A 57,667-nucleotide genomic window follows, 5' to 3' on the forward strand; every position below is an offset into this window, starting at 1 on the left:
TTATGCAATAAATCTTATTTTTTTTTTTACATATTATTATTATTTAAATCTGAGAAAAATGTGAATATGTGTGTGTATGTATGTATGGTGGTGGGAACCTTAAAAATGTTTTTAATAAAATGTTTACAATATATTCTTTTGTACCATCCTTCAGACTTCCATAATGTATTGACGTTTATATCTCCATGGGGAAGTGGGACGGAATTCTTCCTCAGTAAGTCATGCGTGTTGTAAGAGGCGACTAAAATGCCGGGAGCAAGGGGCTAGTAACCCCTTCTCCTGTACATATTGCTGGGAATAAATGGTATAAAATACCGACACAATGGAAATATAAACACAAATGCAGTATAATGTGATCCTTTATTGACAACGTTTCACCCACACAGTGGGCTTTTTCAAGTCACACACAGATCTACCTGGGGTTGGAAGGTACGAGAAGTACCTTCCAACCCCAGGTAGATCCGTGTGTGACTTGAAAAAGCCCACTGTGTGGGTGAAACGTTGTCAATAAAGGATCACATTATACTGCATTTGTGTTTATATTTCCATTGTACATATTGCTAAATTTAAAAAGAGAAACCTTCGTTTTTCTCTTTAGGCCACTCTGCCTTGGTGGGATATGGCTCGTTTATTGATAAAAAAAAATGTATATTATAGGTTTTGATGAAAAGACAGATGGGCAGTATAAGCTTTTATTATGATTCCATTTTTACCTGCAATGTTGCACATCCCATAGGCTTTTCATACTAATTTTAAGACTTGCATGTGCTAGCTGGAGGAGTCTATCTGGAGGGCGTTCTGGGGATCAATGGCCCCATGGCCTGGTCCATGACCAGGCCTCCCAGTGGATCAAGACCTGATCAACCAGGTTGCTACTGCTGGTCGCACATAGGCCAACATACATGTGGAAAATTGTATTTATCTGAATGTAACTAATTATGTACATAACAGTAAATGATAAAGATTATTATTTATCAATGTTACATAGACAACTAGGAATTTGGGACACCTAGGTCGCAAAAATGTCCCCCTTCGATACCTACCACTGTCATAACCACAAGTTGCTCTGGACCTATTAATTAAATGAAATATACATACACCAGGAATACTGGTAAATATATAAATTTGTGGACTGTATATTAAAAATAATAAATGGTTATATATATACACAATTACATAACAGAAGGAAAATATATCTTAATATCACTCACCAATTTGACTGGAGATTAATGTGTATCATACTCAGAAAACCTCACTCTAACTAAATCTATGAAAATAATGCTGGCCAGAATTACACACAAATCTAGAGAGCTTATCTGAGGTTCCTGGAGCTCTCTTGTCCAGTCGTCTGATATCTCAAGTTATGCAGGAATGCACATCACCAATTTCGCCTCTTATTTGAGAGGTGTCAACACAATTTTAACCTCTAGAGCACGAAAAATTCTTCCCATTACACCAACGTTTGTACAAAATTCAAAACCAAGATGGCGAGTGTGTCTACTTTTTTTCAATAACATACTTCTTTTAAAAATACAATATAGGGCATCTATTTACCTATAAATTACCGTATTTCCGGAAAATATATACAGTATTTTCCACACTGCGGCAGGCCGGAGTTTGTTGTTAAACGACTCAAATTACTCCTTCCTTTAGAAGACGATTCCAGCCGGTTCTGGCTTGAGTGGCTGTTCTCCTAGTAGGTCTTACCACGATTTCATTTTCCGGCATCACTTGGTCAGCGTTATCTTCCATATCACTCGTGTCACTTTCCTTCAGGTTTTCATTTACATTTGATTGAACACCTAATTCTAAAGGAATCAATTTATTAATTGTGCGTAAACTTTCCTGGCCACGACACAACACTTTGACATTCCTGACAACTTGTGCATCTGGGTACAATGTCAATACTTTGCCCAGAGGCCACAATGTTCGATGTTGTTCAGTATCAATCAACACAATGTCACCTGGTTGAATGTTCTGTCGATTTACTGCCTCTGTCGCACCATAAAAGTGTTCACGTAGTGCGAGAAGACATTCCTTACGCCACACATTAGACCAATGATCAATTACTTTATTTAACATTTTAAATTTATCACACAACACTGCCGCATCATTGTAATCTTTATCACTTTCTTCCAGATTATCTCTATAGACAGGGGCAGCTTCCAATTTCCTTCCACATATTAGGTGAGAAGGTGTTAATACATCTGCATCAGGTGTATCACTCATGTACGAGAGAGGCCTATTATTTATACGATTTTCCGCCTCCACTAACACTGCACGGAATTCTTCCAAATTAATTCTCTTCTGGTGTAGTACTTCTGGTGTAGTACAAAATTTGTGGCATTATCCAAAATCATCAACCTCGGACAGGATCTCCTAGCTGCAAATTTTCGAAACAGCTTTATAAACTGTTCTGCAGACAAGTCCTGTGCCACTTCTAAATGAACTGCCCTAGTAGCAGTACAGGTGAACAAACAAACATACACTTTCAGTGGAACACCATCTGAAGTACCTGTTAAAATTATTGGACCACTATAGTCTACACCTGTTACATCAAATGGTTTCACTAATTGTACATGCTCCTTTGGCAATGGTGGAGGACCTGGGTACATATAGGATCTGGCATCCACATGGCGACATATTACACAAGATTTAATCACCCTTTTTACACTTTGCCGTCCTTGTGGAATCCAGAAAGTTTCCCTAATACAATTTAAGGTATCTTGTACCCCACCATGCATTACATTTTTATGGGCATTTAGAACAATCAAATTTGTTAGATGATGAGTTTTGGGCAGTAAGATAGGGTGTTTAGCATAATCACCCAATTCAGCATTTTGTAACCTACCTCTGCACCTAATTACACTGTTCTCTAAATACAGCCCCAATTTCTCTATTATGGAACCTTTCACAATTTTTCTTTCCATCATCAATTTAATCTCATTTCCATAGATTTCCTCCTGTACCCTCTTTATCCAAAATTCAAGAGGATGTGAAAACTTATATGAGATATTCATCTTGTTTAGAAATTTAAACACCAACTTAGTTACATTGATTAGTTTGGGTAAAGAAGAATACCTATTTATATCAATGGCTAAGGAAGGACAAACTATTGGAGTGGTGGTCACAATAATTTCAACAGGAGCAATATACGCCTTTTGTACAGGCCAATTAGCTTTATTTACCAACCAGCTCGGTCCTTTAAACCATGATACAGCATTTACAAATTTAGCATAAGGTAAACCTCGAGACAAGAAATCAGCTGGATTCTCCTCACCTGGTATATGATTAAATGTTAACATTTGCTGACCCAAACTATTATACTTCTCTTGCATCTGATTAATTTCAGCGACTCTGTTTTGTACGTACACAATTTTACTGTTTCCATTACGAATCCATTGTAAGGATACCTCATTATCAGACCAAATTACAGTGTCGCTAATATTTATCTCCTGCAACTTATTTCTTATATAATTAGCTAATTTGACACCTATATAAATGGCTGTTAATTCCAACTGAGGTAAGGTACGTGATTTAATTGGAGACTAGTCTTAGACATAACAAGAGAAATAACACTATTACATTGAAGATAAGCAACTGCTCCATATGCCAATTTTGAAGCATCACAAAAAATGTGGAGTGCATTTTTCCCATTTGGATTGGCCACCTGGCATGGGAACTCCAACATTGGAATTTTCTCATAATCACCAATTAATTCATCCCACCTGTTAATGAATTCCTCAGGTAGAATTTCATCCCAAGCACATTTAAGTTTCCATGCTTCCTGAATTAATAATTTCCCTCTTATAGTAAGGGGTGACACTAAACCTAGTGGATCAAAACATTTGGAAACTTCAGCAAGCAAAACTCTCTTAGTTAATTTATTGGGCATACTGTAATTATTAGGTTTTAACATTAACAAATCTCTATCAGTATCCCAAGTTAAACCCAATACATTATTACATTTTGGCACTTCATCTCCAGGGTAATCTTTACTTATTTTGTCCTTTAATTTGGACGAATTACAATTCCATTCCCTCAGAGGCATATTTGCACTTTGCATTATTTTATTAGCCTCTCCGTATTTCCGGAAAATACATACAGTATTTTCCACAATACAGACTACAGCCCGGCTTGTCAGGTACTGACTTAAGGTGCCTGACCAGCTCCCTCTTGAAGGTAACAAGAGGTCTGTTTTTCTTTGCAAACAATAGCAGTAGTAGTAGGTAGTAGCAGTACAATATGATAACTGTCGTTTTGAAACTTTTTGTTTTTCTTTTTGGGTCACCCTGCCTTGGTGGGATACAGCCAGTTTGCTGAGGAAAAGAAGAACTGTTATTTTATTTAAATAATATTGTGGCATCTTGCCTCAGGTCCTCAGCCAGAATAAGTGAAGAATCAACAGCACCAATGGTACCCTGGTAGTCCAGGGTACCATTGGAAAGCTGGGACATAACTCATCTAATGACCATATGTACTGTTACTGCCTTGTTAATCTTAAATTAATTTTAAGTTTGCCCAAAATGCTCTGCATATAAAGGGGCTTTTGGCATGTACACCCAACTATTATATTCCTTTGTATAAACATGTATCATGCCAAAATAAAATTATTATTATTATTATTAGGAGCTAGCTGACTTACCATATTTTTTGGCACATAAGGCATGCCTTTTTTTTTCCACAAAAAGTCCTTGAGAGTCAGCTTGCACCTTATATGCTCAAGGTCAGGGTCAAGGGTAGACTCTGGGTTACATTTGAGCTTAAATTATCAGGGTAATTAGCTGCTGATTACTGATCTGCCATTATGATAATTCTGTTGTGCACCATATATACTGGAAAATACAGAACCATCATGCATCTCATAGTCCTTCCTCTTATTAAGCTGACAAACGGAACCAACACAGCATCCATAAGCATCCAGCGGAACAAGTGAATATACCCTCCCTTGGTATATAATACAGTGGACCCCCAACATTCGATGGCATCGACATTCGATAAATCCGACATTCGATGCATTTTAATGCAAAAATTTCGCCTCGACATTCGATGGAAAACCCGACATTCGATATGATTCGTACAAGACGTGTCCACGTGTGGCCTGAACTGCCCCGTGTGTGCCAGTGTTTACAAGCCAACCAGTGTGCGCGCATCTAAGGATACATTTGGTACATTCCATATTATCCATATTATCACTGTTTTTGGTGCTTGTTTCTGCAAAATAAGTAACCATGGGCCCCAAGAAAGCTTCTAGTGCCAACCCTTCAAGAAAAAAGGTGCTAATGACTATTGAAATGAAGAAAGAAATAATTGCAAAGTACGAAAGTGGAGTGCGTGTGTCGGAGTGCATGATGATTTGGTAAAGAAATTGCCTGCAACTAGTGATGTGAGTGAATTTAAGCCCAGCAAAGGTTGGTTTGAAAGATTTAAGAATTGTAGTGGCATACACAGTGTGGTAAGGCATGGTGAGGCTGCCAGTTCAAGTCCTAATGGAAGGGGATTCCCCTTCTAAACACTAACACCATCCACACACTCCCCTCCTCCCATCCCATCAATCATCACCAGATCTTCATTAAAGATAAGTGTCAATTATTCTATTGTTATTAATCTATTGTTATTGTTATTGTAATTATTCTGTTGCATTAAGCTTAATATTTCATGTGGTAAAATTTTTTTTTTTCATACTTTTGGGTGTCTTGCACGGATTAATTTGATTTCCATTATTTCTTATGGGGAAAATTAATTCGACTTTCGATACTTTTGACATTCGATGAGCTCTCAGGAATGGATTAATATCGAATGTCGGGGATCCACTGTACTGCATGACAGTGGTACACCCCTGGGCCAGGTTAGATCCACCATCTCTTGTTTCTGATTGTCAACCATCCTCTGACTGGCAACCATCTGCTCACTGTCGACTGTCTGCTGGCTGGCAACCATCTGCTGACTGGTAACCATTTGCTGACTGTCAGCCATCTGGTTCCAATCCTGCAAGTAGTGACACCAATCCTGTGAGTACTGCTACCAATCCTATAACTATTGGTACCAATCCAGTAACTAGTACCAATCCTGTAACAAGTACTAATCCTTTAACTACTAGTACCAATCCTGTAACTAGTACCAATCCTGTAACTATTACCAGTCCTGTAACTAGTAACTTCTAGTACCAACCCTGTCACTACTAGTACCAATCTTGTGACTGGTACCAATACTGTAACTATTACCAATCCTGTAACTAGTACAAATTGTGTAACTACTGGTACCAATCCTATAACTACTGGTACTAATTCTGTAACTAGTGGTACTAATCCTGTAACTAGTACCAATCCTTTAACTACTGGTACCAATCCTGTAACTACTGAGTCCCTCAAGTGAGGTTCCTTGATGCTGGTGAGGGGCTCTTGATCTAGGGAATTGGGTCTGTGATCCAGTTTCCTGAATTAAGCCTGAATACCTCCCATTCCCCCACATGCGCTGTATAATTCTACGGGTTTAGTGCTGTAGGTGAGAGTAAAAGGTAGATGGGATACAAGGAGAATAGAAGCAGCAAGTGAGAGAAAGTGAAGGTTTATAAACAAATGTTTTGGAGGATAGATGCTAAAATAGAGAAAAAGTTTTTCAGCAGAAGTGAGAGTGGGTGCGGGAGTGAAGAAGAGTGAATGGTAATAAGTTGAGGAAGTTTCTGCTGATGAAGTAATGAAGCAAATGAGAATGGATTTATTAGTTAAAAATAGGAGAGGAGAGTTTTAAAATGGAGAGTTAGAGGTATCGGGAAGATGGAGGGAATATTTTGAGGAATTGTTAAATGTTGATGAAGATAGGGAAGCTGTGATTTCGTGTATAGGACAAGGAGGAATAACATCTTGTAGGAGTGAGGAAGAGCCAGTTGTGAGTGTGGGGGAAGTTCATGAGGCAGTGGGTAGAATGAAAGGGGGTAAGGCAGCTGGGATTGATGGGATAAAGATAGAAATGTTAAAAGCAGGTGGGGATATAGTTTTGGAGTGGTTGGTGCTATTATTTAATAAATGTATGGAAGAGGGTAAGGTACCTAGGGATTGGCAGAGAGCATGCATAGTTCCTTTGTATAAAGGCAAAGGGGACAAAAGAGAGTGCAAAAATTATAGGGGAATAAGTCTGTTGAGTATACCTGGTAAAGTGTATGGTAGAGTTATTATTGAAAGAATTAAGAGTAAGATGGAGAGTAGGATAGCAGATGAACAAGGAGGCTTTAGGAAAGGTAGGGGGTGTGTAGACCAAGTGTTTACAGTGAAACATGTAGGTGAACGGTATTTAGACAAGGGTAAAGAGGTTTTTGTGGCATTTATGGATTTGAAAAAGACATATGATAGGGTGGATAGGAGGGCAATGTGGCAGATGTTGCAAATCTATAGAATAGGTGGTAGGTTACTGAAAGCAGTGAAGAATTTTTTTGAGGATAGTGAGGCTCATGTTAGAATATTTAGGAGAAAGGGAGAGTATTTCCCAGTAAAAGTAGGCCTTAAACAGGGATGTGTGATGTCACCATGGTCAGTGTATTTATAGATGGGATTGTAAGAGAAGTGAATGCTCAGGTGTTGGCAAGAGGTGTGCAGTTAAGAGATAAAGAATCTAACACAAAGTGGGAGTTGTCACACATGCTTTTTGTTGATGACACTGTGCTTTTGGGAGATTCTGAATGGAAGCTGCAGAGGTTGGTGGATGAGTTTGGTAGGGTATGTAAAAGAAGAAAATTAAAAGTGAATATAGAAAAGAGTAAGGTGACGAGGATAACAAAAAAAATTAGGTGGCGAAAGATTGGATATCAGACTGGAGGGAGAGAGTATGGAGGACGTGAATGTATTCACATATTTAGGAGTGGACGTGTCAGCGGATGGGTCTATGAAAGATGAGGTGAATCTTAGAATTGATGAGGGGAAAATGGTGAGAGGTGCACTTAGGAGTCTGTGGAGACAAAGAACTTTGTCCATGGAAGCAAAGAGGGGAATGTATGAGAGTATAGTTATACCAACACTCTTATATGGGTGTGAAGCATGGGTGGTGAATGTTGCAACAAAAAGAAGGCTGGAGGCAGTGGAGATATCATGTCTCAGGGCAATGTGTGGTGTGAATATAATGCAGAGAATTTATAGTTTGGAAATTAGGAGGAGGTGTGGGATTACCAGAACCTTTATCCAGAGAGCTGAGGAGGGGTTGTTGAGGTGGTTCAGACATGTAGAGAGAATGGAACAAAATAGAATGACTTCGAGAGTGTATAAATCTGTAGTGGAGTGAAAGCTGGGTAGAGGTCGGCCTAGAAAAGGTTGGAGCGAGGGGGTAATGGAGGTTTTGGGTGCGAGGGGCTTGGACTTCCAGCAAGCATGTGTGAGTGTGTTAAATAGGAGCAAATGGAGACAAATGGTTTTTAGGACCTGGCGTGCTGTTGGAGTGTGAGCAAGGTAACATTTATGAAGGGATTCAGGGAAACTGGCAGGCCGGACTTGAGTCCTGGAGATGGGAAGTACAGTGTCTGCACTCTGAAGGAGGGGTGTTAATGTTGCAGTTTTATAACTGTAGTGTAACAAGCAGTTTGAAACAAGAGTAACCTCTGGCAAGACAGTGATGGAGTGAATGATGCCTTTCCAGGTGTACACAGGTGTGCCTTTCCAGGTGTACACAGGTGTGCCTTTCCAGGTGTACACAGGTGTGCCTTTCCAGGTGTACACAGGTGTGCCTTTCCAGGTGTACACAGGTGTGCCTTTCCAGGTGTACACAGGTGTGCCTTTCCAGGTGTACACAGGTGTGCCTTTCCAGGTGTACACAGGTGTGCCTTTCCAGGTGTACACAGGTGCGCCTTTCCAAGTGTACACAGGTGCGCCTTTCCAAGTGTACACAGGTGCGCCTTTCCAAGTGTACACAGGTGCGCCTTTCCAAGTGTACACAGGTGCGCCTTTCCAAGTGTACACAGGTGCGCCTTTCCAAGTGTACACATGTGTGCCTTTCCAAGTGTACACATGTGTGCCTTTCTAAGTGTGCACATGTGTGCCTTTGCAAGTGTACACATGTGCGCCTTTCCAAGTGTACACAGGTGCGCCTTTCCAAGTGTACACAGGTGCGCCTTTGCAAGTGTACACAGGTGCGCCTTTCCAAGTGTACACAGGTGCGCCTTTCCAAGTGTACACAGGTGCGCCTTTCCAAGTGTACACAGGCGCGCCTTTCCAAGTGTACACAGGCGCGCCTTTGCAAGAGCACACAGGCGCGCCTTTCCAAGTGCACACAGGCGCGCCTTTCCAAGGGCACACAGGCGCGCATTTGCAATGGCACACATGTGCGCTTTGCAAGGGCACACAGGTGTGCATTTGCAAGTGTACACAGGCATGCCTTTGCAAGTGTACACAGGTGCACATTTCCACAGGTTCTTGCTAGATCCTACCATTTAAAACCTTTATTAATGATGCTTTTCCCACAGTGGAATTCCATTAGCTATCTTATGGGTATTTTAAACCATTTATTTCCCCCATCCTCCTCGTCTCGGGAGGTACTTTGATGCTTGGTAAATGGCTCTAATGCAAGGCACTGGATCAAGAGCCTTAGTCCCCCAATCCTGACATTCTTCCAGGGACTAAATCCTTGTGGGTTTAGCACCACCTCCGTGACTGCTGGTGTCAAGGTTAGTGGAGCCTTAATGACCCACTTTTAAGGTCATTTAGGTACAGGTACACTAATTAAGATGACCACAGTTATCATACATAGTAAAAAATGTGTAAATTACCCATCAGATAACCCAGAAAAGGTCAAAGTGACTTATTTCCATTGAGATCCTTGTATTGTCATAGTGTGTACTTAATCCACCAGAGGCACCATCACCACCATCTACTTTTTCTCACAAATATAAGTACATACAGTGGACCCTCGCCTAATGATAATGCATTCCTGAGAGCTCAACGTTAGGCGAAATTATCGTTAGCCGAATTAATTTTCCCCTAAGAAATAATGGAAATCAAATTAATCCGATCCTGACACCCCAAAGTATGAAAAAAAATTTTTTACCACATCAAATATTAATTTTAATACACAGAAACTGAAGAAGACATGTACAATTACATGATACTTACCTTTATTGAAGATCTGGTGATAATTGTGATGGGATGGGAGGAGGGGAGTGTGTGGATGGTGTTAATGTTTAGAAGGGGAATCCCCTTCCATTAGGACTTTGCATAGGCTTCTCAGGGTTAACCCTAAACCCTTCAAAATCTTTCTTAATTTCCATACTAATTCTCACCCTTTTTACCACAGGGTTGGCACTAGAAGCTTTCTTGGGGCCCATGGTGACTTACTTTGCAGTTACAAGCACAAAAAACACTGGGATAAGGTGAAATTTACCGAATGATGCGAGCTTATCAAGAGGCGAGGCAAAATTTTTGTGTTCAAATGATTCGTATGGCGGATTTAATGTAACGTGATGTATTCGTTTATATATGATCTGTATTTGTTTATATATGATCTGTCATCCCAACAATCCTTCACACATTCGTAATTTTCACATTCATAACACAATGCTAATTTCCATATTTATTTTTCTTGCATATATATTCTTGTCTAGGTAGTAGGTTGGTAGGCAGGAACCACCCAGGGAGGTACTATCGTCCTGCCAAGTGAGTGTAAAATGGAAGCCTGTAATTGTTTTACATGATGGTAGGATTGCTGGTGTCTTTTTTCTGTCTCATAAACATGCAAGATTTCGGGTATGTCTTGCTACTTCTACTTACACTTAGGTCACACTACACATACATGTACAAACAAGCTTGGACTTGCCATATATGATTTTTGGTTAATATTTTTTTTCTCGGTTGTTTGCTGGGCTATCTCATTGAAACTTGGGCAATGTTTGATGGAAAGATGCTTCTTAACGTACAACAAAAATAAAAAAGACGGATGATAAATAAGGGAGTTCACTTCTCAGCCATTAGCCGCCTATTTGCAGTATATTTTCATATGGTTTTTATGGTTGTATTCTCATTTTTTAACTCATTTGATAGAATGGAAGATATATTACAGAAATAGACATGATTTTGATTGCTTTCATGATGAAAAGTACCTTGAAATTGAGCTCAAATTAGCAGAAATTTTCGATTTTTGCCGATGTTCAATGAACTTTGTGTAAGTCAAGTTAGTTAATTTTATTAAGTGTATTCTAACCTAACCGCACTGTAATCCGGCAAACTCAGTAATCCGGCACACTACAGGTCCCAATGATGCCAGATTTGTGATGGAGGACCTGTATTGCATAACCCCAGCCCACAATATTTCAGTGATCTGAGGAAGGTATTCCTGTATTGCATAACCCCAGTCTTTTGTACTTCAATGAAAAAAAAAATATATAATCCCAGTCCCTTGTACTCTAGCAATCCAAAATAAAGTATTGCAGTATTGCATAACCCCAATCCCTTGTACTTTGGTGATTGAGAAAGATATCCTAGTTTGTATTGCTTAACCTCAATTCCCTGTACATACTAAAAGTGGCAAATTAGGACATACACAGTGCAACATTAATTTACCCCCCATAAGAAACACCAGCTTGGAAACTTAATTGCATAGACATTCTCTTAATATTACAGAGAAACTAGTATCCCAAAATACAGCAGTACATTAATTTTCAAGTTGCTTTTTAAGTTATCAACATTGAAGAGATGAAGCACATAGAAAGACACTTATGCTCATTTTGGACTGAAACTGCATTGTAATTTTCATTGTCCTACGTGCGGGTTATTTGTGTGTTGTTCCAGACACAGTATTGCGTCTTTTTGTTCCGTTTGAAGCTTATCAGATAAGGTACTCAAAATTTATCTCGTGAAAACCCTTACAGATTTTGAATGTTTTTGTTACTCCCGTAGGTTGACCTCCGGCCTGGCTTGTTTGCATGCTCATCCAGACAATTATATTATACAACTATGACTCATTTGCCATGGGTTCAAACCCCACCTATTTCCTGTTTTATTGTACAAATATATTTCAAATACAAAATGTTCACAACATGAGGTTGTTAACAGTGTATTGTACCTCGACTCCGAGGTTAACTTAGGTCTCCGAGGTTAGCTTAGGTAAGATTTGTCGGGAAACAGGACAAGTGCTTCCTGACACGGGTCTTCGAATGCTATTAGATTTTATTTCTTTGCACTAACATCCTTAGCTTTTGGTCATCTGACTGAGGCCTTCCATATACCCCTTTAAAAAAATGTGTGATTTACGTGTTATAAAATATTGTTAAATACAAAGAAAGCCACTAACATCCTTGGAGCTTTTGGTCATCTGACTGAGGCCTTCCACTGGCTTACCTATCCACCCCTTTAAAAATAATGGTTATAATTATAACTGTTAGATAGTTAGATGCTAGTCAGTGGTCGTAATAGTTTCAGTAGTTGCGGAGTATCCTCGTGACTGTGTTGGTGCATTTGTGTATAACTTGACACTAATGTAACTTGACACTGCTGTAACTTGGCATTACTGTAACTTGACACTGCTGTAATTTGACATTACTGTAACCACAGTAATGTCAAATTACAGCCCTCTTAGGAGGGCCCCACTTATACAGCAGGTTATGAGTAGAACAAACTCTCGAGTACAGTTATTCAGGCTAAAACGTTGTGTAGTTTTAAAAATAGGTTAGATAAATACAAGAGTGGGTGTGAGTTGGACCTGACTAGCTTGTGCTGCTGGGTCTGGTGCCATGCTCCTTCCTTGAGTGGAGGTGGCCAGACTGGGTGGGTCATTGGGCTAATCCGGGGGGTGGGTCATTGGGCTAATCTGGGTGGGGGGGGGGACATGGACCTGCTCTGCATGGGTCAGTAGACCTGTTGCAGTTTTCCTTCTTAGGTTCTTATGTTATGTTCCAGGCTACTGCAGTACAGGAGGGCCCCACTTATACAACAGGTTAGGTTCCAGGCTACTGCAGTACAGGAGGGCCCCACTTATACAACAGGTTAGGTTCCAGGCTACTGCAGTACAGGAGGGCCCCACTTATACAACAGGTTAGGTTCCAGGCTACTGCAGTACAGGAGGGCCCCACTTATACAACAGGTTAGGTTCCAGGCTACTGCAGTACAGGAGGGGCCCACTTATACAACAGGTTAGGTTCCATACTACTGCAGTACAGGAGGGCCCACTTATACAACAGGTTATGTTCCAGACTACTGCAGTACAGGAGGGGCCCACTTATACAACAGGTTAGGTTCCAGACTACTGCAGTACAGGAGGGGCCCACTTATACAACAGGTTAGGTTGCAGACTACTGCAGTACAGGAGGGGCCCACTTATACAACAGGTTAGGTTCCAGACTACTGCAGTACAGGAGGGCCCCACTTATACAACAGGTTATGTTCCAGGCTACTGCAATACAGGAGGGCCCCACTTATACAATAAGTTATGTTCCAGGCTACTGCAGTACAGGAAGGGCCCACTTATACAACAGGTTAGGTTCCAGGCTACTGCAGTACAGGACACTTATACAACAGGTTATGTTCCAGGCTACTGCAGTACAGGAGGGCCCCACTTATACAACAGGTTATGTTCCAGGCTACTGCAGTACAGGAGCCCACTTATACAACAGGTTAGGTTCCAGACTACTGCCCCACTTATACAACAGGTTAGGTTCCAGGCTACTGCAGTACAGGAGGGCCCCACTTATACAACAGGTTAGGTTCCAGGCTACTGCAGTACAGGAGGGCCCCACTTATACAACAGGTTCCAGGCTACTGCAGTACAGGAGACTGCAGTACCCCACTTATACAACAGGTTAGGTTCCAGGCTACTGCAGTACAGGAGGGCCCACGTATACAACAGGTTAGGTTCCAGGCTACTGCAGTACAGGTTAGGTTCCAGGCTACTGCAGTACAGGAGGGCCCACTTATACAACAGGTTAGGTTCCAGACTACTGCAGTACAGGAGGGCCCCACTTATACAACAGGTTATGTTCCAGACTACTGCAGTACAGGAGGGCCCACTTATACAACAGGTTAGGTTCCAGACTACTGCAGTACAGGAGGGCCCACTTATACAACAGGTTATGTTCCAGACTACTGCAGTACAGGAGGGCCCACTTATACAACAGGTTAGGTTCCAGACTACTGCAGTACAGGAGGGCCCCACTTATACAACAGGTTATGTTCCAGACTACTGCAGTACAGGAGGGCCCCACTTATACAACAGGTTAGGTTCCAGACTACTGCAGTGTACTATATTAGGTATACAGTATAATACATAATTTAGTGCTTTTTCCACTTATTTTTTTTTTGTTGTTTTACATTTTTCTGATGTAAGATGCTTGGAAAATTCCCCCTATTAGTTCATTATGTTGAAACTTGACTGTATGTCAGAAATGTTCTCAACATGAGCCTCTGGTAAGACCCTTCTGTTTTTTCTTGTTTTTTCTAAAGAAGAAGAATAATAAGTCAAAATACTGTGGCAGAAACAATATGCCAGTAACCTGCACTTAGTGGAGGAGCCTTATAACAAAGCTTCGATTGCTTCTTGATTATTGACAGTGATGCAGGATGGACCATCATAATGTTTCTCTCCTGTACGTGACCTTTTTTTATAATTTTTTTTTTAAATTTGGCTCTGATGAAAGATCCCCCAAAATTCAGAGATGCTTTGAAATTTGGCTTTCACTTGTCTTATCAAATTTTGTCATAGTGGTTATGTTACAGCATGCATCGTGGCCAGCAGAAGTGAGGGAGAGAATCTATCTCAAAACATTCACAGCATCACCTTCCCACCAGGACAAGATGCATCAGCATGGAGGAAACTCTACAAGCCTTGTTCATCCCAGAGACTCTTCATGCCCGTATGTGCTCTTCACGAATTTACGTGCTCTTTGTGCTCATATGTACTCTTCATAAATTTACGTGCTCTTCATGCTTGTACGTACTCTTCATAAATTGACGGGCTCTTCACACTTGTACGTACTCTTCACGAAAAGTACGTACGTACTCTTCTTGAACGTACGTTATCATTTTATGTTAGTAGATATAAATTTATATGTACAAGTTTATTTCAACACGATGCAGTGTTGATACAGAAATAGGTGACACTGGAGTCTGTGTTTAAGGCCATGGTTATGCAGAGTACAAGTGAAGCCATGTTTAGACATTTCACAGGTGGTCTTTTGCTACTTGTGAAAGGATGGAGATTAATCCAAAGAACCAATGCTCACAGGTTATAGATTGGTAGCAGCCATCGAGGGAGGAACTACCATCCTGTCAGATGACTGCGAAATAGAATCTCATTCAGTTTGTACCGGCCACACGGCCCGGTGCATTCGCTCTCTTGTCTCTCGTCCAAGTTCATTGGTTCGAACCTGTCGCATTGACTAGTAATTTTAAAATGTTAAAAATATGTAAAATTGTTTTTGGGAGCTGATGAGCTGTTGGAGTGTGAGCAGGGTAATATTTTGTGAAGGGTTTCATGGAAACTGGTTAACTGGACTTTAAGTCCTGGAGGTGGGAAGCACAGTGCCTGCACTTAATTTGAAGGAGGGGTTTGGGATGTTGGCCGTTTGGAGTGACATGTAAACTGCCATATCCGAGCACCTCGGCAAAGGCAGCGATTATGCGTGAATGATGGTGAGAGTGTCGAATGATGGTGAGAGTATTATTCTCTCTTGGATCACCCTGCCTTGGTGGGACATGGCTGACGTGTTAAAAAAAATCAAGGTCAAATTTCCACACGATGCAACGTTTGTATAGAGACGGGCAACATTTGATTCTGCACGGACAAAGCCCATGGTTATACAGAGTAGTATTTTGGGCAAGGTTAAGCCTGACTTAAGACTACAGTAGCAACAATTATTATTTGCTTATATTCATGGACAAAAAAAGGTATACAAAAAACAAATTAAGGCATTACAGCTGAGGTTGGATTGATGTTCTGTACTTTGTCTCATGAACAGGTAAAATGACAGGTGTGTCTTGCAAACCTCTGCTTACATTCACTATACACATCATTTTCAAGCTAGGAAGCATGGTCTGAGACTGGCCATGGGGAAGGTAATAAACAGAACCATTAAGAGATTTGTTCCCACTTGGCATCAGACCTGATTACCTTCCATTCTCTAAGGTCCATATGACCCATGCAGGTTGAGTATGTACTTTGCAGTGAATGTAATAGCCCGCATGGAATAAATAAGACAGAATATAAGAATAGTGCAACATAACATAATAAATACTTTATCTGGAGGTGTACATGTACTGACTACCATTCTTACTGTTTTTGTCTCTGGTAGGATTTCCTTTGTCTTAGGAATAGCATACATATATTTTGCCTCGGTGCAGAGGCCTTTTTCAGGAGTCTGCTGAAGAGGACCTCAGTAACACACTAAAAATATAGAGCATTTCTTATCTTTATTTTTGTGTGTGTTTCTTTGCATTGTGAACTACCCTCTAAGTGGATATCTTGAAGGGCTTTTGATTTAAGGAATTGAAGCAGCCCTCCACTATTTTATATAAAGTCCGATTACATGCTGTTTGTCGGTTACTGAATAACCTCTGCAGTCTTAGTGATTCTCCATGGGAATAATACATGTAGCCAACTCCCAGTCGCAACAAGTTTTTAATTAAAAATGTAGGTGCAGAGGTTGGAGAACGAGTTTGGTAGGTCGTGTAAAAGAAGGAAATTAAAAGTGAACGTTTTAGTAGTACCATACCAGTTACCAGTGTCAGTAGTGACTCACTACCAACTGTCTGTGTGAATCCCTCGTTATTCACTGTTGGGGCTGACCTTTGCGTGTTTTTGAATGCCGCTCACCCATCTCTGCTCCCTATCTTTAGACTGCCTCACGAATGACGTCTAGGAGTGAGCGGCATTCAAAAACATGCCAAGGTCAGATGCAACAGTGAATAACAAATGATTGACACAGATGGTTGGTAGTGAGTCACTACTGATACTGGTAACTGGTTACTGGTCCTACTGAGAAATGTAGGAAAGAGCAAGGTGATAAGGATAACAAAAATTTAGGCAATGAATAAGTGGATATTAGATTGGAGGGAAAGAGTTTGGATGAGGAGGTGAATGTCTTCAGATATTTGGGAGTGGACTCGTTATCGGAAGACGACGTGAATCGTAGAACTGAGGATGGGAAAAGGGCGAGGAGTGTGTGGAGACAAAGAACTTTGTACGTGGAAGCAAAGAGGGAAATGTATGAAGGTATTGTTATACCCACACTCATATACGGGTGTGAAGCATGGGTCGTGAATGCTGCAACAAGGAGAAGGGTGGAGATGTCATGTCTGAGGGCAATGTGTGGTGAATATAATGCAGAGAATCTGTAGTTTGGGGATTAAAAGGAGGTGCGGGGTTACTAAAAGTTTTATTCAGTGGTCAGAGAAGGGGTTGCTGAGGTGCCTTAGACATTTAGAGAGACTGGAAGAAAATGGAATGACTTTGAGGGCATATAAATCCGCATAGCGAACGCTTTGTTCGCTAAAATTTTGCCCCGCATAGTGGACAAAAACCCGCTCAGCGGCCTTCGTCCGAGACGCGTCCAATGTGCGCCCTCAGCCAGCCTCACATGTGCCGCCCGTCCCATTGTTTACCAGCCAGCCTCCGCGGTAACATTCAAGCATACACTCGGAATATTTCGTATTATTACAGTGTTTTCGGTGCTGTTTCTGGAAAATAAGTGACCATGGGCCCCAAGAAAGCTTCTAGTGCCAACCCTACACCTCAAAGGGTAAGAATACCCATTGAAATGAAGAAAGAGATCATTGATAAGTATGAAAGTGGAGTACGTATCACCGACCTGGTCAGGTTGTACAAGAAACCAAAATCAACCATCGCTTCTATTGTGGGCAAGAAAACGGCAATCAAGGAAGCTGTTGTTGCCAAAGGTTTAACTGTGTTTTCGAAACAAAGATCGCAAGTGATGGAAGATGTTGAGAGACTCTTATTGGTGTGGATAAATGAAAAACAGCTAGCAGGAGATAGCGTCTCTCAAGCGATCATATGTGAAAAGGCTAGGAAGTTGCATGACGATTTAATTAAAAAAATGCCTGCAACTAGTGATGATGTGAGTGAATTTAAGGCCAGCAAAGGTTGGTTTGAGAGATTTAAGAAGCGTAGTGGCATCCATAGTGTGATACGGCATGGTGAGGCTGCCAGTTCGGACCACAAAGCGGCTGAAAAATATGTGCATGAATTCAAGGAGTACATAGAAACTGAAGGACTGGAACCTGAACAAGTGTTTAATTGTGATGAAACAGGCCTGTTCTGGAAGAAAATGCCAAGCAGGACCTACATTACTCAGGAGGAAAAGGCACTCCCAGGACATAAGCCTATGAAAGACAGGCTTACTTTGTTGATGTGTGCCAATGCTAGTGGTGATTGCAAAGTTAAGCCTTTATTAGTGTATCACTCTGAAACTCCCAGAGCGTTCAGGCAAAAGAATGTCCTCAAGGATAATTTGTGTGTGCTGTGGAGGGCAAACAGTAAGGCATGGGTCACTAGGGAATTTTTCTATAACTGGTTACACCATGCATTTGCCCCCAATGTGAAAGATTACCTAACTGAAAAGAAATTAGACCTTAAGTGCCTCCTGGTGTTAGACAATGCCCCTGGTCATCCTACAGACGTGGCAGAGCGACTTTATGGGGACATGAGCTTCATTAAGGTGAAGTTTTTGCCTCCTAATACCACTCCTCTCCTGCAGCCCATGGACCAGCAGGTCATTTCCAACTTCAAGAAACTGTACACAAAAGCTCTGTTTCAAAAGTGCTTTGAAGTGACCACAGACACTCGATTGACTCTAAAAGAGTTTTGGAAGGATCACTTTAATATCCTCAATTGTGTAAACCTTATAGGTAAGGCTTGGGAGGGAGTGACTAAGAGAACCTTGAACTCTGCTTGGAAGAAACTGTGGCCAGAATGTGTAGACAAAAGGGATTTTGAAGGGTTTGAGGCTAACCCTGAGAGGAGTAGTATACCAGTTGAGGAATCAATTGTGGAATTGGGGAAGTCCTTGGGGTTGGAGGTTAGTGGGGAGGATGTGGAAGAGTTGGTGGAGGAGGACAATGAAGAACTAACCACTGATGAGCTGATAGATCAACTTCAAGAGCAAGAGGCCAGACCTGGGGAAACTGGTTCAAAGGAGGGGAGAGAGAAATTGAAGGAATTGCCTACTTCAAAGATTAAGGAAATGTGTGCAAAATGGCTTGAAGTGCAAACCTTTTTTGATGAAAATCACCCTCACACAGCTATTGCAAGCCGTGCTGGTGACTGTTACAATGACACTGTTGTGAACCACTTTAGACAAATCATAAAGGAACGAGAGGTACAGGCCACTATGGACAGATATGTTGTGCGAAAGAAGTCCAGTGACTCTGAAGCTGGTCCTAGTGGCATTAAAAGAAGAAGGGAAGTAACCCCAGAAAAGGACTTGCTACCTCAAGTCCTAATGGAAGGGGATTCCCCTTCTAAACACTAACACTCTCTCTCCCCTCCTCCCATCCCATCAATCATCACCAGATCTTCAATAAAAGTAAGTGTCATGTAATTGTGCATGCCTTTTTCAGTTTGTGTGTACTAAAATTAACATTTTTTTGTGGTAAAAAAATTTTTTTTTCATACTTTTGGGTGTCTTGCACGGATTAATTTTATTTCCATTATTTCTTATGGGGAAAATTAATTCGCATAGCGAACATTTCGCATAACGACCAGCCCTCTTGCACGGATTAAGTTCGCTATGCGGGGGTCCACTGTATATATATTATTTTATATATATATATATATATATATATATATATATATATATATAGAGTGGACCCCCGGTTAACGATTTTAATCCGTGCAAGAGGGCTCATGTTATGCGAAATGCAAGATCGTTATGCGAATGAATTTTCCCCATAAGAAATAATGGAAATAAAATTAATCCGTGCAAGACACCCAAAAGTATGAAAAAAATTTTTTTTTACCACATGAAATGTTAATTTTAATACACACAAACTGAAAAAGGCATGCACAATTACATGACACTTACTTTTATTGAAGATCTGGTGATGATTGATTGGATGGGAGGAGGGGAGAGCATTAGTCTTAGTGTTTAGAAGGGGAATCCCCTTCCATTAGGACTTGAGATAGCAAGTCCTTTTCTGGGGTTACTTCCCTTCTTCTTTTAATGCCACTAGGACCAGCTTGAGTCACTGGACTTCTTTCGCACAACATATCTGTCCATAGTGGCCTGTACCTCTCGTTCCTTTATGACTTTCCTAAAGTGTTTCACAACATTGTCAGTGTAATAGTCACCAGCACGGCTTGCAATAGCTGTGTGAGGGTGATTTTCATCCAAAAAGGTTTGCACTTCAAGCCACATTCCACACATTTCCTTAATCTTTGAAGTAGGCAACTTCTTCAATTTCTCTTTCCCCTCCTCTGAACCAGTTTCCTCAGGTCTGGCCTCTTGCTCTTGAAGTTGATCTATCAGCTCATCAGTGGTTAGTTCTTCATTGTCCTCCTCCACCAACTCTTCCACATCCTCCCCACTAACCTCCAACCCCAAGGACTTTCCCAATGCCACAATGGATTCCTCAACTGGCACAGGATTCTCAGGGTTAGCCTCAAACCCTTCAAAATCCCTTTTGTCTACACATTCTGGCCACAGTTTCTTCCAAGCAGAGTTCAAGGTCCTCTTAGTCACTCCCTCCCAAGCCTTACCTATAAGGTTTACACAATTGAGGATATTAAAGTGATCTCTCCAAAACTCTCTTAGAGTCAGTTGAGTTTCTGAGGTCATTACAAAGCACCTTTCAAACAGAGCTTTTGTGTACAGTTTCTTGAAGTTGGAAATAACCTGCTGGTCCATGGGCTGCAGGAGAGGAGTGGTATTAGGAGGCAAAAACTTCACCTTAATGAAGCTCATGTCCCCATAAAGTCGCTCTGCCACGTCTGTAGGATGACCAGGGGCATTGTCTAACACCAGGAGGCACTTAAGTTCTAATTTCTTTTCAGTTAGGTAATCTTTCACATTGGGGGCAAATGCATGGTGTAACCAGTTATAGAAAAAGTCCCTAGTGACCCATGCCTTACTGTTTGCCCTCCACAGCACACACAAATTATCCTTGAGGACATTCTTTTGCCTGAACGCTCTGGGAGTTTCAGAGTGATACACTAATAAAGGCTTCACTTTGCAATCACCAGTAGCATTGGCACACATCAACAAAGTAAGCCTGTCTTTCATAGGCTTATGTCCTGGGAGTGCCTTTTCCTCCTGAGTAATGTAGGTCCTGCTTGGCATTTTCTTCCAGAACAGGCCTGTTTCATCACAATTAAACACTTGTTCAGGTTTCAGTCCTTCAGTTTCTATGTACTCCTTGAATTCCTGCACATATTTTTCAGCCGCTTTGTGGTCCGAACTGGCAGCCCTCTGGAGAGAGGAGGGGGGGGTGTTTGATATGTTTGTTTTTTAAGTGTATGTAGTTAAGCAAGCATACCGTGGCAAGACGGGATGTCGTAAATGACAGCAAAAGCCTCTGAAACAGCCAGGCCTTCATAATGTAACTAGAACTCCATTTTGTCCTATTGAATGAATCTCAATTTCTGTAATATGTCTTCCATTCTATAAAATGAGACAAGAAAAAATATAAATACAAATACCATACGGAAAATACGTAAATGGAAAGTCGCTCTTTAAACCAAAAACACGGTCAAATTTTGGTTTGTCCTCATTATGTAGTGTGTGCTGCAGGATTTTTTTTTATACTCCACACTGACCACATAGACACCCCATTCTTTCTTATATTTTTACACAAATTAGTGCATGTGTAAATTTGGGTGTAACGCTCACGAATTTAACCCGATTATGCAAATTTGGCTGGGAGGAAGTAGGCTTAATTAACAAAATAATTTACTAAAAGATATAAAACTAATCCCACTGAAGTCTCACTCATCATTAGACAAATAGAACACCTCCAAACTGCCACTAATTGATAAAAGTTTTTTCTCGGCACAATGAAACAATAATTTTTACACTTGTGAAATTTTGTCACCTTCGCACAGCCAAAAAAATATTTGTCAAAAACTTTGGGAAAGTTTTTGGACTGAAATTATTTTCACTCACGTCGTGATAACTGTAAATCGTGATTAAAAATAATAGCACCCACTCATTTTTTCTATTCATTAACAATCTCGTAGCAGCTTTGTCATTTTGTTTGTTAAATTCATCACAATTCAATCCCCCCACACTTGTCGTAAATGTTTCAATTAGGATTAGTTTCTCTGGCCACTAGGGGGGTTGGGAGGTGGGTGAGGAGATGTAAGCGGCACTGATGCCATAAAAAGCTTGCGCTCCCAAGTTTTCATGTGAGCTATTCCATTGTGTCAAGGTTTCCACCCTCCCCCCCCCCTCTTGATACTCTCTCTCTATGAAAGAAGGGAGTGGAAAAGAGTTCACTTCCCAGGTTAATGTTTGATCAATTGTGTACATTGTTAAAGATTTCTAATAAATTTGAAGCATTATGAATAATCAGGCATTCTAATGTTTCAAATATTGTTGTTGCCTCTGACAAGTGATCTTCAATTAATAAAAAATCAACCACAAACTAAAAGTTATTATAAGAAATTTAGTCACTATGATTCATGATGTATTTATAACTTATTTGTATTAACTTACTTTTTACTTTAATAAATTGATTTGAATTATTTTACTTTCCTCTCATCCTTGATTGTGATAAAAGTAGTTTTCTCATATTTCAAATTTTTGTTTTTACAATTGTTCTAATTACTGAATACATTCATGTTGGTGAGGGGCTCTTGATTTAGGGAATTGGATCGGTGCTCCAGTTCCCCGAATTAAGCCTGAATGCCTTCCACATCACCCCCCAAGGCACTGTATAATCCTCCAAGATTGGCAATTCCCCCTTGATTATAATAATAATTTCTTATTGTCAGTCATAGCTATTTGAATTAAACATTCAATTCCTATTTTGATCATTTCTATCTTTTATTACAAAAAATTCTCGGTATGTTTATTTGCTTCAAACATGTTATTTCAATTTATTGGCCTCATTATTACTAAAAATCATTTGCTGTAATATTAACTTTTAATTTACCATTGCTAATACTGCACCTAATCTCAAAACTAATTTCTCTATTCACATATGACATTTTCACTTCATTATTCTCATGACATTTATTACTTTGAATAGAATATTGTGCAAAAAAAAAACATTATATAAAAATTAACTATTAAACTTATTTGAACATCTTTTACAAATTCTTCACATTCCACTAATGCTAATTATTTTTTGTTTCAATTTTAATAAACATTTTCATAATGTTTATTTTCAAATTTCTGTAGATAACTAAATCTAACATTTCATTTGTCAATTTCCATAACAAATATTTTACTTTTTAACATTCTCAACAAATTTCAACTACACAAAAAATACAATTAATTTTTTTTTTTTATTAAAAGATTTCATTACAATATATCATATATATGCCTCATATAAGGTTTCTTCATTTTGGGAATTGAATCTACACAAGTTCTATAATCCTACCACTTCCCCTTCATTATAATAAACCCTATAAAACATAATTATTCTATTTATTGGTATCATGTTTCACAAACAATGTTACTAACCATTTCACAGCGACAAATAAACCCATCCACAGTACATGAATACCCGGTATTTCCAAAACACAAGCCTCAACGTAATGACTCAAACACCACAAACGTATATAAACTCCCACATTATATATACACTTGCAGTCATATTAACAATGAAAAGTCTGGGATGCGACCTTCATCATTAATTATGTTTGTAGCTATTAGTCTAAAGTTGGTCTGGACACCAGCAGTATCTTCACTCCTTCAGTGATTAAAGTCAATATGGCTTTCACAATGCTCAGTCCACAATTCACCAAAACCTATTATACCTCACTTAGATTCAATAACTAATTATCTTCAAATAGTCTAACAATTGATTAATTCCCTCCCTCTAACATGATCTACATCAAATTGACCAACGCCGCTCTTGCTGCCACCATCACCGCCACGCACGCTTCCAAAAACCTATAAAAATAAACTGATATTTTACATTTCAATTATAAACAATTTTCTCAATAACTAACTTTAACAAAACCAATTATTCCAGTTTACATAACCTATTCAAACTTTGACCAATACTTCATCAATTTACTAAACTACTCTTAAAAATTACTCAAAAATAATATTTAATATTTTGAGAGAGGTTAAACAATTATTATTTGCATTATATTACTTAACACTATTACACTCAATCCATAGCTAAATAATAACCATATAACATCTCTTTCAAATACTTGATTCTAATTCTTAACATCTATTAAAATATTTACTGTTTATTTACTTTAACTTCATCTTAAGCCTCACCATTAATGCTATGCATAAAAGCCCCTTTGGAATCTTATCTTATAAAATAACTCACTCGATTTCTTTGTACTTCTATCATCAAATTATTTATATTTACTTAATATCTATTTCTTAAACTAAAATTATTAATACTTAACTTTTCACTATTAGCTCCTCAATTCTCTCCGCCTCTGCTAATCAGTACCAATCAATCACCATATCAAAAACTCTCGTCCTCCATCTCTATTAACCTGCAACAAAAAAAAAAAAATTAAAATTACTAATACTTAAAAATATAAACAATCATTTAAAATACATTACTGACATTTCACTCACTAAAAACTCATTTTTTACAAATTAATATCTAATACAAATAAATTATCAGATACTACATGTATACCTGCCATTATCTCAAAAAAAAATTAACTTAACTCAACAAGTATTAATACCTCAAACAAAAAATATATACATAACTCCCACATTACATATACACTTGCTCTAAAATTAATAATGACAAGTCTGGGATACGACTATCATTATTTATTCAGTGTTTCAACCATAAATGCAAAAAAAGTTACTTTATTTTCCAGACGCTCATCAATAAATATTAATACTCAACTTTAAATAAAACACTAACAGCTCCCTTCACTCAGTCAGTCTTCCCGCTAAAACATCATCACACTCTGCCTCTACACAACAATCATTGATTCAATCAGCCACCAATTAGTCGTCACCTTCACATACCTGAAATACAAATAAATATTACTAAACATAATTATTTTCAACACTTACAAAAAATAAAACCATAAATACACACCTTTCAACATTAATTCCTTCTACTCGCTGCCTCTAACAAAGTCAGTCACCCCACAACCTCAAACCTGAAAAATAAAAACATATCCATTAATAAACAATATATCAACAATTATTAACAAATATTTTATATTTAAAATAAATGTTAATACACGCCTTTCAATAATAACTCATTATACTCGCTGCCTCAACCAAACTCAATCGAATCCTCTCTACAACATTCAATAATATTGATATTTCTCTCATCAAATCCCTCAATTTTTCATATACAACTCCACTACACATATTAAGACTTCAAAACACCACAAATATATACATAACTCCCACATTACATATATACTTGTTCAAAAACTAACAATGACAAGTCTAGGATGCGACCCTCATTATTTAGTCAAGGTTTCAAGCTTTAATACACTCTAAACTAAATTTATTGCTCAATCCATAATTATCTTCAACTAAATCTACTCCATACATAAATAGTTAATCTTTACCAAAAAAATTAAAACAAAAAATAACTTTACTCATCTTAAACATCACAACTAATAACAACCTTTACTCAGTCTTCCATCAAATACCTCGGCAAAACCAAAACCTGCAACAAATATTTCAAATATTTTATTTACTATATTAATTTAAAAATAAATATCTACAAACATTTCACATTATTTCTTCAAACATTGTCACTTTAAAAATTAACAACAAATACATACAAAATATACAGCACATAAAAATCGGTCAGTCACTTCCTCAGACGTAAATTCTTCATCACCTTCACCAACCTGAAATACAAAATAAATTCATTAAACATATCAATTATAAAACTTCAAATACATTCACACTTGCCCCATCCAACATCTTAAACTTACTTAAAATAATTATACATATTATTAAAATATATCAATACCCACCATTATAAACAAAATATATAAACAAAAAACTCAATTACGCATATTAAGACTTCAAACACCACAAATGTATACATAACTCCCACATTACATATACACTTTTCCTAAAACTAATAATGACAAGTCTAGGATGCGACCTTCATTATTTGCTCCGTGTTTCAAAACTTAATACAAAGTTATTTTTCTCTCCTCAAATAAAAACTATCTTCACCCCCGGAACACTATTCTCCCTATAACTCTCAAATAAACACTTTACACAAACCTAAAACATTACTTATCTTAATACACAGCAGCAGCATAATCACCACCAACACTACCACCACCAGCAGTACTCTACACTTGTTTCCTATAACAAACTCCGTCACTCACACTTGCCCGCTAATTCATCAACAACCTGTAAAATAAACAAATAATTCAAATACATTGACATTTCTCGCCAGATAAATTCTATAGTCGATATATAAGTAATATCTACTTTACTGCCATCACCTTCCTTAAACACTATAATCATTTCTTTTTCTTTGTTAGTATTTTTTCAAACTATATACATACACCAGACATTACGTCCAAAATACCACCACCTCCTCCCCAAATATTAACACCTCAAAAACCACAAATGTATACAATACTCCTACATTACATATATACCAACTCAAAAATTAACAATGAAAAGTCTGGGATGCGATCTTCATTGTTTATTCAGTTTCAAGCCTTAATGCAATCAATCAACACTGACTTCTCTAAAACAATATTACTCATCTTAAACACAACAGCCACACAGTCAGCCCTCAGTCCTCGCGCTAATAAACACCTCACCAAAACCTACAATAACAAAAATTTATGTGAACATTTTGAATTTCAAAAATTAATACTTACAACATTAACCACACACCACTCCATAATAGCCGCCTCTGCCAAAATCCGCCAATCACCCATACTACCGTCAACTCACTTCAACCTGAAAAAACAAAAAACAAAATAAACATCTCTCTAAATGCCTTAAACATATTTCAATAAATAATTTACATAATCAAACATTACTCATCTTAATACACCACCTCAACTTCCATCAACCTGTAACAAAATAAAATATGAATAAAAACGTCAAATTATATAAATAAAATTATTAACATTCAAACTGATCCAAAAAATACTCACTAGTAATGATAGTGGCAGACGTTTTAACTGCCAAACGTTTCTTCAAACTTCACCAATAACAAATATAATCACCGTCAACAAATTCTCTACGTAAAAAATAAGTTCTCTTAAACACAACTCAACTTCAGTGGATACTCTCCTTGAACTTACCACTCATTCCCATCATAATCGACTTAGTTATTTAACATTATTTTAATAACAATACATTCTCACAAAAATATCAACCATCATTTTTCTACCAAACATACAGACCATGTGTCCGCTCCATCACCTCCTCTTGGTCACTTACATTCACTCAATAAGTCACTCAGTCAGTTAGCAACAGCTTCACTAATATTGTCCAATAATGACAAATCCATCTTTATGCTGGCAATAATGACATTAAGGGAAATAAATCAAATAAAACTACTCTCAAAGTATAAATCACCCAAACAAATATTTACACACACCTAAAGGAAATATGCCATTCATACCTAATAAACACCACCTTCAACAAAAAATTATATTAGCTAATTAATGCACATCTACGGCAATTGCTAAAAATTGCTGACAAGAAAAATAAAACAAACTTAAAATCCCATTCAGTAATAACTCAGACATTCTTTGAAAACAAAAAAAAATTATTTTATGAAAGCCCTTCATCTCGCTGGAGATAGTATAAGAACATAAGAACATAAGAACGAAGGAACACTGCAGAAGGCCTACTGGCCCATGCGAGGCAGGTCCAAGTCCCTACCGGCTTAAGCCAATGCACCCAACCTAGTCAGGTCAGGTCACATTGACTCAAGGGAGGAACACGGCAACCGACCCGTTAGCACAAGCTATCAGGTCTAACTCACACCCACCCACATCTACTCATGTATTTATCCAACCTATTTTTAAAGCTACACAACGTTCTGGCCTCTATAACGGTACTTGGGAGTTTGTTCCACTCATCCACAACTCTATTACCAAACCAGTACTTTCCTATATCCCTCCTGAATCTGAATTTTTCCAACTTAAAACCATTGCTGCGAGTCCTGTCTAGGCTAGATATTATCAGCACACTATTTACATCCCCTTTATTTATTCCTGTCTTCCACTTATAAACCTCAATCATATCCCCCCTAATTCTACGTCTTTCTAGAGAGTGCAGTTTCAGGGCCCTTAGTCTATCCTCATAGGGAAGGTTTCTGATACATGGGATCATCTTTGTCATCCTCCTTTGTACATTTTCCAGAGAATTTATATCCATTCTGTAATACGGTGACCAAAACTGTGCAGCATAATCTAAATGAGGCCTAACCAAGGATGTATAGAGTTGAAGAACAACCTGAGGACTCCTATTATTTATGCTTCTTGATATGAAGCCAAGGATTCTATTAGCTTTATTGCGAACACTTATGCACTGTTGTCTTGGTTTCAGATTACTGCTAACCAGAACTCCTAAATCTTTTTCGCAATCCGTAATATTAAGATCTACATTATTTAGTTTATATGTGGCATGGTTATTGTCCTGTCCAACATTTAGAACTTTGCATTTGTCTATATTAAACTGCATCTGCCACTTCTCCGACCACTGCATCAGTCTATTCAAATCTTCCTGGAGTGCTCGAATGTCCTCGTCAGAATGAATTCGACGGCCTATTTTGGTGTCATCGGCAAACTTGCCGATGTCGCTCTTTATGCCCTCATCTATGTCGTTTATGTAGATTGTGAACAGCAGGGGGCCCAACACTGACCCCTGTGGAACACCGCTCGTGACGCTTCCCCACTCTGATTTCTCCCCATTTATGCAAACTCTCTGCTGCCTATTTGTCAACCATGCCTCTATCCAGGAAAAAATTTCTCCTCCTATTCCATGTGCTTTAATTTTCCTCAATAGTCTCTGATGTGGGACCCTGTCAAAAGCCTTACTGAAGTCCATATACACAATATCATATTCGTTACCATGATCTACCTCCTCAAATACCTTAGTGAAAAAAGTTAATAAATTCGTAAGGCAGGAACGTCCCTTTGTAAAACCATGCTGAGATTCGTTGATTAATTTATGCTTTTCAAGGTGGCTACGAACTGCCTCGGCAATTATTGATTCCATAAATTTTCCCACTATGGAGGTTAGGCTTATTGGTCTATAGTTCGAAGCTAAGGACCTGTCACCTGTTTTGAAAATAGGTATCACATTTGCCATTTTCCACTTATCTGGCACCATGCCAGTTTGTAGTGATATGTTGAAAAGATTAGCCAAAGGTGTGCTAAGCTCCTCTTTACATTCCTTTAGAACCCTTGCATACAGTTCATCAGGGCCTGGGGATTTGTTAGGTTTTAATTTATCTATTTGCCTAAGGACCATGTCACTTGTGACCCTAATAGTGCACAGTTTATTATCGTCCTGTTCTACATAATTTATCATTACTGGAATATCACTGGTATCCTCCTGTGTAAAAACTGAGAGGAAGTATGTGTTAAAAATTCTACACATTTCCTTATCACTGTCAGTGAGCTGACCCGAGGAACTTTTGAGTGGGCCTATCTTGTCCCTGATCTTACTTCTGTATACCTGAAAGAATCCTTTTGGGTTAGTCTTCGATTCTCTTGCAACTTTAACCTCATAATCTCTTTTTGCTTTTCTAATTCCCTTTTTTATTTCTCTCTTTAACTGAATATATCGATTTCTTAATTGCCCCTCTCCTCTTTTGATTTGCCTATATATGCCTCTCTTTTGACCAATCAGATATTTTAATCTATTGTTCATCCATTTAGGATCATTTTTGTTTGATCTGATTTCCCTATTTGGAACATAATTTGACTGAGCAGCTAGAACTATGCCCTGGAAAGCATCATATCGGCAACCATCACCACCTACCTGACCCCTAGTCAGGTCATTCCAGTTCAGCCCACCTAAGTAATTTTTCAGTCCTATGAAATCAGCCAAGCGAAAGTCAGGGACGGAGACTTGATTGCCATTATTAGGGGAATTCCATGATATGTTAAAACTGAGTGATTTGTGATCACTCTCCCCAAGCTCATCATTAACCTCAAGATTATTAATTAGTGTTTCCCTACTGGCAAGAACCAAGTCAAGGAGGTTATTTCCCCTAGTTGGCTCTGTCACAAACTGTTTTAAAAAACAATCCTGGATCGTATCAAGAAAGTCACCCGACTCTAAATTTCCTGTCAAATTGCTCCAGTCAATCTGTCTATAGTTGAAATCTCCCATTAGCACAACATTTTCGTATGTAGATGCCTTACGAATTTCGTCCCATAGAAGTTTACTGCACTCCCTATCAAGATTTGGGGCCCTGTAAATCACACCCAAAATTAGTTTTTCTCGGCCCTCGAGAAGCTGTAACCAAACAGATTCAGTGGCTGACGCTTCTAATTTAATATCTTGTCTAACACAACAATTTAAATTGTCTCTGACATACATCGCTACTCCACCACCTTTCCTGTTGACCCTGTCAGTGTGGAATAATTTATAGCCTTGTATGTGACATTCAGATGGCATCTCTCTATCTTTCAGATTGAGCCAGGTCTCTGTTATAGCAATAATATCTATGTTTCCTGCACTTGCAATTAATCTTAGCTCATCTATCTTATTTCTAACACTCCTGCTATTAGTATAGTAAACCTTAAGGGAGCTAGTCCCTTGCTGCCCTCTGCTGTCCCCCTTTGTTTTCTGACCTGTTCTATTGTCTTTATTTATAACTTCATGCTGAATGCCTTTTATACATTTACTGTTTCCAACCCTAGTGTTGCAACCTGCTTGTTTCCCACACACACCCATACCTCTATCTTCCATCAGTTTAAAATCATAGGCATTTCACCAATGGCCTTCTCAATCGAGTCTGCAAGTGCTACCACCCCTGCCCCAGAGAGATGAACCCCATCCCTTGCATACATATCATGTTTGCCATAAAAGTTGTTCCAGTTGTCAATGAATGGGATTGCAAGTTCCTTGCAGTATCTGTCTAGCCAGCAATTTACACCAATTGCCCTAGACAACCATTCATTTCCTACTCCCCTTCTAGGCAAGATGCTACATATGATTGGGATCCCTCCCTTAGACTTAATGAAATCTATAGCTGACCTGTACTTATCTAGCAGCTCTTCTCTCCTACCCTTCCCAATATCATTTCCACCAGCACTGAGACAGATAATGGGCTTGTTCCCATTACCTGACATGATATTATCCAGTCTGTTGACAATGTCCCCAACACCAGCTCCAGGGAAGCACACTCTATCTCTCATCTTCTTATTCCTATTACAAAAAGCACGGTCAACATATCTTACCTGAGAGTCACCAACCACAAGAATGCGCTTACCTTCATTAGCAGGGGCAGTAGTACCCTTACCTTCACTGGCCACTGAAGTACATTCATCCTGGAGAACAGAGAAGCGATTTCCTACCTTCAGATCTTCACTCTTAACTTTCCTTACTCTGATGCGCCTCCCATTACTGTGAACAACTCGCCACTTGTAGCAGGTGCTGGGCTGCACCTCACTGCTGGTACCCGTTGCTACCTCCCCATCTTTTAATATATATTTTATTTAAAAGCTGCATATACATAATACATTGTATTACTTACAAAACAAACCACGGTGAAAAATAAAATAAATGGTACATACAGTGAACTTCATACCTCTCCGAACATGAAATTAAACACCAACATTACAAACTAGTCAATAAAACCAACCACATCCACTGTAACTTTATAGAAGTACTTAGTATTGATGACAATACATATATACACATACATATATATATATTTACATATATATATATATACATATATATATATACACATACACACACACACACATACATATATATAAATTAAATTAATATACAACTCAGATCGGTATACAGAAAAAATACATATAGTTTACTTGCATGTCACAAGTACTTGGCTAAACAGGAGCACCATACCTAACACATACACCACAATATTGAAAACCCAACCTTCCACATCCTTACAATACAGAATTTTATAAACAGAGCAAATACAATAATGATTATAGTATAAAATTAAAAACCATACTAGATATTACAAAACCTCTAGTACACAATCCCGGTACATTTTAAGAACACCATAGATCAAGGCCATATTACAACCATATACATAACCCCACAACCATATACATAACCTATAAACCCTCCTTTTATAATAATCATTATTGCCAGTGCAGACACAGCTGACACTTCTACCCCCCCCCTCCCCGTATGTACAGTCCCCGTTCTAAATAACATACATTGAATTATCCTAATGAAAGGTCATACCCTGACCTCATCAAAACCTAAAAGTTGGTAGTGCATGAACAAGACAAAAACACAAAATTTACAGACTAAAACAGATATGAAACATTACATTCCTATACACATACACTGTAATAAGTAGAAGAATATACACCACCAATATGATATCAAATATTAATGTTAACCATGAATTACAAACATTCAAAACATTTGCATATAGTGAAGTTCACACTCAAAATACAAGATAATACACCACATGCCACAGTAGCGGTACAATACTAGGCTATGTAAATTATTTAAAGAACCCGAGACTAAAATAAACCTAGAGTAGTTATAAGACTAAGGCTGCTGTAATGTGCCAGTCCCAAAAGAACTGACACGTATCTCAGAAAAATTTTGTGTTGATACCAACGTGCCAATCTAATTACTTAAAAACGAGATCCTAAGGGCTCGGTATCCTGGCTTTCAAGGAAATTTTAAACCCAGTGAACATAACCATCAGGCTTAGAAATGTAACCCTGGAAACCACACTTATATCTCACTATGACAAACATTCTCGTGAAACATGGCTTACCATCCATACCTAATTCTCACTACCTTCCTCTTACACACTACATCAGTTCCAGATAAACCAAAAACAACCCCCCCCCCTTTACATCCCCCCATAAGGAGACCACTCCTTTGTCCATCCTCAGGGACCCCGCCTAAGGGAACCCACAGTGAGATTCCTATAACCTTCCGGGAAACTTTTTTCCCAAGACGCCCCATAAACCAACTTATTCCTACACTTCGTCCTATAGAATCTGGCCGCCAACGCTTTTATCCTCATATCACCCCTTAATCCCCTCATTCCCCATGAAATGTCCAGATAATCCACTATGATATACATTATAGCCCTTCCAACATCCCTAGGAACTCCCCTTACATCCAGTAGTAAAGCCCTTAAAAGCGGCAAACGACCCCCCCCCCAACAGTCTGATAACCCCACCCATCCATGATCTCACCCCCTCCAAGGAGGTACAAAAAAAAGACCACATGAAACGCCGTTTCAACATCACCACAAAACTGACAAAAAGCCTCTTCCACAAACCCCATACTACGTAACACCTCCTTGGAAGCCAGAATCCCCATGATAAACCTATATACTAATTCTCTTACTCTAGCCGGTATCCGAAGCTTACTAAAATCTTTCCAAATAACCCCCCAATCATACGTTGGATACACGGCTACCCCTTGCATAATTCCTTGACCTTTCACTACCCTCACCAACCGTTTCACTTTGATTTTATCCACCTGTTGCACTGTCAATAAAAATCTCAACATATCTTCACAAACCCTCAATTCCTTCCCACTCCACCATTTACGTGCCTCCTCCATAACTCTTCCTACTTTAGCGCCCCTCACACCCCCTTCCCTCATATACCTCCACTTGATATATACAGCCATTACTCTCAGTCCTAAAGGCAACAAACCTAAACCCCCTCTCCGAACATCCGTCATAACTACCTCCTTACTTAACCATGCCCTCCCAAATCCCCACACAAACTTCAGCACCCTCCTCTGCATTTCCACAATATCTCGTACCTCTAAGGGAAAAACCTCTGCCACCCCCCATACCTTGCTATAGACAAGTGAATTTACCACCACTACCCTCTGATGTAAAGCTAAGTCCCTCGCACTTAAACCTCCTAGTCTACTTAAAACCTTACCCGTGACAGACTCCGAATTTACCCTTCTGCATGCCTGCACTTCCGCCAAATACCATATCCCACATACCTTGATTCTGTCAACCACTGTCCATCCTAACCCTATCCCCAAGCCCCCCCCTATCCAATTACCGACCTCTAGTAACCTTGATTTCACCGTATTAACTCTCATTCCGGTATTCATACCAAACATCTGAATCACTCTACCCACCCTCCTTAACTCCTCCTTACCCCTTAGCAAAACAGTAGTATCATCCACATACCCAACGATGCCCCCTTTGCACCCCCCTTCCATCTCCTGATTGTTCATTACCCTCTCAACAGACTCATAAAAAGGATTCTGCACACACGCAAAGAGCAGCTGTGACATCGGACAGCCCTGTCTCAAACCTCTCTCCATTGGTACACTTTCACCCAACCTCCCATTGACCTGTACCCTCACCTCTGCCCCATCATACAGGGTGTTCACCCACCTCACTACCCCCTCCCGAAACCCCAACCTCTCTAAGCAAACCCCTAAGAAATCTCTGTCCACGCAATCATAAGCATTCACCCAATCTAAACCTAGTATTCCCCCTCCCGTACATCTCTCTAGAAAATCCCTAATCAAACCATGTCCATCCCTCATCCTTCTTCCCGGAATTCCCAACTGTCCCCTATGTAACACTAAACCCAACACTTTCCTCATTCTGTTGCCCAAAACCTTAGCAAAAATCTTGTAATCCGAGCACATTAACGTAATCGCACGGTAATCATTCAAAACTCGGCATTCCTTCTTTTTGGGCACTAAAACCGTGACACCCGTTCTTTGTGATTTCCCCATCCTCCCACTACTTAACATACAATTCAAAACCCCCACCAGACAATGCCGTACACTCCCCCAATGATACCTATAAAAATCGTTTGGTATTCCGTCTATGCCTGGGGTTTTACCCTGGCACATCCCAAAAACTGCCTCCTCCACCTCCTCTACATTAATACTACCCTCGATTCTGTCACTGTCCTGCTCACTTAATACTCTATTAAACCCTTCATCCCCAAACCGTCCCTCACCCACTCCCCTGCCAACCCTCCTCCACTTCTCCCTAAACCAAAAATCTGCATACAAACTAATATTTTCCGTGGTGGATAGGCCTTGACCCTCCTCAAAGCCACCCCCCCCTGTACCTGCCTCAATATACGCCAAGGTGGTCTTCGCCTGCCGTTCCTTAAACCTCCTTAATACAAAACCCGATGGCCTATCTCCCCTTAAGACATCCTCCAACCCTGCCCTAACTCGAATTGCCTCAAATTTTTCATTGTGAATTTCCGCCAACCTATTTCGCAAACGTTCCATGTCCTCACTCCGCCCCACACGTTCCTCTGCATAACAGTCATTTAACTGACCCTCAAGATAATTTTGTAGGCCATAGCTCCACCTAGCCATCTCCTTACCCCGTACTTTAAAAAATTTCCCTATTTCAACTTTAGCCCTCATTTCCCACCAATCCAGCAAATCCATTTCCATATTCCTAGTCTCCCACAAGGATTTCCACCAATCTTCAAACCCCGTAGGTTCACCCTCTTCCCTAAGTAGCCTCACATTTAATTTCCAATATCCTGCATAAACCCTCACTATGCCATCTACCCTCAAATCTGCTATAACAGCACGATGATCAGAAAAACCCACATCGATAGTCCTCACCCTCTCCACACCTATGCCCTGCCTAACATAAATCCTATCTAACCGTGCCTCATATCCCCTACGAATAAAAGTGTGCTCCACTCCATATCCCCTACTTCCCACCACATCTACTGCTCCAACATCTCGCAAAACATCCCGCAGAACCCCCAAAACACAACCCGCCCCCCTCGGAACCACATCACCCTTCCTAATGACACAATTCCAATCCCCACCAATCACCGTAAAAGCAGGTAAACCTCTCAAGTGATATACCAGAACCTCGCGTACAAAATCCACCTTCACTCTAGTGTTACTAGTTGCTGGCATGTACACACCTACAAAACTAACCCTCCTGGCCCCCCAAAACCCATCCACCCTGACAACCCTCCCACCCCCCCCCTCCTCCCAACCCAGGATACGCAAAGGACTGGTCTCCTTTACCGCCACAGCCACACCTCCTTTCAACCTCAAAGCATCACATGTAAACAACCTATAACCTTTCAACAACAACTCACATCCTAACCTATGGTTATGTTCCTGCAAAAAACAGACATCAATACTAAATCTCCTCAAAACCCACTCTAACCATACCCTCTTGACCTCGTTTTTAAGACCGTTTACATTGAAAGTTACACACCTGAATTTTACAAGAATGGCGGCTTACCCCTGTGCCGCTGAGGCTTACTTGGTCCTCCTTTCATAGGTCTCGGTTCTTCTCTATCAATCCCTCGTTCCTGCCCTCCAACCCCTCCCTGTCCCTTCCCACCTAGCTTCCCATTGCCCCCCCCCCCCTCCTCCCTGACTTGCCTTTGCAACCACAGCTGCCCACATCTTCTTCCCAGGCCTCTGCGCTGGTGTGAGGACCTCGTCCATGTCTGATGCCCCCGCTGATCTCTTGCGGGAGCTACCCTCTACATACATTTCTTCTGCAACCACATCTTCTTGATGGACCTCCACCACCACATTGCTCTCCTTTCGAACCTCACTCAAGTCTTCCTTACCCTGCTTCTGTTCATCCATCACCTTGTCATCACCTGACCTCACATCACTTTCCACACCAAGCTCCGACTCTTCCAAAAAATCCTTCAGCACAGCCTCCAAAATCCCGTCCTGAGCTGACTCTGCATTATCTAACGGCCTGTCTGACGGCGATATTCCCTCCCCCCCCGTTTCCACTGGTAGTGTAACACACGTCTCCAAAACCACCTCTGCCCTGTCGACCTCCTCACTCCATAGGCCTGTACCCCGTCTTTCCACTTCACCCGTCATAACATCCGTGGCTTCTAATGGCGTATCCACAGCAGCTGTCTCCTGACGCCTAGGCTCCTGTCTCCTGGGGCATTGTGCCACCATGTGCTCATAAGAGTCACATAAACGGCACGTCTTCCTCTGCCCCGCATAGTGTACAAAAACCTGTGTTCTATGGTTACGCAATGTAACATATGATGGTATCGGTCTCCTCAGGGTCATTTTCAGTGTGCAGGATCCTTCCGGCATCCCCTCATAAGGGCCGTCCCTCCACATTCCCATGCTCGTCGAGTGTACAGTTCCATAACCACTGAACGCATCTTGTATGCTGTATGCTGTTGCCTCAAAAGGTACATTCCTTACCTTCACCCAAGTAAAATACTTAGACACATCATGCAAGCATACTTCCACTGCCGAATTGATACTCATCCGTCGTTCTTGAAATTCATCTACGATGGTAGAGTAGAAGTCAGCCCTCATGAACTTCACGAAGACCCTTGACATTCCATTCAGTGCCACACCATACAGCTCTTCATTGGGGATGCCATAACAGTCCCTGATAATGCTTGGCAGGAGAACGTTCATCGTGTCGTTGCTTAAAGATCCTCTAACCAGCTGAATGCAGACAGTATTTATGCGCCGGTACAGTCGGTCCGCCATCTTGGTGCTAATACTATGTTTTCCTCACCAGGTGGCGTGCAAGAGAACCAGTAGAAGCGTCCTCTCTCCCCGCAGGTCGAGAGACGAATAACTCACAAAGTACTCAAACACTAATCAAAAATATTTCTTTCACATATACAAAACTAACATTAGCAACAAGATAGATAAGCATAATTAACAACATCACTCACTGATAAATATACTTAGAAATTTCTCAATACCTACTTCCTCTCACTTTTCACCTAGGAAATTAATACCCATATTCTTGAAATAACACATTATGTACAACACGACGATAATAAATTATAAAACATTACGATAACTACAGACATGCTCCTCATACAAATAAACAAATAAATCCACACACAATCAAATATTGCTTTGCAACCTTCTTCAAAGTATGTAAAAATAAAAAAATTACCATACCTTTACCTATTCTTCAACATATCAATCAATAAAAACTGCCACACTTCCTGACAAGTCGAAAATGGCGAATGTAACACCTACTTATAATCCACGTGACAAATCATTACCTTCCAATAAACCTCATCTCCATGACAATTTATAAAATTACTCAATGTAATCAAAACAGTATGTATATTACACTATTGGAAATATCTTTCTGGTCATCAATATACCGTGTCCTAATCTTAAATTAAGATTCATGCTTATTTGTCTAGGTTCAGTGAACAATGCTATGACCATGCCTAATATGATCAAAATTAAATAGAGGGGGGGGGGGGTGATGCGTACTTCACCTGCACAAAAATGTGCCTAATTAATGTCTATATTGGACATGGAGATTCAACGAGGCTTAATAAATTAATTTATTCCATATTTTTTTTTTCTTATTTAAGCTAATGGGCATTTATGACACTGATATAACTTTTAAATAAATTTAAAAAATCTGGTGATATTACGTATCAACTTCTGCATATATAAGAATATGTAATATACGAGTCCGTGACTATATCATATGTAATACTCTCATGGATAACGGCATCCATAATTATATAAACGGTTTTTAGTTATATAGTCATAATAACTTCAATCTCGTATTCTTTTTTCAATATATCATTTGTCATCTTGATATAATCTATGCATCTTATACTAAATATGAAATTTATTGTCGTCAAGATACTATGTTAAAGGTTTAATTAAATCATTTTGATTATTCCTTCCTGCGTTCAAACAATAGTATGATCTGCAGTCAAAGAGGGAGGGGGGGAGGGGTTGTGGGTGTACTGCTCAAACATATTTTATTACATATACTTTAATAAAGTCTATATCGCTGATATGAAGACAAGTGAAATTTGCTTTTAAATACCATTGGTCTATACTTCAAAGCCAAGGAAGGACCTGTCACCAAACTTAAATACCTATTATTACACTTGCCATTTTCCACTTATCAGGCACTATGCCAATTTGTAGTGATATGTTAAAAACATTAGCCAAAGGTACCCCAAGTTCCTCTTTACATTTCTTTAACACCTTTGCAAACACTCCATCAGGACCTGGCGATTTGTTGCCTTTCACTTTCTCTATTTGTCCGAGGACCATGCCACTAGTTACCGTAATCGTACATACTTTATTATCCTATTCGACATAACCCATTATTTCTGAAATTTCAATACTATTTTCCTGGGTGAAAACTGATAGCAAGTAAGTACTATTTAAAATTTCACACATATCCTTATCACTGTCACTAATCTGACCACTTACTCGCAAGCGAGCCAATCTTGTCCCTAATCTTATTTCTGTATATCTGAAACAACACTTTTGGGTTACTCTTTGAATCCATTGCCACATTAACCTCAAAATTCCCTTTTTGCCTTTCTTATTCCTTTCTTTATTTGAATATATTCATTTCTAAACTGCCCATCCCCTCTTTTCATAACATTATATATGTCTCTTTTCACAAATGACTTAATCTATTCTTCATCCATTTACCATCATTTTCGTTACATTAATTTCCCTACTCCAAACAAAATTTGTCTGGGCACCTACACTATGCTCTGAAAAATGTCATATTGATAGCCATCACCACCTACCTGACCCATACTCACATCCCAATTTATCACACCCATTTCATTTTTCAGTCTCATCAAGTCCGCCAAACGAAAATACAAGACACATTTGATTGCACCAGTTAGTTATTTGGGCAATTCCATGATATATTCAAACTAAGTGATTTGTCATCACTTTCCCCAAACTCTTCATTAACCTCAACATTTTTAATTACTCAATCTTTGTTGGTAAAAACAAAGTCAAGCACATTGTTTCCTCTAATTGCTTCTGTCACAATCTCCTCGAAAAAGCAATCCTGAACCGTGTCAAAAAAGTCGCTAGACTCAACATTACACTTCATATTGGTCAAATCAATTTCTCTAAACTTCAAATCTCTCATTATCACAACACTTCTATATCTAAATGCCTTATCAATTTCCTCCCATAACACCTTACTGCACTCCCTATCAACGTTTAGGGGGAGGGGCCTATAAATCACACAAAAAATTATTTTGTCACGTCCCTCGACAAATAGATTCAGTATTCCATCTTTCTAATCTTATATCATATCTCAGAATTTTAATTCTCTCTGACCTACATCGCCACTCCACCACCCTTCCTGTTGACCTTATCACTGTGGAATACTTTATAACTGTTGCATTCGTAAGGTATTTCTCTATCTTTCAAGTTTAACTACGTCTCTTATACTACCAATAATACCTATATTGCCTACACTTACAAGTAATCTTACCTCATCCATCTAATTTCTTACACTCCTACTATTTCTATAGTAAACCTTAAAAGACCTAGTCACTCGTTGCCCTCTACTATCTTTCTTCATCAATTTATTTACCATTACTAGCAACTTCATTTTCAACATTATATTTTAAACATATTCATGATGTATCCCGGTAATAACCACTCTTTTTAACCCTAATGCTGCACCCTCATTGATAGTTTCCCACAACTCTATAATCTATCACTTTAAATTCCTTTACTTTAAATATCCTACTACTCCTAAACACAATTACTTAAAATTTCTGGCATCGAAACCCCTCCATTAATTCTAACAATTTACTCACCAAACTCCTACACTAGACAAAAACGTCAAATTTAACTCTGCTCTTATACCTACAACTAATTTACAACACCATACTTACATACCGACAAATTAAATATTCAATCTTGCAAATACCACAAATAAATAACTTATTCCACCTGCAGAAACTGTTCTTCAACTGAATCTAACTCACCTTCACCTTCCACATTACACCTCTGACTAATGCTATTAATTATCCTTCATCATATTAATGCGCTACACTGCACGTTACCTTGTTACCTAAACTAACTCATGCCATCACCACCAGAGCTCAAATCAAACGTGTAATGGCCAACCACCAACTCACCGACGCTCACTTCAACAATTCTAGTGCTACACACAATAACAAGTGGTCCTGGTGGCTCCTTCCACCCTCCGCTCAAACTATTACTACTACTCCACTTCATACACCACCTGGCAAGATAACTTGGCGTCCAAGCGGTTAACATCACATTAGTTATATCAAAAATCTCTCGCTAAAACCATAAACCAACTTCTTACCACCACGCCCACGAAATACCACTACTATTACCTTCTCATTAGTCTGCCTTAAGACATTTAAAATATTTTAGCCGCGATTCTGCTATTGGAAAATATTACCATGTACGTGTGTACTCGTATATATGCGTGTGTACTCGTATATATGCGTGTGTACTCGTATATATGCGTGTGTACTCGTATATATGCGTGTGTACTCGTATATATGCGTGTATACTCGTATATATGCGTGTATACTCGTATATATGCGTGTATACTCGTATATATGCGTGTATACTCGTATATATGCGTGTGTACTCGTATATATGCGTGTGTACTCGTATACATGCGTGTGTACTCGTATACATGCGTGTGTACTCATATATGCGAGTATTTCTACTAGTGTATGTATACTCCTGTCTATATACTCGCCTATTGGTGTGTACATTATTTGTGTGAGACCCAACAATTAAAACGCTTATGAACAAGCGTATATATGTAAATGACTAGTTACTCTATAATGTGTTAGTCATTAATTTTCGACCTAGTTCAGCTATCAAAAGTTCAACACCCAGTTCCTAGACCCATTATCTAACTACGTCTGTAATCTTTTGACTATAACCCACCAACTCTTCAAAATTTGTCATCCAAACACTTCATAGATTTGTTCTACTTTCTATATAAATACTCCTATATAACATATGTAAATATTTGTATATGCACCAATAAACTTACGCATAATCCTGTTTAAGGTTGTTTCTGTAACATTCATCAATATTCAAAATTCGTCTTAATATTTTTAAATAAATATACAAACGTCTACATGTGCATATAAAAAGTACTTGACAGAAACAGCACTTGTTACCTGGAGGTTATTCCGAGGATCAACGGCCCCGCGGCCCGGTCCATGACCAGGCCTCCCGATGGATCACGGCCTGATCAACTAGGCTCTTACTGCTGGCCGCACGCAGTCCAACGTACGAGCCACAACCCGGCTGATCCGGCACTAACTTTAGGTATCTGTCCAGCTCTCTCTTGAAGGCAGCCAGGGGTTTATTGGAAATTCCCCTAATGCTTGATGGGAGGCTGTTGAACAGTCTTGGGCCCCGGACACTTATGGTGTTTTCCCTTAGTGTACCAATGGCGCCCCTACTTTTTATTAGGGGCATTTTGCATCGCCTGCCCAGTCTTTTACTTTCGTACGGAGTAATTTCTGTGTGCAGATTTACGACCATTCCTTCCAAGATTTTCAAAGTGTACATTATGATATATCTCCCTCCTGGGTTCCAACAAGTAAGTCAACTGCTTCCAAGCGTTCCCAGTAGTTAAGGTGCTTGACAGAACTTATACGTGCAGTAAAGTATCTCTGTACACTCTCTAGATCTGCGATTTCACCTGCTTTGAATGGACATGTTAATGTACAGCAGTATTCCAGCCTAGAGAGAATAAGTGATTTGAAAAGGCTTGGCATCTCTCGTTTTGAAAGTTCTCATTATCCATCCTATCATTTTCTTTGCACGTGCAATCGTGGCACTGTTGTGATCCTTGAAAGTGAGATCCTCAGACATTACTACTCCCAGGTCCCTTACATTAGTTTTCCGCTCTATTGTATGGCCGGAGTCAGTAGTATACTGTTCTAGTTATTATCTCCTCCAGTTTTCCATAACGGAGTAGTTGGAATTTGCCCTCATTGAACATCATATTGTTTATCGTTGCTCACTGGAAAACTTTGTTTATATCTTCTTGGAGGTTAATCGCGTCCTCGGCATATGACAACCTCATGTAGATCCTAGTATCATCCGCAAAGGATGATACGGTGCTGTGGTGTATATCTGTTTATTTCTGATATGAGGATAAGGAATAAGATGGGGGCGAGTACTGTGCCTTGTGGAACAGAGCTCTTCACTATGGCAGCCTCCGATTTAACTCTGTTGACCACTACTCTTTTGTTTTCGATTTGTTAGAAAATTAAAGATCCATCTCGCCACTTTCCCAGTTATTCCTTTAGCACGTATTTTATGGGCTATTACGCCATGATCGCATTTCTTAAATGCTTTTCCAAAGTCTGTGTATATTACATCGGCATTCTGATTTTCTTCCAGTGCATCCAAGGACATGTCATAGTGATCCAGTAGTTGAGAGGCAGGAGTGACCTGCCCTGAACCCATGTTGCCCTGGATTGTGCAGATTTTGGGAATTCAGGTGATTTGCAATCCTGCTTCTTAGCACTCTTTCAAACATTTTTATGATGTGGGACGTCAGAGCTATTGGTCTATAGTTCTTAGCTAATGCTTTGCTGCCACCTTTATGGAGTGGGGCTATATCAGTTTTAAGTGACTGACTGTGGAATTTCACCCATGTCCAAGCTCCTCCTCCATAGTGTACTTAGGGCACGCAAGAGGGGATTCTTGTAGTTCTTAATGAAAACAGTTCTAAGAGTCTGGGCCCGGGGCTGAGTGCATAGGCATGTTGTCAATGGCTTTTTCGAAATCTATCCGAGTTAGGGTAATGTCGGAAATCTGGCATACATTTATGGAGTTTTGAGGCTCATTCATCAAGAAATCATTTGCGTCGTCGATCCTCAGACAGATTAGTGGTTCACTAAACACAGAATCGCACTGGGATTTCAATATTTCACTCATTTCCTTGTTGTCATCTGTCTAAGTCCCATCCTGTCTGAGTAAGGGCCCGATACTAGATGTGGTATTTGCCTTATTTTTGGCATATGAAAAGAAATATTTTAAATTTCTTTCAATTTCACTAATACCTTTAAGCTCCTCCTCCTGTCTCTCCTGCTTCCTGACCCCTCAAGGAAGGTTCCTTGATGTTGGTGAGGGGCTCTTGATTTAGGGAATTGGATCTGTGCTCCAGTTCCCCGAATTAAGCCTGAATTTCCACAAGGCGCTGTATAATCCTCCAGGTTTAGCGCTTCTTGATTATAATAATAATCCTGCTTCCTGTAAGAGTCATTTAGCTTAAGTTCGATAGTTTCCACTTCCCTGGTCAGCGCCTCCTTTCGTGTATCAGATATTCTAGAACTCCTGAGGAGCTCAGTGACTCTTCGTTGCTGCTCGTTTCCAGACAGCTCTAATTGTAATAACACGAGAAACATTTTGAGCCAGTAAATTAAAATTATTAATCACCAATTATCACAAACTCCCCAAAAAAATAAATCATAAAAATTGTCTAGTGGAATCGCTACAATACACACTTCGTATATTTCATCCTTGTACGACCCTTGTAGGTTTACCACTTTCTTTGACTATAATAACAATGTCAAACACATCTTTAAATGTATACAACTGATGATTCAGCAAAACTATATACATATACTCTTTGAAGTCCCATAATACATTACGCCCTTGGATTCTCAATTACTTAACAATTTCAACAAACTTCAAATCGACACCATTGACTTTAGACTCGGCAAAATTACGACTTCAGTCAATCCATCCACCATCGTCACGCACAATAAACCACATATCTAGACTTCAAACAAAAAAACTCTTATCTCAATATTACCCATCTCCCGTTACGTGATAAATAATTACAATCTGGATAGCTAAAACTTCAAGTATCCTCTTAATTACAGCCTTCTTAACCCATCATCCAAACTGTACTAAAATTATTCCTCCGGAACTACAAATATATACGCAATACTTTTAATCTTTACTAGTAAACTACAGAATCATTAAGACAAAAAATTATATTCTTACTTTCATTTCTCAACCAAAATTATCACATTTACAAAGCACATCAAAAACTACTATCCATTACCAACATGACATAATTTACTACTATATCACAACCACCACCACCACTGTCAAAAGTGACACACGACCCCATTGTAACAGTTATAATACACCTTCTCTCCTGTGTCACATTACACCCTTGTCTCCCTCTATATATACACACATACACACCTACCTTCGCTACAATGTCCACACAACATCCTTATCTCCATGTTATAAAAAAACACTTCGCGTGTGTCCACACAACTTGCATTGTCCCACACTAATAAACACCATTCTTGGCGCCAGCCGACAACGTCTAGTCGCTGCCATCACCAAACTCCCTAACCAATCAGTTAATTAGTCAAGTCACTCGGCAACAAAGTCAATTATTCTGTGCCATCAATAAAATGACAATCATTTCCATCATCAAACCAACGTCCATGTTCCCAACAGCAAACTTTCCTTGTAAACACGAAGAGTTGCCAGAAAATTAAAACCGTCAATTCATGATAAACTCTCATTATATATGACTGATAACTCTCGGTGACATGTGCACAACACACATTATAAAATACACTGAATAAGGCCATCAGACTCGGGGGAAATTTGGTAAACAATGAGGTTACTTCACCAGGCTTGACAAACTAAAATGACGTCACACTGGGGATTGCTGTGTGCCTCCTTGCCAGCAATACCCAAGTAATAAGTCAACCACTTGCCCAATTCTCTTCTGCTTCCCTATTATAATGAAGCGCTAAACCACAAGGGCTATACAGCGCAGCAACGAAGCTGAGATACGTGGCAAAAAGGAGTAGAATTCTGCTTTCGTAACAGTTGTTATCTTAAGTGCCATGAAGTCTTTACCATCAGATGTAGACTTTTCAATCATTATATACTGCAAAAGTATAAAATTAATAAATTCAAGAATAATTTCCTCAACTACATAAATGATTCATAATATACCACAGTGCTATATATAAAAAAAATACACTAAGGATTATATAATCATAAAAACACTAAGACATATATAAAATACTAAAACAAATCAACAAAAACAAATCAAACATGATCAGTCACCTCGTAGTGACCAGTCAAGTCAGTGACAACCACTCTGACTCTACCTCCTCCAACTACAACTAACCAAGTTTTCTTTCTTACATTTTAATTAAACTTTATGTACAATACATCAGGTACACAAAATCACAACTACACAAGTAATACAAAAGTCTTCACTATACAATCCATCATGTTAGTACATATTTATGACATGCAATCAATTCAAAGTTCCTAACACTACCACGTACAATCATTATTAAAACCCCACGTGTGTCGGCCATAAGGTCGAATGTGAAATAACTTACTCTCTCAACCTCCCCCCCCCCCTGCAGATACTATTCCTCTTCACACCATACACATAATTACCTTATCACCTATCCAGTGAAAACTTTAATTAGCAGTACATTAACAACCTTTTGAACTCGATCTATATATTCCAGTATGCAAACTTTACTGGTATAGAACCCATGTGCCAATGTTACAATGTACATATAAAATTTACATCAATACAAAAACCACCATCAATCTAATTTTATTCATTCATAGCCTTTTTTTTTTTTTTTTTTTTATTGGAGCCAAAATACAAAAAAAAGGAATACAAACAAAAACAGTACACCCTAACAATTACCTTAATTCATTTTACAAAACTGAAATATGAGCGCACAAATCACAATAAAAACGCCTGTCACCCGAACCCGTCACATGGCTTCCAAATCATATGACAAAATAACTGCAAATTACAAGACCTTGGCGTCCGCCTACCCCAATTATATACCCTTGCCAGGTAGTTAAACTTAAGTATAAATGATGGAGGAAAAAAAAACTATTGACCACCATAGACTATATAAATTCAAGATATAAAATTATATGTAATAAACCCCTTGTGAGACCTAAATATTACTCCACAAAACTTTGTAAGACAATGAACCTGAAAAAGGTTCAAAAATGAGGGAAAAAAAAAAAAAAAAAAAAAAAAAAAAATCTAAGTTGCCAGAAGAATTAGGTTTGTTCTTTCATGTAGTGACATAATACGAGAAATCCCCAGATAAATGTACTTAACATGATACATTGTTTGAGGTAACTAAGATTATATCTTCCAGCACAAAAATTAATGACAAATTTCATTGGGTGATTCTTTTATAAAAAGATAAATATAACCTAATATTTCTCGCATGCCAACTACAATACTTAAAATAATCCCCTAAAAATACAATAAATCACTATAATATTACTCATGTTATCACCGACGTCTATCTTCTCCATCACAGAACAATACCTAACAAGACCCCGGGAAACCCCAATACACTTCACCACATCACAAAAAACATCAGGAAAATGAGTTACAATCCCGACCATGGTCAAGAACTACTCCAGTTTCACAAAAGAAAAACCATATGCCAAAATATTGTTTTCTATCTTGCTTAGATGTAATAACCACACTTAAAACAAATGAACATCTCAGTCACACAACCCGACACATCCATACACTCTCAAGCACACGTAACTTAACATAACTACAACACATGCAACTTATCAACTCCCGCCTTTCACCTTAACGTTCCTAACATACCTTAGGATATTACCAAGGAACGAGTCTAACCCCTTCCTCCCTTACCCGCCTCTCAGTTGCAGGAACAGCTGTCCTGTAAGACTCCTATAGCTTGCAGGGAAAACAGTACTCCCACCTCCCACCATAAACGACTCTTATTCCTACCAGACGTCCTATAAATACCCACTGCAATCACCTTAACCCTAACTGCTTCCTCTGTTTCCCTCATACCCCATGAGATATATAGGAAATCATCCACCACATACACTATTGCTCTTCTTACCTCCCTTGACACTCCCGTAACTTCCAAGGTTAAGACCCATACAGTTGATATACTGAAACCCTCCCCAACCACGTACAAACCTCTTCAAATGTTTCACAAAAAAAACAAAAATAAAACATTCTTCTACACCGCAACGTAAAAAAAAATCGTCTCCCTTACCAAACACGTACTACTAAAAACCGATTTTCATGGTAAAATTCCCACAATAAATCTGTACACTAATTCGCAAACCCTAGGTGACAACTTCAGCTGACAAATCCTCCCATATTTCCACCCAATTATACAACAGAAATAGACACCCCTGCACAATTTCCCTATGGCAACATATCCACACCACCTGCCCCGCCCTAATCCTTTCAACCATTTGCGTATATATACCATTACCTGACCCGCTCGGACTCCCCTCCCCCCTCCCTCCCTAACGAACCGCTGCTTTACACACAGGGCCTTCGCCCTTGACCACAATCCCGACACCTAAACCCCGAAGATGATGATGTTCGTGTGTCATGACAACCTCCCTACTCAACCAAGCTCTCCCGTAACCCCAAACCTAAGACCCTTCTCTGCAACTCCTCAATATCCACGTCCCGTAATGATATACCTCACCCACTCCCCATACCTTACTGTAATCAACACAGTTAACCACCACTGCCCTCTGTTGCAAGGAGACATCCCCACCTCTTAATCCTCAGAGATGGTCTAAAGCCTTTTTTAACACCAATTCAAAATTTACCCTTCAACCCTCCCTCTCTTCCGCCATGTACAAGATCCCACATATTTTAAGTTGCTCCACGACTGACCACCCATACCTTTCGCCCACCTCCCCACCCCACGTATCCACCTCAAATAATTTTGATTTCAACCTGTTGATGCACATACCAGTCACTGCCCAAAAAAACTCAACAATCCCCCTACCCACAATCTGAAATTCCTCCTCTATTAACAAAATCGTGATATCGTCCCATAACCGACTACACTCGCTGCACGGTTACTACCCAGTACACCCACACCCAAAACCACCATCCACCAGTTCATAAAATGGATTTTGCACACAGGCAAAAAACAGCTGAGACAAAGGCCAGATCCCCCTTGCCTCAAACCACATTCCTATACGTGTACAGGCTGCTCTAACTTACCATTCACCTGTACTCGTACCATTGCTGAAGCATACAAACTGTCAACCCATCATACTATCCCCTCCCCAAAACGCTGCCTTAATAAATACATGCCAACACTCAAACATTTTCCAAGTAAAACCCAAGGACACCTCCCCCTTGACACCCCCAAAAAACTCCCTAACACACCAATGTCCTTCCCTCATGCTCCTGCCTGGTATCCCCAGCTGTCCCCTATGAATAATTCCATAACTTTTCTCATCCTCTTACCTACGACTTTTGCAAATATTTTTGTCTGAACACATAAGAGATATAGCCCTATATGCACTCACACCCCTCCCCTCCATGAGCATGTAATTCAATACCTCAACCAACCTTTCCTTAATGCTTCCCCAATGCGTCCTATAAAATTCATTCAATATGCCATCTATACCTGGTGCTTTCCCTCTACTCGTCCTAAATATTGCCTCCTCAACCTACTCCACACGAATCCTGCCTTCTAGTACCCTCCAATCCCTTTCACATATAACCTTTCTGAACCCCCCCCCCCATCAACCACCCTCATGGGCCCCCCTCCTCTCCACCAGAGCTTTTCCTCAAACCAAACATCAGTATAAAATCTCATGCTGTCCATATTAAAGAGTAACTGACCGGGCAGGTATCCACCCAAACCCGTGCATACTTCCAAACGCAAGAGGAATGTTGCCTGTTGTCTAACCCAAAATTTCCACAGGACATAACCCACAGCACCTCTTCCATGCCCACCCTGATTCTAACCGCACTGAAACGATCCTTATGAATTTCGGAAAGTCCATTGCAAACATGTTCAATGTCTTCGTACCTACTACTTCTGCCCCAAAATAATAATAGTTCAGTTGCCCCTCTAAATCATTTTGTAACGCATACCTGCACCTCACCGCCTCCTCCTTACCCCAATTCCTATAATAACTCTCTATCCCAGGTCTGGCATGCATTTCCAACCATTCCAACAAACGTTCACCTTCCCTCCGCATTTCCCAAAGATCCTTCCACCAATCCTGAAAAGTGCACCCATCCCCCTCCCCATCCAATAACTGGGATAAATCCGTATCATTCCATCAAAGTCCAAATCCACTAGCACTGCACGGTAGTCTCAAAACCCCACATCAAAGGTCTGTACGCACCCAACTCAAATTCCCTGTGTTACACAAGTTCTATCCAGACGGGCCACGTAGCCTCTGCGGAGCAACGTGTGATCCACCCTCTCACACGTGTGGTGCGAATATAATACAAATAATTAATAGTTTGCAAGCTAGTTAACAGCAAGTGCAGGATTGTTAAAACTCTTGTCCACAGGGCTCAGAAAGAGTTGTTGACATGGTTTGGACATCAGAGAATGAAACAAAACTGACTTCTACAGTCTATAAATCTGTAGTGGAGGGAAAACGAGGTACGAGTCACCCTAGCAAAGGATAGAGGGACAGTATACAGGCAGTTGTGTATGCAAGGGGCTTGGACTTCCAGCAAGTATTCGTGACCATATTTGATACGAGTGAATGGAGACAAACGTGCTGTTAGAGCATGAGCAAACTAACATTTACAAAAGGATTCAGGGAAACTGGCAGGCCAGACTCAAGTCTAGCAGATGGCAAGTATAGTGTCTGCACTCTAAAGGAGGGGTATTAGGAGAGGGACGAGTAAAATAATTTTTTTTTTTTTGGGGGGGGGGGAGTCCTATTTCAATGAGATTTTGACATTGCATTAAACAGCATAAAAAAACATATAACCTGTGTTTGTTTTTACTTTTACCCTTCAAGTTAGATCAAAAAAACAAATTATGCACAATTTCATGGGTCCTAACACTTTCCTCTTTCTACTAAATTCTGAAAATGTACAATATAGTTAACCTCAGATGAAACATAAAGGCTTAATAACAACCCAGGACAGTTTAACAACAATATCAGTACATTCCATAAAAAAAATAATGTTCAAGTTGTTCTTTCTTGGAGGTAAGAGGAAAAATTCATTAACAAAAAAAATTTTCACAATATTGCAAATCCTCTCAGGTTGTTTGTAGAACTATCATTCCTCAATAACATCTGAAAAAAAGGTCATGACAATCCAATGAATACTTACCACACAAGATGAATTACAATGTCAATTTATTACCCAGTTTTTTTTTTTTTGTTTTTTTTTTTTACTCTAAGCAAGTGGCACGTCAACTCTGTGCGCTACACCCCACCAACCTTCTGTACAGCCTGCCACCTACTAACAGACTCACTCTGTCTGTGTAGCTCATTACCTTTGTGTACCTCTGTAATCTGTAAATACCTTTGTAACTTGTCATGATTGTGACCAGACCTACCTGGAGTTCATTACCTTTGTAAATTGTGAGTTCATTACCTCTGTAACTTGCTCAGCTATCAAAACTTTGGAGTTCAGTCGCTGGACCAATTATGTACCTCTGTAATCTTTTGACTACCGCCCACTGGATGGGTATGGGGTGCATAATAAACATATTAAAATAAACTAAACTAACTCTGTCTGCTATCTGCACACAAGTTGCCATGTACAATATTTACAATGAAATAATCATAAAAATTGTAATTTGGGGAAGAACAAACAAAAAATTGATATTTGCAAACATGTATTTTTTTTGACAGCAAAAAACAAAAAATACATTTAACGAAAAATATACTTAGAAATATCATACAAACAAGTTGATTACATCAAAATGTTGGCAACATTTTTCACTATTATTATTATTATTACAATCAAAGGGGAAGCGCTAAACACGGAGGATTATACAGCGCCTGGGGGGGGATGTGGAAGGCATTCAGGCTTAATTTGGGGAACTGGAGCACAGATCCAATTCCCTAAATCAAGAGCCCCTCACCAACATCAAGGAACCTTCCTTGAGGGGAACATTTTTCACTAGTAAAACATCATTTTCCATATTCTTTCAATTTTGTCCTGATCACTGAAAAAACTCGCCCCTCCCTTAATTAATGTCAGTTTTATAAACTGTAGTGTAAAACACCCCTCCAGTAAGACATTCATCCAGTCGATGATGATTAAACTTTTTCTTCTTCGAGCCACCCTGCCTTGCTGGGAATCGAACCGTGTGTTAATAAAATAAACGACCCCTATCAATCAGTTTCAGGCCCTACTAAAAAAAATCACATCACCCAAAATTAATCACACAAACCATGCCTAATACCCACCAGTTACTCAAAAGCTGCTGCTGCTGCTACTACTCCCATTGTCCTGAGGATTGCTCAACCACTTACCCACTACAATATTAGACAATTGCCTAAATTTCATTGTTTTTAACAGTACTAAATTGTAATATCTATATCATACTGTAAACTGTTTTCAATTCTTCTATTGCAAAGATAAACATGTTTATTTTGACAAATTACACTGATGTACAAACACATACACGCCAAAATCCCATTTGTATATACAAGACCATTTCCGGCAAACTTAGAAATTAACTTATTATTAACAAGACAATAATACACACTTCATATACTCATTACAAGAGTTACAGTCAGTAAAGTACAACTGCATATTCTGTCAGATAATGCTACACACTTTGGATAAATCTAGTAGAGACTTGTGACACTATTCAATTACTTAATAAAGATTACATTATTACAATGGAGCAATTTACAATCGTGTATTACACTTTAGTACTACGTATTTAAAACAATAAAATTTTGTATTACTGTGGAACAATTTACATTATGGTATACTGTATTACATTCTACTATTTACAATAATAGAAAAATAAACATACTAATTTCAAAGTAGCAAGTGGTTGAGCATTCATCAGCACAATATGAGCAGCTTTTGAGAAACCGCTAGTGATTAGGTATGGTTTGTCTGGTTAATTTTCAGTTATAACGTGTTTTCTTATTAGGGCCTTAAACTCATTACCAGACGGTGATCCTCTGCCGTGTTCCAGGTACGAATTCCACATCTGTGGGCCTTTTACGTGCACGACAAACAAACAAACAAACATTTTGGCACAGGGACAAATGAACACTAGATATATCGAACGGTGATCTGTGTCTCGTATTATGGTTGTGTTCTGTTATAGTCATTGAGGAGGACTTTGAGCAATATAGTGCTCTGGGTAGGCAGCAGACAATAATAATTGTGGACACTTTGTATATTTAGCAAGTTAAGACTCTTGAAAACAAGTAGTGTGTGTTGTCTAATGCACAAATTAGTAGTAATCAATTGCCCCACAGCATTTTCCTGGGTTATTAAAGGCTTAAAGTAATTTCTGTCCTTAAGCACAGATTATTATTATTATAATCAAAAAGAAGCGCTAAGCCACAAGGGCTATACAGCGCTGCAGGGTAGGGAAGGAAGCAAGGGAATTGGATGGCAGGAAGGGAGGGGGGATGATCAGCAGGTTACAGAAAACAGCGGGGCAGGGGATAGTACGGGGGTAGAGGGTAGCAAGAGATACAAGTAGAAAGGGCTGAAAGTATCAGAATTTGTGAAGTAAGTCAGTCGTTGTCAAAAAGTCAATGAGAGAGTCCGGATGAAAGGTGGGTCCATCAGCGAGAAGGGAAGGTAAAGAGAGAGCAGCGGGGCGAAGACGACGACAGAGGTAAATTCTGCGTGCTCGTTGATAAAGTGGGCAGTCCAACAGAATGTGGCTGACTGATAATGGAGCTTGGCAATTCTCACAGAGAGGAGCAAGACGCCTCTCCATGAGATATCCATGAGTAAGACGAGTATGGCCAATGCGAAGACGGGAGAGAGTAGTCTCCCAACCTCGACACTGGTGATAAGAAGACGGCCAGTAACCTATACTCGGTTTAATAGACTGAAGTTTGTTGCCGAGCATAGTAGACCAACGTTGTTGCCAACGGGTGTGAAGGTGGGAAGATATTACAGCAAAATAGTCCGTACATGGAATACCTCTATAAGAAACTGGTAGGTCATGTACTGCTGACCGCGCAGCAGTGTCTGCCTGTTCATTGCCCTGTACGTCAACATGACCAGGGACCCAACAAAAAACAATATCTTTATGCTTAGTAAAGATGCGGCGTAGCCAAAGTTGGATACGGAGGACTAAGGGGTGAGGTGTATCAAATTTTTGTATAGCCTGTAAAGCACTAAGGGAGTCTGAGACAACCACAAATGATGACACAGGCATAGATGCAATACGGATAAGTGCTGTAAGGATGGCATATAATTCAGCAGTAAAAATACTAGCTGAAGATAGTAAATGCCCTTGTACGACGCTGTCCGGAAACACTGCTGCGAATCCTACGCCGTCAGAAGACTTAGAGCCATCTGTGTACACAGCAATGGCATGAGAATGAGAGTGAAAGTGGTCAAGAAAAAGAGAGCGGGAAGCGACCGTAGACAGTTGGGCTTTCGAGCAAGGGAGGGAGAAAGAACAGACTCGAACAGCTGGAACTTCCCAGGGGGGTAGGGAAAAGTGAGATGCTACATGTACATAGAAAGGTGGTAGTTGAAGAGAAGACAAGAGCGAATGAAGGCGAAGAGAGAAGGGACGGAGTAAGCAGGGGCGGCGAACAAATAAAGAATGTCTACTAATATCAGTGACCATTCTATAAATGGAAGGATTGCGGAGATCATGAGAGCGTACATAGTAGCGCAGGCAATGGGCATCACGGCGATCGGATAAGGATGGAACGTTCGCTTCTGCATAGAGGCTTTCGACAGGGGAAGAGCGAAAAGCACCAAGGCATAAACGTAATCCTTGGTGATGAATGGGGTTAAGGCTAGAGAGAGTAGCAGGAGATGCCGCTGAATAGATCTGGTCACCATAATCAAGTTTCGATAAAATAAGGGTGGAATGTAGGTGAAGGAGGGTTCGACGATCAGCTCCCCACGAAAGATGAGCAAGGGTTTTAAGAAGGTTCAGCCGGCTGTGACAAGTTGCCTTCAGAGAGGTAATGTGAGGTTTCCAGGATAACCTACGATCAAAGAGGAGGCCCAGAAACTTGACTGTATCACGTTCAGGGATACGTGAGCCATAGAGGTACAAAGGATGATCAGAGATGACAGAGCGTCTAGTGAAAGTGATTTGGTGGGTTTTAGTGCTGGAAAATTTAAACCCATGTGTGGTGGCCCAATTGGAAACACGGTCGACTGCATGCTGGAGAGAAACTGTAAGGAGGTGACAGTCAGCGCCTGCACAGGCAATAGCGAAGTCATCAACATAGAGTGATGACCAAATATTTGATGGAAGACTAGAGGCCAAATCATTAATAGCAAGGAGAAAAAGTGTTGTGCTCAGAACACATCCCTGGGGGACACCTTCAGCTTGGACAAAGTCCGGGGAGAGCACATTATTAACCCGAACACGGAAATGCCTGTCAGTTAAAAAGTTCTTAAGGAAGGATGGTAGATTGCCTCGAAGGCCTAAGGAGTGGGCTTGGGCTAAAATATTATACCTCCAAGTTGTGTCATATGCCTTCTCAAGGTCAAAAAATATGGCAATAACTGAGTGGTTATTCGCAAAGGCATTACGAACATACGTATCCAAGCGCAGTAAGGGGTCTATGGTAGAACGTCCCTTACGAAAGCCATATTGACGAGTGGAGAGACTGTTGTGTGTCTCTAAATACCACACTAAACGTCTATTTACTAGACGTTCCATTACTTTGCAAACTGCACTGGTAAGAGCAATGGGACGATAGTGGGAGGTTTCATGTCCCGTAGTGCCTGGTTTGCGGAAAGGGAGAACAATGGCGGATTTCCACAGCTGTGGAAGAACTCCTTGTGACCAAATAAGATTGTAAAGGCGTAATAGGACTGCAAGGGCTGACTGATGTAAATGTTGTAGCATACGAATATGAATGTCGTCGGGCCCAGCTGCCGATGATCGACAAGCTGAGAGTGTTGCCTCCAGTTCTTGAAGTGTAAAAGGCACATTATACTGTTCTTCTCTGAGAGAAGAAAAGTCCAAGGGTGCTAACTCTCTGGCAGACTTTGAGGAAAGAAATGAGGGGCATAGATGGAGTCCCTGAGAAATACGGACCAGATGATTGCCAATTTCATTGGCAACATCTAGTGGGTTTGCTATATCAACACCGGCAACCCGCAGAACAGGAGCCGGGTCAGGAGAATATTTACCACTCAGTTTTCGTACTTTTTTCCAGACTGCACTCATAGAGGAAGCAGAGGTGATGGTGGAGACATAATCTCGCCAGCAAGTGCGTTTAGCGTCACGGATGACACGGCGAGCGATCGCACGCTTCTGTTTAAAATCAAGGAGTCGCTCTGTGGTTCTATTGTACCGGTACCTGCCCCATGCAGCGCGTTTCAAACGTACTGCACGAGCACAAGCAGGAGACCACCAAGGCACGCATTTCTGAGAATGCCTGCCCGAAGTTTGGGGTATAGAATGAGAAGCTGCGGTGAAAACGGAGGACGAGAAGAGGTGTAAAAGCTCATCGATGGAGGACGAAGAAGGAACCTCTTTAAAAACAGTCAGGTGTGAGTAAAGGTTCCAATTTGCCCGATTAAATTGCCAGCGTGGGGTGCGAAGAGGTGGCGAATATGAAGGGGAAGTAAGAATGATTGGGAAATGATCACTGTCATGTAAGTCCGGGAGAACAGACCAAGTAAAGTCTAATGCGGCGGAGGAAGAGCAAACTGAGAGATCGATGCAAGAGAGAGTATGAGTCCGAGGATCAAAATGGGTGTGAGTACCTGTATTTAAAACATGGAGGGGGTGGGTGGCAAGAAAAGCCTCTAACTGAATTCCACGGGAATCACAGTGAGACCCTCCCCAGAGGAAATGGTGGGCATTAAAATCACCAAGTAACAGAATCGGTGGCGGTAATGACGAAACAAGGAAGGCAAAATCCGGAATAGATAATGCCCGAGAAGGAGAGAGATATAAAGAACAGAGCGTATACCACCTATGTAAGTGGATACGGGCTGCTGTGTAATGCAGCGAAGTATGAACAAATAGCTGATGGTACGGAATATCAGTGCGGAGAAGAAGGGCACTTAGCAGAGTGTAATTTTGGTTCCTGTAAGCAAACACCAACAGGGGAAAACTGGGAGAGTAACATCTGAAGCTCACCCCGATTACCCCTGAGGCTGCGTATATTCCACTGTAAATAGGCCATGATTGGCAATGATAAAGATACTTGAAATCCGTAGGTAAGCGTTCCTACGGACTAGAAGGGTTAGAAAAGTCCACATGCGGAGGCAGTGGAAAACGTTCAAGCAGCGAAGGAACGGTGCGCTGTGAAGAAAGGAGTTGCGCAGATGGAGCAGAGGAGAGAGAAAGAGCGGAAGGTGGATCAGTGTCCATTGATGGTTTGGTCTCTGCAATATATTCAGAGATTGCTTCAAGTGTTTCGGAATTCAGAGATGTCGTATGGGAGACAATATTGGGAATGGTAGGGGGAGGATGAGTAAAGATTGGAACTGTATTGGACTGTACCGAGGTAGGGGGGGGCAAAAGGGTGGAGGGAACTGGAGAAGCGTGGCAGGGGACAGAAGAGGCAGGAACCTGGGAGGTGGAAGAAGAGGAAGAAACTTGGGAGGGAACAGGGGAGGAAGGTACAGTACGAGGAGGAGGGTGAACCTCTACACTTGTAACTGAGCCAGTGAGA

General features: G+C 39.9%; 1 long non-coding RNA gene across 5 annotated transcripts; it reads right to left on the bottom strand.

Moving 5' to 3' along the window:
- Positions 1-23,410: 23,410 nt before the first annotated feature.
- LOC138851890 (uncharacterized) lies at positions 23,411-41,109 on the bottom strand. 5 transcript variants are annotated; one of them, XR_011391480.1, is made up of 9 exons: positions 40,913-41,109; positions 27,129-27,144; positions 26,947-27,028; positions 26,440-26,464; positions 25,876-25,944; positions 25,170-25,757; positions 24,972-25,096; positions 24,511-24,603; positions 23,411-24,034 (listed from the first exon to the last, which is right to left on the bottom strand). It is a non-coding gene; the product is annotated as an uncharacterized lncRNA (long non-coding RNA). The 5 variants fall into 5 exon arrangements; XR_011391482.1 differs by lacking the exon at positions 27,129-27,144; XR_011391479.1 differs by having other exon boundaries at positions 25,876-26,464.
- Between the last annotated feature and the right edge of the window lie 16,558 nt (positions 41,110-57,667).

Source organism: Cherax quadricarinatus, unplaced genomic scaffold (genome assembly GCF_038502225.1).
Source record: "Cherax quadricarinatus isolate ZL_2023a unplaced genomic scaffold, ASM3850222v1 Contig2610, whole genome shotgun sequence".
Classification (NCBI taxonomy): domain Eukaryota; kingdom Metazoa; phylum Arthropoda; class Malacostraca; order Decapoda; family Parastacidae; genus Cherax; species Cherax quadricarinatus.